Here is a 62,137-nt window from a genome sequence, read left to right as displayed (position 1 = left end):
CTTGTTCGGGATCACCAAGAATTAATTCTTTGGGATGGGAAGGAGCATACCTCCATTCTTTAGGCATGGATGAAGAACCAACTTCGTTCTTTTTTATTAAGCTCACCTCTTGCTTACTTGAAACAATTTCCTTGCCTTTGTCACTAACAAGTAAATCATCAAAGTGAAGTGAAAGAAGAATTGCAGAAATTTTGCAAGGAGATGAAAGAAAAACGAGCAGTTCGGCTGGAAAATTTCTTTTAAACCTGTCTTATAGCGTTGCAATGCTGTTTGTGAGGTGCACTATTTTTCTGTCAAAACGCGTATCATTGCAACGTTATTAAGAGCGTTTCAACGCTATTTGCATGAGGCACGCGCATTTTTCATTTTTTCATCAAAATTCGTAGCGTTGCAATGCTGGCCTGTATATTCTAATATTCTCGACGTTTTAAAAATATCAAGAAACCATTAATTGAAGTTGACATTTTTAAAACGTCAAGTACATTATTTTCTAGAAACCTCCACTTTTTAAAAATAATTCTTAACATTTTTTTCTTTAAAATCATCTATTTCTTGACATTTTTTTTTCATAAAAACGTCAAGTATTTAAAATTGCAAATGTCAAGAAAGGTGGTTTTCTTGTAGTGTTTGTATCAAATGCAAAGTGGGTCACATCCATAGCATCCCAAAATAAGGTACTCAGCCTTATCCTTATATTATAGATCATTTTGGCTATTACTTCAACTTGATCCACTTTTATGTCTCCACATAAAATTCAAGTATTTATGCAATAACAAGGGGTTCTTAGTTTATTGGATTTAGGATTAAAAAGGTGCAATTCACTTATTCAGTAACATTTTTATGGAATAAACTCAATAACAACTTTACTGTCAAATAGAATATTTTAATATTTTGAAAGAAATAAATATTTGAATATGCTTCAAATATTGATTATATGAATGTGATTCATATTAATAGGTTAAAATTAATACTAATGTGATCCATGTTAAATAATATAGGTTAAATGAGAGAATAATAAACTATAGGTATAATATATATGATATAATATAAACTATAGGTTGTGTCACTACAAGAATTTTGGGCTTTAATGTCGGTTAGAAAAAGTGAAATCGGATGTATAATGTCGGTTTTGTTTTTTTTAAAAAAAAAAAAAATTGGAGCTTTAATGTCGGTTTTAAACCGACATTGTAAGAGTACCTTTAATATCGATTTTAAACCAACATTAAAGACCCGCTTCACTTTTTCCTCTAACTTTCTATTTCCACCTTTTTTTCATTTCCCTATCTGAAGGCCAAAACCCAAGCTCTTGTTTTTTCATTTCCCTCCCTGAAGGCCAAAACCCAAGCTCTGTTACTCAAGATCATCTTCCTTTTCTTCACTTTCAACACTCTAACTCTCTAAATTTACTTCACCTTTCACTCCAAAACCTTCCCTTCCACTTCCCCTCATCAGAAACCCTCTTCCGAAAAACGCTTCCCCTTCCCGAAAAACCCACATTCTTCCAAGCCCTACCCCATCTTTCCTTCTTATCTTACTTGGTCTCACTCCCCTGTCCCTCCCCGTTCCTATGAGGCCTATTTCGGATTTTCTATTTATGGCTCGATTCTTTCAATTGTTAGTTCGGCCTTTTACTGTTTCTTTTCACGAAACTAAAAATTTCTCTAACTGGAACTATTTTATCTAAACTTTTTTCATGTTTCTCTCTCAATTTTCTCAGTGTTTCCCTATCATAAAGCAAGGCTATAGCTAGTTATATTGATGGAAATGGCGAAGGAGAAAATTCAGATCAGGAAGATCGATAATGCCACCGCGAGGCAGATCACTTTCTCCAAGCGTCGAATAGGACATTTCAAGAAAGCTAAAGAGCTTTCCATTTTATGCGATGCCGATGTTTCCATCGTTATCTTCTCCACCACTGGAAAGTTGTTTGAGTATTCCAGCTCAAGGTTTCTCTCTTTCTTAAATTTTATTTTTTCCAGAAACAAAAACTGTAATCAGTTTCCCACGTTTTCTGAGTTCTACGTTTCCTGAACCTACTTTAATTCCATTTATAAAGGACAGTATGTTACTAAAAATGGCGAGAACCGAGACAGAAATAAAGAGCTAACCGAATAAAACACATGTAATTTGCTAACAAAAATCTTACGGAAAAAGATGAGAACAAATAAGGATATTAACCAATTCGATAATTGATATAAGAGGATATTCTTATAAAGTAATGTCTCATAAATTTTGTCATAAAAAACAGAAAAAGCTAAATGAAAACTATAAATCATGCCTCGAGCCTCGCTTTCTCATCAACAATGGGGTTTATGGTAATAGTGATGACTGAACTTTTAGTCACTCAATTCTAATTATTGCGATTATGATAACAATGTTTATGCTTGACTCTTTGATCTCTCTAAATTATAAAGACTGGAGTGGAAACATTAATTCATTATCATTAATTTCTTATTTTTTAGTCATTTCCTCCATTGATTATATTACCATCTGTGGTTGACTTTCTGAAGCATGAAGGGAATCATAGATAGACATAATTTTCCCTCTAATAATCAATAGTTCGGAGGAAGCGAGTAGATTGAAGGAGTGATCGGAAGAAAGGAAGAGATGGAGTTGCCAGAATTTCGTAGCAGTGCTTTTGAGCTTGACGGCGGCGAGGAGAGGGTTCTTACCGATGAAAAGTTTCTTGATCGGTTCGTGCCGAAGGGGAAGTTCAGAGGCACACTATGCGCACATTGTTTGGATCGTTTCAAGTTGTTTCTGGGAGTAATTTTGAATGCAAACAGGTAGAATACAAGTTTTTATGGGTTTTTGGAGCTTTTTTTTTCTTCCATTTCTGCATTTGAATATAAAATTTCATGGGATTTTGTTACTAACCTCAGAATCAACTTTTGTATGTTGTGTTGGATTTTGGAGCATTTGTTCTTCCATTTTTGCTGTTTTTTGAAGGTCCCATATTTTCAGATTAGAGTATTGGTTTTTGATTATCCATATTTAAACTCAAGAATATAAAGTTTTATGGGTTTTTGTGATTTGAGATTTCATTTACTGACTTCATAATCAACATATATTTGTTGTGTTGGATTTTGGAACTTCTATTCTTCCATTTCTACAATTTTTTAATTTGAAAACTGATGAAAACTAAGAGAGATGATTTAGATGGAGTTAGAAGAGCTAGAGATATGTAATTGGCTATATCTATTGATATCAATTCTTGGAAGGGGTGGGGAGAGATGAATTTCTACCCTATACTTTTAATGGTGTTTTTTAGGTGTTTGGAAAAGGTGGGGAGGAGATGGATTTCTTGCAACAGCAAGGGATTCACGTAAAAATTGTTCCTTGTAAGTGCATTTTTGAATGCTTGCAGTTTTAAACACAGTTTCTAAGTGTTTTTAACTGACTCTAATGATATGGAAATTCCTGTTTAAGAAGTTATAATGTGCTTATTTCTCTTTGGACCATATTGGATTAGAATGTAATACCCGCTTATGACTCATGGGTATTATTTATTTGTAGTTTAGATTTGATTCAAGGTGCTTGAGTTTGTGGGTTGCACTATGGTAGTTTGTGGATTATTCATGCACTATGGTAGTTTTTGTAACAACTTTTGAGATTTGAAGTACATTGTGAGCTAAATTTGCTTATTGATGTATGTATTCTTGAATATTAATTTTTTGTGAATTTTGATAGTTCTGTTGAGAACAAGTGGTTGTGAAATATCTTTTGGAATGTGTTTCTTTGAACAGGTTCAAGGTAAATTTTTGGTTTTATTGTGGTAGCATTGTTATGCGGCCAAAAATTTTGAAAAAGAAGATTCTTGAAAAAGGAGTAAAGATTTTGAAAAAAAAGATTCTCTCATTTATTCAACTATTGAGTTTTCTTGTTTTGCAGGTGCAACAAAGGAGTAAAGATTTGGTATCACAACCTCTTTATACTTTTTATTGGGGAATTCTAGATCCAATACATTCACTATAAGAATTTTGCCTTGAATGTACCATTTATGCACATTCCCAATAAACACGGTTAGTTGAATATGAATTCTGATCATATTTTCACTTTCAATCCTTTGTCTTAAACCTTTTTTGTTTTTGATCCTTTGAACAACAGTGGTCAGACAAAGATGCCTATAACTAGACACTGCTGAAGTTGGAGGGGTCTGTTCAAGAAGAATTATGAAGGGATCCATACTTACCAAGTGGAGAGGGATAGTAAACTCATAGTGTTTGTAAAATCATAATGTTTGTATTACTTGTAATTTGTGTTTTCAAGGCTTGAATTATTGTACAACCTTTTAAATTATAATTTTATAGCAGAATTTGTGGATTAAATATAATAGATTTACGATCCATACATGAATAATATGTCATAGCCACAGCGTTCGATGATGATGTGTCATGTTATACTTTTTAACCGATAAAATGGATTCAACAACGAAATTTTTTTTTTAAAAAAAGGACAATAATTGATAAAACGAACAGATTTTGAACTTCAATACCGGTTTAAAGGGCTTCATTTGATTCTTGGGCTTCAGTTGCAACCGACATTAAAAACATTGTTATTAAAGCCCTTTAATGTCAGTTTAAAACTGACATTAAAGACAACCGACATTAAAGGACTTTAATAATACTATCTTTAATGTTGGTTGTCAAACGACATTAAAGCCCTTTAATGTCGGTTTAAAACCGACATTAAACCCCGAAATTCTTCTAGTGTGTGTTAATATAAGATATGGTTTATATGATATCTATATTAAACAAGTTATTATATATATATATATTAAATTAAAATTATTTTTTTAATATATATAGTTATCAGGAGGGAGTTATCCTTTATGAGATAACTCCCCCCTCTCTCTGATTTGACGTGGGTTGAGACATAAGATCTGTTATCTTCTTCTTCATATGGTTTCTCTCAAGAGAACATAGAGAACTCTTAGTCAAAAAATTATTGCTCTCAAGAATATTATCCTTTCCCCTTTCAAAAATTAATTATCGAAGCCCATACAACTCTCAATCGATTCTTAACCTTGAGAATATCGAGGATTCCTCATCGTAGTGTCTAGATTTTGGGTTCTGCATTGCTGTGTTCGTGTGCTCGAAGGAGTTCAATTTGTTCGTGACTTGGAGGGAAACGTGAAGAATTTTTTTCTTCAAGACTAAGTACTCAGAATCCCTTCTTCCTCTCTAAATTTCTTAGAATTGCATGCTTAATTAGATTTATGAATCCTAGTTTCCATCCTCTGTTTAGAAAGATATTATGTAAAATCAAAATTGGGACGCAAATCCTTCTGCTTCGAGTAATCACGTACTCCTTTCAGGTACATGACTAATCCTGGAAAGAAGCACTGGAAAGCCACAAAGTGGATCATAAGATACCTCAAAGGGTCTCAACAAGCTAAATAAATATATAAACCAACAAAGTTTAATCCCTATGAGATCTATGGTAATGTTGATTCTAACTATAGAAAAGATTTAGATTGAAGAAGGTCACTAACTGTTGGGGTTGATGCCCTAAATCTCATAGGATTCTATAGTTTGTAAACACATGTTGAACAAAATCTATCTGATGTAATAATATGAGATATTTTATTCACTACTGTCTATGAAATATAAGATATTTTAGTTGTATTAACCACAAACTAATAAATTAAGATCCTTGGTTGTCGAAGTAACTTAAGCATGTATGTGGAAACATACAAGTGGATCATGCTTTAAGTGACAACCTAAATAGTCTATAGTAGTGGATAAAGAAAGGAAACCTTATCCTGGTGATGCCTTTAGTGTGGCCCGCTTTGTAGATGTTACAAGTGTTGTAAAGTACTATAAATGGTTTGATCCTGACCATTCATTATTAGACATGTGAGTGAGGATGTTCTATACAAAGAAGTTTGTATAAGACTAGACCACGAAATTTTTAGTCTTGCTATATAACGCTGTTCATGAAAGAGACTTTCATTTCACTAGGATGATCATAGGTAACATGACCTTAATCCTGAGTGAGTTGGGAAATCTTGTCTATGAGGGCGGTCTTTTGATTTACATGGGTGCGAGTGGCCGATCGCCAATTCAAACCTACCACTTTGGGGATTCGTCTAATTGGGGAGCTGGGAAATCAGCTACACAAGACGGAATTCACTCCTTTCCCGAAGCAGAGGTAAGTAGATAAATTGTTTCCTTAAGGGTTCATTCCGGGGCTTGAATAATGTGACGTCACACCTTCTCTTGGCCCGAGAAGTGTTTACTCATAGTAGGACTATGATGTATTGTTCATTAGAGAAATTAGTGGTACTTAAGGAGTTAAATGTAATTACAGGGACAAAATGATAAATTGGCCCAACTGTATTTACGAGCAATTTGTGAAGGGTCATTCTACTATTGATTGGTTATATTCAATGGATATAGAAATATATCTGTAGTGCGAATAGTGCAGTTTTCGGTCTTTAGTGGAGTACCCGACAGTTAATGGATGGTGGATATCATTCTTAAAGAGTTTAGTCAATTATTCATGTATCGTTGGAGCTTCAAGCTACAGATCCATAAGGTCCCCTTGGTAACTCAATGAATTCATGTTGAGAATCAATTTTTAGGTTAGTTTTAAGTGTTCAAATTAACAAGAGGGAATTTAATTATGTATGATATAATTAAATTAATTGAATTATATGAGATATAATTAACTTCATGTATTAGATACATTAAATGGAGGAACTAATATAAATGTGATTTATATTAAATGAATAAAGGAGAAAAAGTATAATGGTTTATATATTGCATGAGATGTGATATTAAAAATATATGTTATGGATATATTATTTATTTATAATTGAATCAATTATGAGATAATTGGTTTCAGTTTTTTCTCCTAATAACCAACTTAGTAGAAAGTTATGATCAGTTATGGTAACTGATAGATAAAATAAAAATCGGTTTCATTTTTCCGATAATCAAACGATAAATGAACTCACATAAAGGAAAAGTTATAGCTTGAGAGAGTAAGCGATCGTGTATCGAGATTTTCTTTACGATAGCTTGCTCGTTTCTAAATGATCGAGTACCTAGTCTACACGATAGACTCCATTCTTCTCCCCCTTACTCGATCATCTAAACGATTATCAATTCCTCCTTCCCTCTACCAAATCAATACAGAGCCCTTAACTCCTAGATTCTCACACCGAGTATACCAAGGTAGCATCGTGGTGGTGTCTGCTTGTTGTTCGAGATTCGAGTGTTACTTGTTGCTCTTCGAGGATATTGTTGTGCTGTTGAACGTTCATCCTATTTGATCGAGGAATACGAGAAGAAAAGTTCTTCAAGGGTATGTTCACTTGATCTTTAGTTATATTCTTTTGAAGCATGTTGTAATTTAAAGTTTATGCATAACTATTACTGTTTGATTGTAAATGTGTATGTTCTGTCACAATGGGGTTTGGAACGATCTTGCTTCCGCTCACTAGTTCTTTTTGTAAAGAGATCCTTCACTAACCGGGTACATTTTCCTAATTATGGAAACCATTTACTGAACTGGAAAGCCACATTAGAATTTGTAGTGGCTCTTTCCTCTACCGAAGCAGAGTACATTGCATTATCCGAAGCTATAAAAGAAGCCCTATGACTCAAGGTCTCCTAAATGATTATGGAATAACACAAAAAAGCAATAAAGATATACTGTGACCGTCAAAGTGTTATCCACTTATCAAAGAATCAAACATACCACAGAAGAACCAAGCACATCGACATCAAATTTCATTTTATACAAAATCAAATAGAGAAAGGAGAAATCGACATAGTGGATGTAGGCATTGTAATAGCCAAACCACTCTAAACTCACTGTGTCAATTCTCTCCTCTACTGTGTCCTCTTTGCTTGAAAAATATCCACTTTATTTCATCAAAGTACCTCGATTCAACATTAATAACAAAATTAAAGGTCTACAATCGATAAAAGAACAGAGTAATAGAAGTAAGATCAAGAAGCAGACGTGTAAAGAACTTACCATGTAAGAAGAGGAAGAAATTAAATAGCATATTGCAGAGAGCATCACTTCGAAAAGAATAATGAAAATGAATCTCTAAATTTTCTTCTTCATTAGAGTGTTTTGTTGCATGTAGAAGGAAAGGAGAGTGTAACAGGCATCCAAAAATAGTGTCTTCATCTAATCCCTACACATGTAATCGCAACACTTACATTAACCTATAGTATGTGATACATAATTGTATGTTAATCTCTAAGAAGCAATAGATTAGATAGGCTTGTGATTTCGATCGACAACAAAGAGCATTGTTCTATTAACCTAGGAGAAACCTTATTGAATGTTTAATTAGGCAATTGTATATTAAATATTCATTCTAGCGTAATCCTTAAAACATAATGTAGTTAGTTAAATTTATTTGGATGCTTCTCATCTAATTAAATTGGCTCATTTGATATTTAGGATCATTGGTTAGTTTTCTAGTCAATTGGACTAGGCATAAATATGGAGTTAAGATCAAACCTTGAGAATTTGGTGATTGAAATTACATTAGACAATTTCATTCCTCTAGGCTAGAATATTTTGGTTGATTGCATTTCTATCCTTTTACTTTCACGCCTTTACATTTTCACATCTTGATTCTCAACCACACCAAACCCTCTATTTACCTTAAAGAATTAGCTATGTCAAAACTAATGTTCACGCTTCCATGCGGATCGACTAGATCTTACTATGATACTACATTTTACTTGAAGTTGTTTGATCAGTACTTATAAATTCCAAGCGGCCTTGTCTTCCAAAATAGCATGGGCATCTATGGTAGTTTAAGCAAAATTAGACTCCTGCAGCTGCATATAGTATGGATTTTATGTTATTATTCAATACATTGTAAGGGAGTTGAATTTGTAACCAATTGGGTTATCCATGTTGTGGATCTCCCAAGGAAATACTGGTACCTCCCCCAATCTTCAGACAATTTTTCATCGAGTTGTTGATTGAATGTAATGATTTCTGACCTCAATTTGGTTGTCTTAGCAAGTGGAAAATATTTGTTCTAGAATGTTTGACCAAACTCGTGCCATGTGGTGATGCTATCAGAGGGGATTGTCTCTACCCAATCCTTAGTTTTATCCTACAAAGAAAAAGAAAACAGTCTTAGTTTAATTGCATCATTTATGACTCCATTGATTTTTACTGTTCCTCATATTTCAATGAAGGATCTAAGATGCTTATGAAAATCTTTAATAGAGCGTCCTCTAGAAACATTCTGTCAAACCATTTGAATCAACATTGCTTCAATTCAAAGTTGTTTGCATTGATAGTATCCCAGGATGATTGTAGGGAGGGATAGTTGGAAAAGAATCCATAATTTCCTTCTTGTTTATTCTTGAGATATTTCCTAATGTCAGTCCAACCTCAGGATCAAAAGGTGAAAGATTAGTCTTTATCATGGAGCATGCATTAGAGTAAATCTAATCAATTTTAAATATATCTATATATACCTTCAATTAAGATCTATCCAATTTTTGAAATATTAAGCAAATCTATTTTTTTTATCCACGATAACAACTCCAAAAACTTGATGAGCACAAGGACACATTTCACGTAATATTATAGTAAAAGGATCTTGAGGGACCGAGTATCATTCTTAGGGATTAAATATCACGGAATTGTTTATCTGTTTTAAAATCGCGTCAATTTTATTTAATGGATGAAAAACTAAATGATTGAATTTAATTTTGGAAGTAAATAAAGTAAGAAAAGCAAAGACTTGAACTTCAAAGAATAAAAGCATCCTAGGGTGTCAATTTCATTAATTGCTTCATTAAATCATGCAAAGGTTCCATGGAAACTTGTGGATTGAGATGTTTAAGTCGAGAACCTAAGCTTTGGTTTATTATTCTTCAACCATAAATTTTTCTCATAAAAACTTAATTGGTTACTAATTTCTTGAAACCAAAATAAGAAGCATGGTATTAAGAAAAGTCATGAATAACTTTCATTACAAATCTAACTATTTTCATAAAAACGTAATAATGACTCAATACTATGAGTCCAGTTAAACATACAATCTATCAAATTGAACATTCAACTTAACATGCATCAATGACCAAGCAACAAAAATTAAACACAACATTATTGGAAAACATTCAACAACACAACTTCCATAACATTTCAATACAATAATTTAATTCCATCGGAACATATACAACAAATGGAATGGAAAGAAGAAGAGAACACTATTGTTGAAATGATTCCCCATTGTCGTATTTCACTATGATCTACACCTCTGGATCTCGAACGACCTCCAAAATAATTTCCTCAAACTCTTTACTCTCTCTTGCAACACAGTCTCACTTTAGGGCTCTGAATTTCATGATTCAAAGTTCCTGCAAACCCTAGAATTTATAGTGAAAATTTCTTTTTTCAACAAGTATTTTCAATAAATAGTCTAGTATCGTGACAATACAGGACAATGCCACACTGATTCCCTGGTCAATTGGTGAACGAGGCTTTCATAGTATCATAGTACCGCACGACCCTGCAATTAAAGTGTCGTGGCACTCTTGCACAATGTCGCAACGTTGTGCGCTGCATTACGCATACTTCCATTATGGTGCTTTCGAGTTTTAGCATCAAAGAGTGTTACTACACTTCCCCACATTCTCCAATCTTCATTTTTTTCATCTATTTTCTTCGAAGATTTGGCTCGCTTTGGTTCTTTTGATTTCGAAACACGTTTTTTTGCTAAATCCATGAAAAACACTAGCAAACACATCAAATTTAACAATAATAACCCTAAATAAAAGGCATTAAAAGAACCTTTTTAGTGTTTTTCACCCGCTTCAACATACACATAGGGTTTGGATCGTGTGTCGGGGTGTTTTGCCTTTTGGAGGCTGCTCTTTGCATGTATGACCACACTTTCTCTACTATTTATCTCTACGTTACTCAGTGAATAGTATGACCATGTTTGCTCTGCAATACATCTTGAGATTACTCTATGTGTAGTATGACCGTGTGTTTATGTTATATGCATTGACTTCCTCCGTATGTTATATGGTCACATTTGGGTATGGTTTAGTGAAGGTTTTCACAAGTTTATGTTTATGATTTTTCTATATGTGATAACTCTCTCAAGTTTTTGAAATGCTCGTGTTTTACATCGATTTGCAGAACTTGAATATTTCTTTAAATAAATTATAATTTCCTCAAACTATTCTCCTATGAACTCTCATCACTCTTTGGGCTTTTTATCTCAACCAATTATAATTATTTTTCCATGAAGTTGTTTTTGAGTTTCAACAAGGGTTAGTCGGTTAGAAACTGCCACCTATCACATCAGTGTATTGTGACATGTAGCCAAGAAGTGAGTTTTAACAAATGTGTAGTAGTTGTTTTAATGTGTATGTAACTATTTAATTTAAGTGAAATTTCAAGTTCAAGGAGCATTTGACAGTAGGTTCCTTTGCATGCTTGGTGTATATTGTCATCATAAAATGTCTTGGGTTCAGGTAGTGTAATATGGGGAAGAGTGTGACAGTTCGGTATTAGAGCAGATTAAGTAAGGCATAAGTGGTAAATGGATGTTAGCTATAAGTTGCTAGTGATGTGTAGAACATTGTAGTACCATCAGAGTTGTGGTGGCAGATATTTTTGTGATAGAATAAATTGAAATTCAACAAGCCACTCATAGGAAAAATTGATTGGATCAGGATATGATTAGAAAGACAAGTCATACAAGAGAGAGAGTAACAGTGAGAAATTAGTGACAAAGAAAGTCAATGAGTACATCTACATTTAGTGGCAATGAGGCAATGAGATTGATTGAGAAGTTAGAATGTGCTAAAAGTTCAGAAAACGTTATTTGTAGCTGATAACTTGTAGAAATACAAGTTATTGTTTCTCTTCTCTTAGAATAATTGAGGTAACATAGTGAAAGTGTATTATCTTTTGTAAGAAATCATGCAAAAATAAATTTTTTGCGTTCAACATGTGCAAAACTTAATATGTGCAAAATATCGTGTTTTAACCCACTTAAACGCAGGAATCTCTGGAAAATCTCTAACATTGGCAACCTTGTGTTGAGCAAGGTAGATCAGGGATGCGACGAAGCAAGTCCAAGCAAGCATGCGGTGAAAAGAGCACTAAATGCCTATAGCGACTGACAACAACTGCAACAAACAACCTTAAAAAGCTATTAGAAAAAAAACGTGGAGGACAAATATGAAAAATGAGAGATATATTTTCCATTCAACTAAGCATGCCTTTATATAGGCTTACAAACATAACCATAGGAATGCCGATAGTTATAAAAATCTCATAACTCACATAACTCTTATAACTTTAAAATATCATCAAATGCTCATAACTCACATAACTCCTATAACTTAAAAATCACTATTAGTTACAAAAAACTAAAAGTTACAAAACCCAAAAGTCACACTAAATGCCACAAATAAAGTTTAATAATGACAAACGTTTCAACACCCCTCCTTAAACTTGATTTTTTTACAAAGGAAACTCCTAATTTTGATAAAAGTCTCCAACTTGAGGGGCTTTGTGAAAATGTCCGCGGCTTGATCTTGTGACTTGACATATTTGAGTTCCACTTCTTTCTTCGTAATTCAATCCCGAATGTAGTGAAATCGGGTATCAATGTGCTTACTCCTCCCATGAAATACTGGATTTTTGGCTAAGGCAATGGCTGATTTGTTGTCAACAAAAATCTCCATTGGACCGTCCATTTGAAATTTCAGCTCCTTCACTAAGTTTCTTAGCCAAATTGCATGACATATACATGAAGTTGTTGCGACGTATTCTACCTCGCATGTTGATAATGTGACTATAGGTTGCTTTTTTGACATCCATGTGAATGTCGTTTCACCAATAAAAAACACAAACCCCATAGTTCTCTTTCGATCATCCAAATCACTACTCCAATCACTATCACAATAACCAACAATATCAAAATTGCTAGAAGAGACATAGGAAAGACCATACCCAATCGTCCCTTTGATGTAGCGAAGTATCCTTTTTGCCATTTTGCAATGTGTTGCTGTCAGTTCCTCCAAAAAATGACTAATAATTCCAACCGAATAAAGAATAGCTGGTCTTGTACATGTCAAGTATCTCAAAATTCCAACCAAGCTTTTGAAATATGTAGAATTTACCTTCTTTCCTCCATCTTGCTTGGTGATTTTGACTCAACATTCCATTGGTGTTCCAACTGAATTAGCATCATTCATATTAAACTTCTTGAACACTTCTTTAGCATAGCCCTCTTGGGATATAAAAATTCTATCTTCACCTTATTTGACCTCAATCCCAAGATAGTAACTCATGAGACCAATGTCCGTCATTTCAAAATCCTTTGCCATCTCTCTTTTGAACTCATCAAACATGCTAGGATTGTTTATGGTAAATACTAAATCATCAACATATAAACAAATGATTAGTATGCTTTCACCTTGCATTTTGATGTAGAGGTCATGCTCATAAGGACACTTCATATACTTCTTCTCTTGAAAGTACTTGTCAATCTTCGAATTCCATGCTCTTGGTGCTTGCTTTAAACCATAAAGTGCCTTCTTCAATCGAAGTACTTTATCTTCTTCACCCTTGACTTCATAACCCAATAGTTGTTCAGCATAGACCTCTTCCTCAAGAATTCAGTTCAAGAATGCTGATTTGACATCCATTTGATGTATCTTCCAATGATTATGGGCTGCCAAAGCAATAATCAAACGAATAGTTTCAAGACGAACAACAGAGGCAAATACCTCATCATAATCGCTGCCATGTCGTTGGCTATACCCTTTTACCACTAGTCTCGCCTTATGCCTCTCAACATCGCCATTGACTTTTCAATTTGTCTTGTATACCCACTTCACTCCGATCAGTTTGTGCCTTTTTGGAAGCTTGGTCAACTCCCATGTCTCATTTTTCTCTATCGCTCAAATTTCTTCATCCATTGCATCCTTCCATTTTTTGCTTGCAATGGCTTTTTGGAAACTAATAGGCTTACTATCACCAAAAAGACAATAGATAATTATGCCATTTTGATTTTCATTTACCTCATTAAGTTCCCGTAGACTTCGAGTTTCTCTTGAGCCAATTTCGTTCTCCGAATCGCTGGATGAACCTTTAGATAATGATCGATCGGTCAAATGAGGTGGCACTTGAATGGGCAAACCTTCACCCATCTCATCCCTGGTCGGCTCATTTTCATCATCTTCTTCAAAATATGGAAGGAAGCCATACTCCACAAGGAAACCATACTTCTCCTCTTGTATATTCCAATCCCAAGAGGCTTCCTCATCAAAAACAACTTCACGACTAATAATTACCTTACCATTCAAAGGATTGTAAAGACGATAACCCTTTGAACTTGCATTATAACCGATGAAGATGAGTTTCTTGATTCGATCATCAAGCTTGGTCCTTTTTTCTTCCGACACATAAGCATATGCAATACTCTCAAACACCTTGAAGTGCCCAATCCCGGGCTTTCTTCTGTTCCATGCTTCTTGAGGCATCTTATCAAGCACACTTTTAATTGTGCTCAATTTGTCAAATAAACCGCACAAGCTATGGCCTCTGCCCAAAATTCCCTCGGCATCTTCTTTGTCTTTAGCATGCTTCTTGCCATATTCAAGATTGTCCGATTTTTTCTCTCCACCACGCCATTTTGTTGCGGTGTCCTTGGGATTGTTAACGGACATCGGATGCATTTTTCATCACAAAATTGTTTAAACTCATTTGATGTGAATTCACCACCTCGATCGGTTCTTATGGTCTTGATTGTAAGGTTGCTTTCATTCTCCACACGTGCCTTAAATCTCTTGAAGATTTCAAATACTTCTGATTTTTCCTTCAAAAAGTACACCCATGTTTTTCTAGAAAAATCATCAATAAAGAGAAACAAATATTTACTTTTACCATGAGACTCTGGTTTGATCATTCCACACACATCGACATGGATGAGTTCTAAAGGCTTCTTTGCTCTTGTCATAGACTCCTTCGAAAAACTACTTTGATGATGTTTGCCAAGCAAACACCCTTCACACACTTGGTTTGGCTTGTGAATGTGTGGTAAACCTCGCAACATCTTCTTCTTCGACAAATCTTCTAGACTTCCAAATTTGAGGTGCTCGAACCGTAGATGCCATAGCCAAGAGAGATCTTCCTAACACGTCTTCAAGCATTTTAGAACATCATTACATATATTCATGTAGACTTTAGCAATAAGTCTCTCATGATTATCCCTCAAATACAAACAATTGTTTTTCATTTGAACTTCAAAACCTTTCTCTAACAATTGTCCTACACTCAATATATTATTTTTTACATTGGGAATATAATAAACATTTGTGATATATTGATTTTCTCTATTTTTTAACCGAATGAGAATTTTACCTATTCCTTTGATGACGGCCAAAGAATTGTCTCCAAAGGCAATATTACCTTTCTCCATCTCGTTCAACTCTACAAATATCTCGTATTTTCCACACATGTGATTCGAGGCTCCTATGTCAAGATACCACATACTATCTTGACTCTCTTCTTCTCCCTTTGAAATCATAAATAAGGTTCCATTCTCCTCTGCATAATTGGATTTCCCTTGATGGGCTTTTGATGTGCTAGCGGTTGATCGATCCTGATGCTTTTGATCAATTGACTCTGTTTGAGATGAGTAACACTCATTCGCATAATGTCCATATTTGTTACAATTATAACATTTTACCTGAGATTTATCTCTCCCGGTCCTTCCACCACGTCTTCCACGACCTCGACTTCCTCTTCTTCTTGAGGATTCAGACGAGTTTTGAGAAACATCGGTGTTAGCTTCACCTCTTCCACCATGGCCTCGACCACCATGACCTCTTCCACGTCCACGACTATTCTCCTTCTTGATTTTGAGTTGGAGAAGTTGTTCAAGGTCTCTGTTTGCTCCATCCTTCTTTTCTTTTTCTCCTCATAGGCTTGTAACGAGCCTATAAATTGTTCAATTGTCATGTTCTCGAGATCCTGTGTCTCCTAGATCGTCATGGCGATAATCTCGAACTTTGTATTTAGGCTTCGTAGAACCTTCTCCATGACACGAACATCGGTGATTTTTTCACCATTCCGTCTCAATTGGTTGACGACAGCCATTACTTTTGTGTGATATTTCACTATCACCTCCGTCTCCTTCATTTGTAAAGATTCAAACTCACCACGTAAGGTTTGAAAACGTACCTATTTCACACGATCGGCTCCTCAATGAGTCGATTGGTGCTTGTCCCATGCCACCTTTGACGTCTCTGCATTGGCAATGGTCTTAAACATATCTTTGTCCACCGATTGATAGAAGATATAAAAGGCCTTCTTGTCCTTCTTTCTTGTCTCCTTTAACGCATCTCTTTGCGCTTGATTGGCTCCAGCTTCTGCCTCTTGGAAACTGTTCTCCACGATCTCCCACATGTCTTGTGATCCTAGTAACACTTTTATCTTGATGCTCCAATTGTCATAATTGAGCTTGTAAGCGTTGGTAGTTGAAGTGAACCTATCCCACCATTGGCCATTTTTCTCTCAATATTTTCTACTAGCTTTGATACCACTATATTCGAAAAAAAACGTGGAGGACAAATATGAAAAATGAGAGATATATTTTCCATTCAACTAAGCATGCCTTTATATAGGCTTATAAACATAACCATAGGAATGCCAATGGTTACAAAAATCTCATAACTCACATAACTTCTATAACTTAAAAATCACTATTGGTTACAAAAAACTAAAAGTTACAAATCCCAAAAGTCACACTAAATGCCACAAATAAAGTTTAATAATGATAAACGTTTCAACAAAGCTATCTGACGTGCCTGTTGTGGTCCTGAATGGCAGGAAATATTCCTCACGTCCATCTATAATAGAGTGGCGTTGAAATTTAGAAAGGGAATTATTACATACACTATTTGGGAGAACCTTTAATATTAATATTGTTGTTTTCAAAACTTATTAGAGAAATATTGTGGTTTTGGGAGTTCGAGACTAGAGGTCGAACGTTGAGAACTCGACTAATGTGGAGGTCGAACGTTGAGAACTCGACGAACAAAGAAAAACTTGGAAACAATACATAGGCTGAAACATCAACCCTCGACAAGGGAAATCTCGTGAATCTCGCTTAGGTTGTCGAAGGTTGAAGTTTCGACACACATCTACCCTCGAGATTGCAGGTTTATTACTTTTCTTTTTCCCTCATAGAGGAAATAAAGTATGAGATGGTATACTATATGTATCTGTGTACTCAAGCTACTTCTAACAACCTATGCATTTTTTATCATTTCAAATTAGACGGAGGCTTATGGGATTGACGTGAGGGGGTGGGAATGGCTATATTTCTGGGAGCGAACTTCAGGCGAATATGAAGCGCATGGATACAAGTTATACCTTAGAATGAAAGATAATTCCGAATTAGCTTTGTCTACGAACAAAATTTTGTATATTAGGTTGTCGAAGGTTACACACGTGTCGAAACTTCAAAGCAATTAAGGAGATAAGTGAGCTGAAGTAGATTAAGGAGAGAGCGAGATTCAAACGAGATAGTAAGAGAGAGCAAGATGTTGAACGAGATTTTAAGAGAGAGCGAGATTCAAAGCGAGATTTTAGGAGAGAGCGAGATTCAAAGTGAGAATGTTGGAGAGAGCGAGATTTAGTTGATATTGACTAATCTGACTAACATTGAACTTAGTAAAATGAAATGGTTGAATAATTGAAAAATGAGATTATTCAGGAATACACATTGAATGCTAAGATTACGCATTGAGTTTCTGGTAGTAGATCCATAATCAAAAAAGTGTTTGTGATTGTTCCAGAAGAAATGAAAGCTAGTAATCATTAATAGACAGAGAAGAGCGAGATATTGAGAGAGAGCGAGAGTGAGAAAGCGAGATCTTAGGAGAGAGTGAAAGTGAGAGTGGGAGAGCGAGATCTTAGGAGAGAGCGAGAGTCTTCACTTTATTTGAACTTTCCATAGAAATATATATAAAAAAAGAGAAAAAAGAGCTAATAATCATACTATAATTGAATAATCATTAGACTATAATTGAATATATTAGATTATTATACTATAATTGAATAATCATTAGACAACAAATTGAATATATTAGATTTATTATACTATAACTGAATAATCATTAGACAATAAATTGAATAAATTGAATATATTAGATTATTATTATATGTAAAACTTATTGATTACAAGAAAAAAAATTGAATATACAGTAGATTATTATAAAAAAATTGAATATACAATAAATTATAATAAAAAAATTGAATATACAATAAAATGAATATATAATAAAAAAATTATTTATTATTCAATCCCTAACTATCTACGAGCCCGTCTTAGTAACGAAGGACACTTCCTTCGATTATGTCCTAACTGGTTACAAAATCCACATCGTTATCGAGTGGCTGGTTCTGTCCAATCCATCTCGTTGTGATAACGTTAACTTTTCAGTCTACCAGGTCTTCTCAACAACGATGGATCAGGATGTAAGATAGGCATATTAGGGTGCGTGATCCAGGAATCTTCATGCGGTACAGGTTGAAATTGAGGAGAGTAACATTCAGCATACGTTGACAATTTGTAGTAGTCCTCGATAAAATCTTCGTAGTTCATGTTAAAATGTGAGCAAACGGCCATAAAATGCGAGCATGGAATGACGAATGCTTGCCACTTGTTACATGAAGATTACCGCTCAGTATGATGGCTTGTTCGAGATTACTAAGTATGAAACACCTGAGAGAAATTGTAACACACGAAGAGGTGTGTTTAATTTCAGATCGACATGTTGGTATAATTGCAGCAGTGAACAACCCAGCAAATGGTTGGACGGGATCGAAATGTCACCATCGTTTATGCTTACGACATATCGTCAGCAACTTCAATAAAAAGTATAAATTTAATTCATTGAAAACTTATGTTTATCGTGTCAGGTATCAGTTTCAAATTCAAAAGTTCAACAAAGCAATTGAAGATATCAAAGGAATAAATCGGAGCTGTCTAAGTTGTTTTGACAACATTAGTTTAGAGCAATGGACTCAAGCACATGATGGAGGATTCAAATATGGGTGGATGACGACAAATCTATCAGAGTGCATAAATGGAGTCCTCAAAGGAGTTCGAATGTTGCCTATAAATGCTCTTGCTCAGATAAAATTCTTCAAATGCGTGAACTATTTCGAGAAAAAAATAGCAGAAATAAGGGATACATTGGAGCGTCAAGATAAACATAGGACTTGTTGATCCCGATGTTTTGTACGACCAGTCCATTCATCGATCATATGTTGTATAGCGAGATCTTACTACTAGAGAAATATCTTGCAGACGTCAAGAGGCAGGATTTATTCAGTTGGACTGGCATCTGATCACAGCCTTGGTCGAGAGATGGAGATCAAACAACTGTAGACTCTGTGAGGTTGCGAATTTGGTTCAGGACATTATGACTCAGAGGCTGCTCCTTCGTCTTCATACGTACATGGACATGGTCGAGGTCGTGGAGAGCATAATGAATATTTATATTATGAAGCGCCTGCAAAGGTACTAGAGCAACATCAAGAAGAACCCGAGCAACCTCAAGTTCAAAGTCGATGACAACAACCAGCTCGAAATCGACGATGTCCGCCTTGTGGACACATTGATTTTTGTAATTTTTTTTATATAAATGAGATATTTAATTTACATTTTTTTATTTTTATGAGTTATTATTTTTTTTAATTTATTCTTTTTAGAGTTTAAATAAAATAATAAAATATTTTTAGAAATTGTTTTTATAAAATGAAAAATTAAAAAAAAAAAAAAAAGATTAGAAAGAAGAAGGTGGAATGTGTAATAATTAAAAAGGAAAAAAAAAGAAATTTGTACAGTATTCTCGCTCTCTATCAAAATCTCGCTACCTCGCTCTCGCTCACGCTCACACTCGAAATTATCGCTCTCGCTCTCGCTCAAAATCTCACTCTCGAATTTGATTGGGAAGTTCAGTGGCAAAAAGAAGGAGATTCATTAGCTCGTTATTTAGTAAGACTTGCTGAGATGACAGAATCCGTAAAAATTATTCAATATGCTTGGGAAGGAATTCTAGGGGACCTTATGAAAATTTAGAAATACGATCTTTTGATAGAGGAAGGTCTCCGGAATGATAATTAAACAGACTCAATAATCATGTTAGGAAGGGCAAGGTCGAGAGTTCAAAGTTCGATGTACAAGAAAGGAAAGTCGAGGGTTCAAAATTCGACCTATCGACTTATTTAAAAAAAAAAAACAACAATATTTTTACAAATAGTTTGAAAACAACAATATTTTCCTAAATAGTTTCTAAAAGGACAATATCCTTTTAATTTTTCCCTATTTGGGAGGGAATCATCAACCATCTCATTTCATTCACTTGGGGAAAATCGTCGGAGATAGAAGTTCGAGAGAGTTTCGGTCCTCTTGTTGTCCATCAGCCATCCATGCACATAGCAAAGCAAGCACATTGCCAACTGATGGGAAGTAAGAGATGGCAACCGCCGGCTTGATGTAGCCATTCTTCTATCTTTCTATCTATTTTTTTGGTTTTTACACTACGCTTTCTACAAGATAGTGAACTCACTGATATTTCTACATTTTTAAGATAATCCTTGTGATTTTCAAGAGTTTTAATAAATAATTATTTGATCGTATGCAAGACAATAACCAGTTATGGAAAGACAAACGATGTAGAAATATTATTTATATACTTGTTGATGATTAATATGTTGGGCAAGACTTCTACCAAATGTGGATTGAGGTTATGAATTCGTTGGAAAAGAGAATAATTAATAATAAATAAATAAATTACTAAGTTTGTGCATGGATAAAACAATAAATTTAATATGAAATTAATGAGTCAGAAGAATCAAACAGAACTTTTAGATTTAACTAAATAATCACTGTTCTTGTACTAACTAAACATATTGAGTTCCGATGGCAAAATTCTTTAAAATGTGGTAATAATTTGTAAATAACCAATTTCTTTTCCTTTTATGAAACCAACTGGAAAATTAAATTACGTTGGTTAAGATTAAAAAGATTGTAAATGAAAGAGAAGAAAGGAAAAGTAAAAAGTAAAAGAGAGAGAATAACGTTAATAAGAATGGTATAATTGTCATTTCCTCCTACATAGTTTGTTATAAATGAATAAATAAAAAGAAAAAAAGAAAAGAAAAGGTACAACAAGACAATTGGCCATGCAAGGTAGGAAGGGGAAAAAGAAGAAGAAGATTAAGTAGAAAGAGACAAAAATAAGAATTATTTCTATTAAATTAAAGACAATGATGATGATGAACAAATAGACTTTAACGAGGGAAGAGAAATTTTTTGAGATGTTGGTTCTTCACGAGAAAAGGGAGGAAGTAATTTGGGATTTTTGAACAATTAAAAATAAAGTATAAATTGTAAAAACCACCCATAAATTATGGACGTAGTTACAATTACATCTTCAAAGTTTCAATTCTAGAAGTTGAGCCCTAGAATTTATATTAATGTTGAAATTGAACTCTCAAACTTACATAATGGTAGAAATTGTAACCATGATATAAGTTTGAGGATTCAATGTCTATCATTTGGGAGTTAAATTTCTACAATTATTGTAAGTTTGAGGTATAATTTTAACACTTGTATAATCTTGTTTGCTCAAAATTTTTATTATTAATAGTACGAAGGTGTAATTGCAACTACTCATCATACTTCAAGAATGGTTTTCTCAATTTGTCTAAAAAAAACATGCCAATTAAGTACTTGGATTCATGAGGAGAGAGAATGGTGATTTAACAAATTGACTAATGGATAGTATTTAAGGATGAACAGTTAGTCTAACTAGTTATGCAGGTTTATGTTAATCCCTTTTTGCAAGTAACACCTAATTCACCTTATGGTTAATTTTGAAATTTCAAGTTGGATCCAAGTTGGGATAACTTGCGATCCAAATTTGACTGGCAATAATTCAGTAAGTAATTTATTTTAAAATTTGTTTTTATTATTTTAACTCCAGATTATGAAGGTTAACATAATTTATGATTATATGTGATTTTAGAAGAATTACATTTTGATTTCAAAAAAAAAAAAAATACAGATTTTGAAGATTCATCTTGTGATTTTCGAACATAATTCTACAAATTTGAAATAAATTCTTATTTTTAACTGAATTTATATTTTAGAGAAAGTGTCTTTCACGCGAAAGTCTAAATTTATGAAACACTTTTTCATAAGAAAGATATTATTTCAAAACAATTAACGAAGTATGTGGATGTGAATGCGTTTTCATAGTGTATCCATGGTATACATGAGGTCTTTGGGAGCCACTTCGGCACACACATAGGCTTTGGGATGTGTGTCAGGATGCTTTGCCTTTTGGAGGCCGTTGTGTGTGTAGATGACTATGTTTTCTCTACAACCTTCAAATTGCTCAATGAATAGTTTGACCACATTTGCTCGGTTACACATCTTGAAATTATTCTATTTGTAGAATGATTGGTTTCTCTACTATATACGTTGAGTTTCCCTTATATAGTATGACCACATTCGAATGCAAGTTTAGTAAAGATTTTTGCAAGTTCATGTTTATGACTACAAGAGAATGTTTATGATTTTTCTATGAGATAACTCTCTCAAGTTTTTGACCTACTCATGTTTTACATCAGTTTATGGAATGTGAACTTTTATTTAGAGTCATGAAAATTTCCTCAAGTTATTTTCTTATGAACTCTCACCACACACTAGGATTTTTAGTTCAACCTCTTATAACTATTCTTTCACAAGGTTGCTATTGAGTTTAAACAGGGTTAGTTGGTCAAAAATTGCCTCCCGTCTCATTAGTATATTCTGACATGTATCCAAAAACTGAGTTCTAACAAGTATATAATTGTAGTGGGTAAGTAACACGTATTTAATTCAAGTTCAGTTTCAAGTTCAAGGAGAATTTGACGGTAGTTCCACTGCACACTAATCTATCACCCTACTTTAGTTATAGATTTTTCATTTTTACCTAAAAATAAAAATTTGGCAATTGAGTACATGATTAAATGAGAGAGAATAGTGATTTGCCGATTTGAAAAATGGATGATATTTAAGGATGAATAGTTAGTCTAACTAGTTAGGCAAGTTTATGTTAATCCCCTTTTTTCAAGTAACACGTAATATATGTTTTGGTCAATTTTAAAATTTCAAGTTGGATAGAAGTTGGGATAAGTTGCGTTCCAAGGTGTGATTGGCAATAATTCAGTGATTAGTTCATTTTATATATGTATATTCATTATTATTTTAGCTCAATATTATGAAGTTTAACATAATTTATGATCACATGTGATTTTAGAATTTTTATTTATTTATTTCAAGAAAATGTTTACGATTTCATGGCTTTATATTTAAGAATGATTTAGAACATTCATCTAGCAATTTTCGAACATAATTATCAAGATTTTGAAATAAATTCTTCTTTTTAACTTAATTTATTTTCTTGAAATATTTTCATGTGAAAGTTTGAATTTATGAAATATTTTTCTAAAGAAAGATTATAATTTGAAAAAAATTTAGAAGTATGTGTTTGTGAATGTATTTCCATAGTGTATCTATGGTATACATAAGGTCTTTTATTTGGAGCCACTTCAGCACACACATAGGCTTTGGGCTGTGTGTCGGGGTGCCTGCCTTTTGGAGGCTAGTCTACGTGCGAATGACCATGTTTTATCAGCTAGCTTCAGAACGCTAGGTGAATAGTATGACCATATTTTCTATGCTATACATCTTGAGGTTACTCTATTTATAGTATGATCATGTTTCTTTGTTATATATGTAGAGTTCCTACATATATAACACGACCATGTTCTTGTGAAGATTTAGTGAAGATTCTTTCAAATTTATGTTTATGACTAAAATAGAATGTTATTGATTTTTCTATATGTGATAACTCTCTTAAGTTTTTGAACTACTCATATTTTACTTCAGTTTATAGAACCTGGACTTTTATTTAGAGTAATGACAATTTTCTCAAGTTATTTTCTTATGAACCCTCACCACTCACTAGGCTTTTTAGCTCAATCTCTTAAGATTATTTTTTCACTAGGTTGCTATTGAGTTTAAACAAGGTTTAGTTGGTCAAAAATTGCCTTCCATCTAATTAGTATATTATGACATGTAGCCAAATATTGAGTTCTAACAAGTATGTAGTTGCAGTGTGTGAGTAACACATATTTAATTCAAGTTCAGTTTCAAGTTGAAGGAGCATTTGAAGGTAGCTCCATTGCAAACTTGGGGTCTACTGTCATCGTAACCCATCTTGGGTTCAAATAGAGTAATCTGGGCAGAGTGTGTCAATTTTGTATTAGAGGCATAAGATTTTGCAAGGCATGAGCGGTAAATAATATTAGGTAACTGTAGCTAGTGATGTGTAAAACATTGTAGAAGAACTAGAGTCATGGTGGAAGATATTCTTGTGATACAAGAAGTTAAAACTCAACAAGCCACTGTGTGTAAGATTGATTGGATCAAGATATGAATGGAAAGACAAGACATACAAGAGAGAGAATAACTGTGCAATGTTAATTATAAAGAAAGACAATTGGTGACTACATCTACATTTAGTTGAAATGAGGGAATGATATTGATTGAGAAGTAAATGTGCTCAAAGTTGAGAAAATGTTATTCGTAGCAAGTTATGGAAAGAGAAACAATGTAGGCATATTCGTTTTATGCTTGTGGATGATTAATATGTTGAACAAGATTGTCACCACATATAAACTGAGGTTATGAGTTTATTGAAAAAGAGAACAATTTAAAGATAAAAAACTGCAAGTTTGTTCTTGAATAAGACAATAAATATAATATGAAATTATTGAGTCTGAAAAATGAAACAGAAATCCCAAATTTAACTAAATAATCACGACTCTTCTACTAACTAAACAGATTGAGCTTTGAGAATAAAATTCTTAAAAAAAAAGGTAACAATTTCTAAACAGCCCATCAGCCGCCTTCTATGTTTCACTATTTTCCTCATTGGACGGAGGTAGATGGTTTTATTGATACTATCAGGTCAGTGTGGAGAAGATCTGAGGATGTGTCCCCTGGTTAGTTTTATGTGCAATCTGAAGGCAATGAATCAGGTTTTACGTGCCTCGTATGGTAGGTGTATCTCTGTGTTATCTGATGAGGTGCGGGATACTAGGCAGATTATGGAGGTTGCTCAGGCCGAGGTGGAAAGGGATTCATTTTCACAGTCGATGCGTGCGGAGGCAGCTCGGGCCTCTGAGGTGTTCTAGTCAGTGGCAAGGTTGGAGAAAGTTGGGCAACTTTTCCCTTTCTTTTGCGGGGAGGTTGCAACTTGTTAAGTCTGTCTTGTAATCCTATAAGGTGTTTTGGTATAGTATTTTAGTGTTACCTATGTGTGTAACTCATAAAGTTGAACATCTGTTGCGGAGCTATTTATAGAAGGGTAGTGTGGGGAGTCAGGGTGGTACGCGAGTGGCTTGGGATGAGGTATGCGTACCCAAGGGTGAGGGAGGGTTGCGTGTGAATCATGTGACTTCATGGAACCAGGCTGCTATTATGAAGTTACTCTGGCTTCTTTTAGTTAAGTTGGGCTCATTATGGGTGGCGTGGATGGAGGCGTATATTTTGCGTGGACGGTCTTTATAAGCAGTTCCGTGTGAGGTTGGGAAGTCTTGGTGCATGAGGGCTATCTTGTGATGTAGAGATATATTCAAGCATCCTGGTCCGTTTGATGGTGGGCGATGGGAGGTCATGCTTTGTATGGTGGGACCCTTGGATGTTGGTGGGTGTGATTTTGGATACATATGGGTCTAGGGTGGTTGGAGATGCAGAGAGTAGTTTGGAGGCACAGTTGTCGAAGTTTATGGATGGTAAGGGAGGTTGGAGGTGGCCTACAATGTCATGGGAGTTGATCGAGATCTGGGGTCATATACAAGCAATGGGCCCTAGGGTGAGGGGGGAGGATTATTGGGTTTGGGTGGCGAGTGCAAGTGGTCAGTTTTTCAATTGCTAGTGCATGGGATCGTTTGCGTCCTCGTTGTCCTAGGGTGTCTTGGACAGGTCTTTTGTGGTCTGGGGGTGGTGTCCCGCGTCATTCCTTCTATGCGTGGTTAGCTGTGAAGGACAGGCTGAGCACGCGGGATTGGTAGAAAAGGTAGAGTGTGTCGTCGGAGGGAGGTGTCTTTTATGTGGGGGAGGTCTGGAGTCACAGGATCATCTATTTTTCTAATGTGGGTTTGGGAGAAAGGTGTGGTCAAGGGTGGTGCGTCAGTTGGGTTCATCTCATCAGGTGGCAGAATGGGATGTAGAGTTGAGTTGGGTGTGTCAAGTGAGGTCGGGTAAGGGGGTACATAGTAAGTTGTTAGTTTTTTCTGGTGTGCTTCCATCTACTTCATCTGGCAGGAGCGTAACCGTCGGCTCCATGGGGTCGGCCAAAGACGGAATCTGCTTTGTTTCATCTTATTATCTCTACGGTTCATACTCGTGCTATTTTCTGGCGGCTTAACCTTCTTGGTCTTATCTAGTTTTCCTTACGAGTTGATGTTTTTCTTCATTTTGTTTTTGTTCTTGGTCTTTGTTTTGTTGTTGGCTCCAATTATGGGGGCTTTCTTTTTTTGTTCTCTGTTCTTTTTCTTATTCCCAAGTGGACTGTGATGTTTTGCATTTGGTTTGGCTTTGTTTCTGTTGAGCCCTGTTTTGACTTCTGCTTGTTGCTTTGGTTGTCTTGATCCCGGGCTGTGGGATCCTCATTGTTGTTGTACAATTATATTACCTATCAAAAAAAAAAAAATAATCTAAACAGCCCATTTTCTTTTCCTTTAGTAAAACAAATTAGAAAAATAAATTACATTGATTACGCTTTAAAAAATTGTAAAGGGAGAGAAGAAAGGGAAAGTAAAAAGTAAGAAAAAAATGATAGAGAGAGAATTAACTTTAATATGAATGGTATAATTGTCATTTCCTTCTATTTAGTTCGTTAAAAAAATTGAAACAAAAAAACAAAAGATAAAATACAACAAGGCAATTGGCTATGGACTATGAAGCACAAATACTTCATGTGAGACAAAGAATCAGTATAAGACACGTATCAGATACTGATACTTCCATATACTTTCCAGATACGTATCTGACATGTGATTTGACGTATCTATTTCTACGCATACTTTTTTTTAAGAAAAAAGACAAGCAACTCATCTAATCTTTTCCAATCTGAAACTAGGCAACCTATTTAAAAAATTCACCTCTCAAATCCAAAACTAAAAGGAAAAAAATAAATAACGGACCAAACCCTTTAGAATTATCTAATCTCCATCTTTACATTTGAGTCTCCACAAAGGCCACCAAAATATAAACCATTTGGATATCTTCAACAATTCAATGAAAAAGTTATTCGTTTGTCTTCATACTTCTCCCTCTAATTTTCTTTTTCTTCTTTGCAATATGAGTAACTTTTCAATTGTATTTTATTAACTATTGTACTTCAACATCTTAGATGTTGTTTTTTTTTTTTTTTGTATTGTATTTCAATGTTTGTATTCCATTTTTTGCTATTGTTATTAACTTGTATGCTAAATTTATCTATATCTTAGATTTTTTTTAAAGAAAAAGAAAATGTATCTTCAACGTATCAGTATCTTAGTTTTTTAAAAAATGATGAATCACTGTATCCGATCGTATCCGTATCGTGTAGCCGCATCTATGTCTATGCTTCATAAAAGGTAGGAGTGGGAGAAAGAATAAGAAGTTGAAGTAGAAAAAGGAACAAAAATAAGAATTATTATTGTTAAATTAAAGAAAATGGTGAAATCAAATAGAGTTTAACGAATGAAGAGAAATTTTTTTGTGTGATGGTTCTTCACGTGGGAAGCGAGGAATTAATTTGGGATTTTTGAACCATTAAAAAAAAAGTGCATATTGTAAAAACTATCCCAAAATTATGGATGATGTTGCAATTACATCCTTAAACTTTCAATATAAAATTTGAGTCCTCAAATTTATATATGTGTTGAAATTTAATAAATGAGTGCAACGTTACTGAAGAAAATAACAAAATTTTCATTCATTTTCCTGCGTTTTCTCCCTCAGCTTCAGGTTCCACTATCTAGTGGTTAATTATGTATTTTCTCTTTCATTGTTGTCATTGTAGACCATTTACATTTTTCAATGTGGATTTTCTTATGCTAAAAAATAGCGCTACACGACGAGTGATGCCTGTCGTGAAGGCCGATCATCTAAATCAATTCCCTATATCGTTTATGCTCTCTACCAATCGTATAGTAAATGTCTTCTATCGTTTGCATCCTATCGTGTACTCTCCTTCGTGTACACTTCTACCCGATCGTCTACATCCTATCGTGTACTTTCTGCCACCTACATGCTCAATCCAATCGTGAGTCTCCTACCCTATCGTCTACACGCTTACCTCTATCGTGTAGATGTTTGTCCTATCGTTTACCTTTTTTCCAACGATCATCTAGATATTTGCAACGATTGTCTAGCCTTTTCTCAACGATTGTCTAGACCTTTTCCCAACGATCGTTTAGCCTTCACCTCTCAACGATCGTTTAGTCCTTCACAACAATCGTTTAGCCACCCTTTCTTCCTCCTCCTTACATGGTATCAGAGCTTTAAAGCATCTTGCCCTTTCTCATGGCGTCGAGCTCAAGAACATCTGAAGAAAACTCTACCCTACCAGTGACATCAAACCCAGGTATTCATTCAATTTTTCTACCTCCAACCACCATATCTATATCTTCTTCGTCATTCACCCCACCCGCTACTCAACGAGCCCCTCCCCCTACTCGAAATCCATTCCACCCTTCACAATATGACCCTCCACCACCACCCTCTTCACCCTCACTATTCGGTGTCTGTAATCATCATCCTTTTTAAAATCTGATATCGATTAATCCCTTCCCCATAATCCCCCGTCGCAAACTTCCCTCACATGTCCCAATCCCTCATTGTCAAGCTAAATGATTCAAACTACCTTTTCTAGAAGAATCAGTTTCTCAAACTTATCATGGGCTATGGGCTTGAAAGCTTCATTGATGCCACCTATCCTCAGCCACCAAAGTACCTCGACCCTCAGCAAACTCAACTCAATCCTCATTTCTCCTATTGGTAGAAGTGCAATTGAATGATCGTGAGCTGATTTTACTCCTCTCTCAACAAAGATAAAATGGTAGAAATCGTCGGATACGAATCCGCACTAGAAATCTGGGAAGCACTACGAACGGTCTATGAATCCTCTTCCACAGCCCAAATAATGGGTTTTCATTCTCAACTTCAAAAGATACAAAAGGATGGCATCAGCATTTTTCAATACCTTGTCAAGATAAAAGACATCGCCGAAAAATTTGCTGCTATTGAAGAACCATTGTATTACGTGATCACCTTGCATACATCCTTAAAGGCCTTGGCACCGAATACAATCCGTTCGTGACCTCCATTCAGAACAGAACTGATCGCCTATCTATCGCCGATGTCTGCAGCCTCCTCATCGCATATGCTGTCAGCTCGAATCCTAGTCTGCTATGGACCAACTCCAACAGAAACAAGCCAATGTCGCCCAGCTCTCCCTTCAACCTCGACGTCCCAACTGGCCGCAAACTACCAGGTCATCTTTTCGATCTTTTCCAGCTCTTCCAAGTATTCTCCCTAACCCTTCTTTCTCTGTTGTGCCTGCCACAAACTATACATCTCATATACTACCCACCCGGGCTCCACGACTAATAACCCATCAACCATCCCAATCCTCTAATCGGCCACAATGCCAAATCTATAACAAGTTTGGCCATACAACACTATCCTGCTATAATATTGGTAATCCAGAATATAGAATTATTCAACATCCCCAAGCTCATTTTGCTCAAGCAGCATCAACCCCACCTCAGCCGCTATCCTACATTACTACTTCCCTTGCTCTAACAACAAATCACCCAGATGAAGGCTGGTATATGGATTCCGAAGCCACCCATCACATGACCCCTGACCTATCCAACATCCAACAGCCTGTCTCTTATTATGGTGGTGAACAAGTTGTCATAGGAAATGGTAAGTCCCTTCCCATCTCTCAGACTGGTTCCTCCTCTTTCCTTTCATCTACATCGCATACTCAGATTTACCTTCACTCTGTTCTTCACACACCTTTAATATCTGGAAATCTAATTAGCATCGGTCATTTATGTTATGATAATAATGCTTATGTTGAATTTTTCCATGACTCCTTTGTTGTGAAGGACCTTCAAACCAAGAGTCCACTCCTCCGGGGTACACTTGGTCGTGGCCTATACAGGCTCTCTGTCAATCCATCGGCTACACGATCTGTCCATTCCTCATCTCATCCAACTGCCTTCATCTCAACAATCACATATTTCTCTTTGTGGCACCGTCGCTTAGGACATCCCTCTCCTCCAATAATTCATTCTGTCTTGTCTAAATGCAAACTGAAGTACAAAAATAAGTCAAATGTATCAGTTTGTGAACATTGTCAAATGGCCAAGAGCCATCGTTTACCTTTTCAAGTGTCTAACTCTCGTTCACCCTCTCCCTTTGATTTAGTGTTTGTCGATGTATGGGGCCCTTCCCCGATCAATTCAGTAAATGGAGATATATATTTCTTACTTTTTATCGATGCTTTCTCTCGTTTCACTTGGATCTGTAAAATGAAAACTAAATCTAAAGTTCTACCCTATTTTCTTAAATTTCAAGCTATGACTTCGAATCAGTTTTTCATCACTATTAAATCGATCCAAACTGATGAAAGAGATGAGTTCAAAGCTCTCTCTCCTATACTAGAAAAACTTGGCATAATTCATCGTGTTTCTTGTCCTTACACACCCCAACAAAACGACATTGTTGAATGAAAGAACAGGCATGTCGTTGAAGTTGGTCTAGCCATGCTTGCTCACTCCTCTATTCCACATAGCTTCTGGCCCTTCGCTTTCCATACCGTTATCTACCTTATCAATCGTCTACCTACACCTTTTCTTCAAAATAAGTCCCCCTATGAAACCTTATACTTCAAACATCCTGATTATCAACTCCTGAAAGTCTTCGGCTGCACCTGTTTTCCTTTACTTCGGTCATTCAATGAAAATAAACACCAATATAGATCTCATCCGTGCATGTTCTTAAGCTACTCTTACTTGTATAAAAGATATATTTGCCTTTATCGCACAATCGGTCTCATTTATGTCTCTAGGCATGTCATCTTCAATGAAACTGCTTTCCCTTTCCTTGATAACTCTCCATCAGTCACTTCTCCCTCACATTCTTCCTCTCAAGTCCTTTCCTTTCCTATTCCAGTCGGCCCTTCTCCTCTACATCAGGTCACTGCCAATTCCAATAGCAACAATGTTCATCACCATCATTCCCTCCACCTGCCTTCTTCTATACCAACCCCATCCTCTCATCCCACACCTGCATCTACACCTCTCAACCAACCCCCTCTTCACTTTTCCCAATCACCTGAACCATCAACTGATCCACCAGCTCCCATTATTTCCTCTTCCTCACCACCACTTACCTCTGCTCTCCCAACTCCCACTACTTCCCCATACCCCAACCCCCCTACCACCTCAGAACCAACACCATCCCTACCCCTAACAACCAATAACCACCCCATGATTACACATTCTAAGATGGGCATTTTCAAACCAAAGGCTTGGCTGTCCGAGGTTACGAACTTGGATAAAACAGAACCACGATCCTACAAGGAAGCTCTCCTTCATCCAAGCTGGAAACAAGCAATGCTTGAGGAATATGAAGCACTGATCGGAAATAATACATGGTCTCTCATAGCTCTGCCCTAGGATCGCAAAGTTATTGGCAGCAAATGGGTGTTCAGACTCAAACAAACTCCATCTGGTGAGATTGCTCATTACAAGGCTCGTTTGGTTGTTCAAGGCTTCAACCAAGACTATGGCATTGACTATTTTGAGACCTTCAGTCCAGTAGTCAAGCCTACTACCATTCGACTTGTTCTGTCAATTGCTCTATCTCGAGACTAGATCATTCGACAACTTGACGTACACAATGCCTTCCTCAATGGCGATCTATCTGAGAAAGTATACATCAAGCAACCACCTAATTTCATCAGTGATAAACACCCTGATCACATATTACTGCTACACAAGGCACTTCTAACACAATGAGGTTTCTCTAATGTAAAGTCTGATACATCCATGTTCATTTTCTACAACTCACATACTTTAATTATTTTCCTTATCTATGTTGATGATATTATTGTTACTGGAAATAGCCCTGCCACTATTCAGCACTTCATCACTTGCTTGAATACTCAGTTTGCACTTAAAGATCTCGATGATCTATCTTTTCTCCTTAGCATTCAGGTGCTTCACTCTTCAGACCACTTACATTTGTCTCAGTCCAAGTACATTCATAGTCTTCTTGAACATGCACAACTCACTGACTGCAAGCCAATTCACTCTCCAATGGCTGTTGGCGCCACACTGTCCCTCACAGATGAACAATCGCTGGACAACACCTTTGAATACATAAGCCTAGTTGGTGCTCTCCAATATTGTACGCTGACCAGACCAGACATCAGCTTCAGTGTCAATAAGCTCTGTCAGTTCATGCACACCCCAACCACTTCACATCTTCAAGCAGCAAAACAGCTCCTTCGGTACCTCAAAGGCATGACCAATCGTGTATTCTTCTAACAAAGTCCCCTGTTTTGGCTTTAACTTGCTACATGGATGCTGATTGGGCCAGCTACCCAGATGACAGGCGAAGCACGAATGGATTATTTGTCTTCCTTGGTTCAAGCCTCATTTCATGGAACTCCTCTAAGTAAAAGGTCATCTCTCGATCCAATGCCAAATTAGAATATCGTGGTTTGTCCAATGCTGCTGCTGAGGTTTTATGGATCCAATAAGTTCTCACTGAACTTGATGCCAATAATATCTCCACCCCTCTGCTGCTTTATGACAATCCCAGCGCCACCTACATGGCCGCCAATCCTATGCTTCACAACCGGACAAAACATCTTGAGATTGATCTTCACTTTCTTAGAGAAAAGGTTGCCTCCAAATAGCTTTCAGTTCGATTCCTTCCCTCTGAGGATCAGCTAGCTGACATCATGACAAAATCCTTATCGAGTCCTCACTTTTTCTGTTTGAAAACCAAGCTTACAGTCGCGACAACTCCTCGTTCGCTTGCAGGGGATAATAAATGAGTGCAACGTTACTGAAGAAAATAAAAGAATTTTCATTCATTTTTTTGCGTTTTCTCCTTCAGCTTCAGGTTCCACTATCTAGTGGTTAATTATGTATTTTCTCTTTCATGGTTGTTATTCTAAACCATTGACATTTTTTCACGTGGATTTTCTTATGCTAATAAATAGCTCTATACGATGAGTGATACCTGTCGTGAAGGTCGATCGTCTAAATCAACTCTCTCTATCGTTTATGCACTCTACCAATCGTATAGTAAATTTCTTCTATCGTTTACATTCTATCGTGTACTCTCCTTCGTGTACACTTCTACCCGATCGTCTACATCTTGTCGTGTACTTTTTATCGCCTACACGTTCAACCCAATCGTGCAGTCTCCTATCCCATCGTCTACATGCTTACCTCTATCGTGCAGACGCTTGTCCTATCGTTTACCTTTTTCTCAACGATCGTCTAGATATTTGACAACGATCGTCTAGCCTTTTTCTCAACGATCGTCTAGCCCTTTTCCCAACGATCGTTTAGCCTTCACCTCTCAACGATCGTTTAGTCTTTGACAACGATCGTTTAGCCATCCTTTCTTCCTCCTCCTTACAAAATTGAACTCTCATAGTTACATAATGGTAGAAATTGTAATTATAATATAAGTTTGAGGGTTCAATTTCTATCATTTGGTGGTCTAAATTCTACAATTATTATTGTAAGTTTGAGAATTCAATTTTAACACTTCTATAAGTTTCAAGGCTCAATTTTTACTATTGATAGTTAGATATTTTTTGCAATTTATCCAAAAATAAAATTTTGAAAATTAAATACATGGTTAAATGCAATTTGTCCAAAAATTAAATACATGAAGAGTTAATCTAGCTAGTTAAGCAAGTTCATTTAATCTCCTTTTTGCAAGTAACTCCCTAATATAGGTTATGGTAAATTTTGAAATTTCAAGGTTGATCGAAGTTGGAATAACTTGCAAACTAAAATGCAATTGGCAATAATTCTTTGAGTAGTTTATTTTACATTTTTTTTATATTATTTTAGCTCAAAATTATGAAGTTTAACATAATTTAGATGTAATTCTAGAAAAATTGCCATTTGATTTCAAGAAAATGTTTACGAATTTCATGGTTTTATTTTAAGAATGATTTAGAAGATTTATCTTGTGATTTTTGAACATAATTATCAAAATTTTGAAGTAAATTCTTTTTTTTAATAGGATTTATTGTCTTGAAATATTTTAGAGAAAATGTGTTTTATGTGAAAGTCTGAATTTCTAAAATAATTTTAAAAAGAAAGATTATGATTTTAAAATAATTTAGAAGTATATGGTTGTGAATGTGTTTCCATAGTGTAGTCATGATACACATGAGATTTTTGGGACCAATTTCCGGCACACTTATAGGTTATGGGTTGTTTGTCGGGACGATGTGTTGTTGGCTTCAGTGGATATTAAAATTGTAGATTGATGATTATTGTTGATTATCTGTAATTGTAAATTCCTTATTGCTTGTAATAAAATTGATCAAGCTGGTTCTCAAAGTGGATGTAGACCAAATTGGTCGAACCACTATATATCTTGTTCATTCTTTACTGTTTTTCGTTTTATTCTGCTAATTGTTTGCATTCTGTTTAGCCATCTACGTGAGGTTCAAAACTCTCACAAACCACTCCTAAATTATGGTTGTAGTTGTAATTACATTATCAAACTATTCATTCTAAAAATTGAGCCCTCGAACTTATATTAGTGTTGAAAGTGAACTTTGAAACTTACGCAATGATAGAAATTGTAACCATTGTATAAGTTTAAAGGTTCAATTTCTATTGCCTGACGTCCAATTTCTAAAATTATTGTAAGTTTGACAGTCCAATTTTAACACTTATATAAGTTTGAGGGCTCGATTCTTACTATTAAAAATATAAGGGTGTAATTGCAACTATCACCATACTTGATGGTTTTTTCAATTTACCCAAAAATAAAAAATTTGGCAGATAAGTACATGGTTAAATGAGGAAAGAGAATGATGATTCGAGGGTTTGACTAATGGATGGTATTTAAGGATGAACAGTTAGTCTAACTAGTCGAGCTAGTTTATGTAATCCCATTTCTGCAAGTAACTCATAATTTACATTATGATCAATTTTTAAATTTCAAGTTTGATTGAAGTTTGGAATAACTTGCGATCCAAAGTGTAATTTGCATTAATTCTGAGAGTCCTTTATTTTACAACATTTTTTAATTATTATTTTAGTTAAACATTACTAAATTTAAAGCAATTTATGATTATGTGCTAGCATGGATTTAGGTTTCACATGCACAAACACATATAAAATTAGAAGTTTAGTTCATACATTTTAAGATTTATGTTTATATATAATTATCAAGATTTTGAAATATTTTTTTCTTTTTAACTTAATTTATTTTCTTGACATATTTTCATGTGAAAGTCTGAATTTATGAAATATTTTTCAAATGAAAGATTATGATTTGAAAACAATTTAGAAGTATATATTTGTGAATGTGTTTCTATAGTGTATCTATGGTATACATAAGGTCTTTTATTTGGAGCTACTTCAGCACACACATAGACATTGGGTTGTGTGTCGGAGCGTTTTGCCTTTTGGAGACTAATTTGCACGCAGATGACCATGTTTTATTTGCTAGCTTTAGATGTTAGGTGAATAGTATGACCATATTTGCTCTATTATATATCTTGAGGTTACTCTATTTATAATATGATCATGTGTTTCTTTGCTATATATGTAGAGTTCCAGCATATATAAAATGACCACGTTCTCGTGCAGGTTTAGTGAAGGTTCTTTCAAATTTATGTTTATGATTAAAAGAGAATGTTAATGATTTTTCTATATGCGATAACTCTCAATTTTTTGGATCACTCACATTTTACATCAGTTTATAGAACTTGGACTTTTATTTAGAGTAATGACAATTTCCTCAAGTTATTTTCTTATGAACTCTCACCACTCACTAGGCTTTTTAGCTCAACCTCTTATGATTATTTTTTCATCAGGTTGCTATTGAGTTTAAACAAGGGTTAGTTGGTAAAAAATTACCTTCCATCTAATTAGTATATTATGAAATGTAGCCAAGAATTGAGCTCTAACAAGTGTGTAGTTGTAGTGTGTGAGTAACATGTATTTAATTCAAGTTTAGTTTCAAGTTGAAGGAACATTTGAAGGTAGCTCCACTGCACACTCGAGGTCTACTGTCATCATAACCCATCTTGGGTTCAAGTAGAGTAATCTGGGCAGAGTGTATCAATTTTGTACTAGAGGCATAAGATTTTGCAAGGCATGAGTAATAAATAATGTTAGGAAGCTGTAGCTAGTTATGTACAAAACATTGTAGGAGAACCAGAGTCGTGGTGTAAGATTGATTGGATCAAGATATAATCGGAAAAGCAAGACGTACAAGAGAGAGAATAATTGTGCGATGTTAATTACAAAGAAAGACAGTTGGTAACTACATCTACATTTAGTTGAAATCAGAGAATGATAATGATTGAGAAGTATGAAATGTGCTCAAAGTTGAGAAAACGTTATTCGTAGCAAGTTATGGAAAGAGAAATGATGTAGGCATATTCGTTATATACTTGTGGATGATTGATATGTTGGACAAGACTGTCACCACATATGAACTGATGGAAAAGAGAATAATTTAGAAATAAAAAACTACTAAGTTTGTTCTTGAATAATAAGACAATAAACATAATATGAAATTATTGAGACTGAAAAATGAAATAGAAATTCCAGATTTAACTAAATAATCACGGCTCTTATACTAACTAAGCAGATTGAGCTTCGAGAATAAAATTCTTAAAAAGGAGGTAACAATTTCTAAACAGTCCATTTTCTTTTCCTTTTATAAAACCAATTAGAAAAATAAATTACGTTGGTTAAGCTTTAAAAAATTGTAAAACAGAAGAGAAGAAAGGGAAAGTAAAAAGTAAAAAAAAAAAAAACATAGATTGAGAATTAACTTTAATGTGAATGGTATAATTGTCATTTCCTTCCATTTAGTTTGTTAAAAAAAATAAAAAAGAAAACAAACAAAAAATACAACAAGACAATTGGCTATGGACTATGAAGCACACATACTTCATATGATGCAAAAAAATCAGTATTAAACATGTATCAAAAATCGATACTTCAAGATACTTCACAGATACGTAACAACACGTGATTTAATGTATCTATTTCTACACCTGCTTGTTTTTTAAAGAAAAAAATAAGTAACTCATCTAATCTTTCCCAATCTAAAACTAGGCAACCTATTTAAAAAGTTCACTACTCGAGTCCAAAACTAAAAGGGGAAAAAATAAATAACGGACCAAACCCTAGACTAGAATCATCTAATCTCCATTTTTACACTTGATTATCCACAAATTCCACCAAAATATAAACCATTTGAATATTTTCAACAATTCAATGAAAAAGTTATTCGTTTATCTTCATACTTCTTCTAATCTTCTTATTCTTCTTCTTTGCAATATGAGTCACTTTTCTATTACATTTTATTAACTATTGTACTTCAACATCTAAGATGTTGCTTTTTTTATATTGTATTTCAGTGTTTGTATTCTATTTTGTACTATTGTTATTAACTTGTATGCTAAATTTATCTATATCCTAGGTTTTATTAAAGAAAAATAAAATGTATATTCAATGTATCAGTATCCTAGTATTTTAGAAATATATATATTAAATATATAAAAAAAAAATGACACATCCTTAGGCGTATCCGTATCTTAGTTTTTTAGAAATTGATAAATCATCGTATCCGATCGTATTTGTATCGTATAGTCATATCTGTGTCTATAATTCATAAGAGGTAGGAGTGGGAAAAAGAATAAGAAGTAGAAGTAGAAAAAGAAAGAAAAATAAGAATTATTATTGTTAAATTAAAGAAAATGGTGAAGTACAAATAAAGTTTAACGAATGAAGAGAAATTGAAGCGAGGAATTAATTTGAGATTTTTGAACCATTCAAAATAAAGGGTATATTATAAAAACTATCCCTAAATTATGGATAAAGTTGCAATTACATTCTTAAACGTCCAATCTAAAATTTGAGTCTTCAAACTTATATACGTGTTGAAATTAAACTCTCATACTTACATAATGGTAGAAATTGTAATCATAGTATAAGTTTGATGGTTCAATTTTTATTAATTGGTGGTCTAAATTCTATAATTATTATTATAAGTTTGAGGGTTGTGGTCTAAATTCTATAATTATTATTGTAAGTTTGAGGGTTCAATTTTCACACTTCTATAAGATTCAAGGCTCAGTTTTTTCTATCAATAGGTAGATATTTTTTGCAATTTCTCCAAAAATAAAATTTTGAAAATTAAATACATGATTAAATGAGAAGAGAGACGGGTGATTTGACGTTTTGACTAAATGGATGGTATTTAAGGATGAATAGTTAATCTAGCTAGTTAAGATTGCAAGTAACTCCCTAATTTAGGTTATGGTCAATTTTGAAATTTCAAGGTTGATCGAAGTTGGAATAACTAGCAAACAAAAATGCAATTGGCAATAATTCTTTGAGTAGTTTATTTTACAATTTTTTTTCTATTATTTTAGCTCAAAATTATAAAGTTTAACGTAATTTAGATGTGATTCTAGAAGAACCGCCATTTGATTTCAAGAACATGTTTACGGATTTCATGGTTTTACATTTAAGAATGATTTAGAAGATTTATCTTGTGATTTTTTAACATAATTATCAAAATTTTGAAGTAAATTCTTGTTTTTAACGGGATCTATTGTCTTGAAATATTTTAGAGAAAATGTGTTTCATGTGAAAGTCTGAATTTCTAAAATACTTTAAAAAAGAAATATTATGATTTTAAAACAATTTAGAAGTATGTGGTTGTGAATGCGTTTCCATAATGTAGTCATGATACACATGAGATCTTTGGGACCAATTTCGGGCACACACATAGGTTATGGGTTGTTTTTCGGGACGATGTTGTTCCTTTTCGAGGCTACTCTGTACGCATGACCCTGTTTTCTCTGCTAATTTCAGGTTACTTGGCGAATAGTATGACCACATTTGTTCGGCTATAAATCGTGAGATTACTCCATTTGTAGTATGATTATGTTTCTCTACTGTATACCTTCAGTTCCTCCATATATAGTGTGACCACATTCAAGTGCAGGTTTAGTGATTGCAAGAGAAAGTTTATGATTGCAAGAGAATGTTTATGATTTTTGTATATGTGATAAATATATCAAGTTTTGAACTACTTACGTTTTACATCAGTTTACAAATCTGAACTTTTATTTAGAGCGATGACAATTTCTTCAAATTATTTTCTTATGAACTCTCACAACTCACTGGGCTTTCTAGCTCAACCTCTTATAATTATTTTTCACCATGTTGCTATTGAGTTTAATAGGGGTTAGTTGGTCAGAAATTACCTCCCCGTCTCAATATTATATTATGACATGTAGAAGATGAAGTAGAAAGAAATAAAAATATGAATTATTATTATTGAATTAAAGACAATGATGAATTGATGGTGAAGTACAAATAGAGTTTAACGAGGGAAGAGAAACTTTTTTGTGTGATGGCTCTTCACATGAAAATTCTAAGTAATTTGGGATTTTTGAACTATTTGGACATATTGCAAAAACCATGTAGAAAATAACAAAGTATTTAAGTAGGTTTTATTGGGTTTTTTGGTGAAATTAAAGCCCAATTGCATTCTGGTAATTATAGGCAAATTGCATTTTTGTAATTAAATCCATCTTCTCCATTAGGGCTAGAATTTTTCGTGAGACTCTTTGGAAGAAGAAGGGCCAGCCGAAATTGGGATGTAGAAAGACACACAAAAGGCACAGCAGTCGTTCACGCACAAGCAGACCACCGAGGGAGTCGGTGTTGAAGGAAATCGGATTCTGAGATTTTCATGAGCAGCGGAACAAGATTATTCTAAATTACAATCATGATTGAACATATATTTATAGTCGACTTCAAACAAACAGTTATGCAAAACATACAAAAACTACAACATGAAATCTCAAATGAACAATGAGAAAAACTCTACGCACATAGGTAGAAACGTCTCCACGCTCCGTTGCGTACGAATGCTCGAACAACAACAGCCTCGAACGCTCGATTTACACGACTGCAAGGCCGCAACGAACACAGCATGAACACTTCGTGCTCATCCTCAACGATCTCCTCGGCACGAACTCTTCGCACTTGTCCTCAACGATCGCCTCGGCCACCAACTCCTCAGCAACATGAACAGCCTCCACAGGCACACCGAACGCTCCAAAAACCTCGACGGTGTTGAGTTGAGTCTAACACCACCAACAAGGTGACCTTGGGTATAATCAGTATGAGAATCCAGAGGGTGGGCTTTTGTTCAGACTTGATATGAGGCAGACGAAAGGAGGAAACAACGATCGTATACACGATTGGGCAAGTGGGAGATGGCAGAGACCTATCGTATAGATTAATGCCCAATTATTTAGAGAAAGCTAAGCGATCGTCTAGCAAAATCTATGATCGTTTAGCTCGGTACCTGTCGCCTATAGACTCTACATGATCGTTTACCTTGGCCAGCGATCGTCTAGCAAAGCTATGCGATCGTTTAGTAAATACTGGACGATCGTTTAGCTCGACTCTGCACTGTTGTTCAGCTCGCCCAGCAGTCGTTTAATAAATCCAAATTTACTTGACGACTTCGTGAGTTTCTTTTGCACGAAGAGAAAACGCAAAACTTTTTCAATCGTTTTGTAAAAAACTCTTTTTAAAATAGGAAAACCAATTTTTCTTTTAAACTCGCGGTTATCATGATCCAATAACCACCCACTACTTTGGTTATTTAAAAGAAAAAGAATTAATTATCCAATAAATAATATTATTATAATCATAAATTATAACCCACTTATCATACTATATTTATAACCTATAGTTTTAATATTTCATCTCATGAAACATATAAAACATAATTCTTTTTCTATTCCATGGTACTTAATGTAAATCTCATTTACATCAATCATCCACTAGATGTATCTCATACATCAAACCAATTATATCATATATAATCAAAATACCTCTTGTCAATTTGAACATTTCACATCAACAACGAGAACTGGTCTTCAACTGAATCTATTGAGCTACCAAGGAAACCTCATGGACCTGTAGCTCGAAGCTTCAACAATACGTGAATAATTGACTAAACTCTTTAGTCACGGGATCCACCATCCGTTAACTGCCAGGCACTCCACTAAAGACTGACAGCTGAACTCTTCTTGTCACAGATATATTATGTGTCCATCTTAACTAATCAACAGTACGACAACCCTTCACAGATCACTCGTAAGTACAGCTGGGCCAATAATCGTTATGCCCTTGTAGTTACATCTGGCTCCTTAAGTACCACTCATCCCTCTAATGAACATAAGTCATAGTCCTACTATGACTGAGTCTTCTCTTCCAAATAGAATTTATGGCCACTATGTTTAAGCCCCGGAATCAGCCCTTAAAGGAGCAATCTCTCTACTTATCCCTATTTCGAGAAATGAGTGAATTCCATATTGTGGATTGAGTTCCCAACTCCTAGATCAGACAAGTCCCCAGAAAGGTAGGCATGTTGAGTTGGCAATCTGGCCACTCTCACCCATAGTAATTAAAGGACCGCCCTCAAAAGCAGGAGTTCCCAAAACATTCAGAATTGAGGTCGTGTCATCTATGGTCGTTTAGGTGAGATGCAAGTCTCTAGTATCAACGGCGTTATATACAGAGTCTAGTCATCTCGTGGTCCAAGTCTTATACAAACCCTTTGTATAGGACACCCCCCTTCCACATCTCTACATGAATGGTCAGGATCAACCATTTGTAGTAGTTTATAACACTTGTAAACCTCTACAAAGTGAGCCATATCCATAGTGTCACCAAGATCAAGTATCCCACCTTAATCCTTATATTACAGACTTATTTAAGTTATCACTTAAAGCATGATCCACTTGTATATAACATATACATACTTAAGTTCACATAAGATAATCAAGGAGCTTTGTTTATTAGATATGAGTAAATGTCATAATTAAATAACAATTATTTTATTCATTGAATAATGTATATCTTTATAAAACAATGAGACTCCGAGAGAATTAGGACACCAATCCCAACAAGCGTTCACTTTTTTCGTCCGGCTTTGACGTCAGTAGTAGGGAGTCAATGTTCACCTTGTCCAACTTTGACGTCAGTAGTAGGGAGTCGCGCGGGTACTCGTCCTTCGCAGTGGTTGTTTTGTAGGAGTCCGGTCCGATCTGGGCGGCCGCCTCGATTCTAGTGGGTTCTGATTTTGGTGTGGGTTCGCCAGTTGTCAGCGACAGAGAAAGACATGCACGTCTGCGTGTGGTTTTTCGATCAGAGGCGAGTTGATTTCGCCAGTTGTCAGCGGGTTGTTCTCGGTTTTAGAGGCGACATTATATGCGGATTTCTCGATATCAATGGATATTAAAATTACAGATTGGTGATTATTGTTGATTATCTGTAATTGTAAATTCCTTATTGTTCATAATAAAATTGATTCAAGCTAGTTATCAAAGTGGATGTAGACCAAATTGGTCGAACCACTATATATCTTGGTGTTAGTTTTTTACTGTTTTTTGTTTTATTCTGCTGATTGTTTGCATTTTGTTTGGCCATCTAAGTTAGGTTCAAAACTCTCACAAGTGGTATCAGAGCTCTATTCGATCCAAGGAGGGTGTGTGGTAGTGTGCTGACATATTCTTTGTTCAGGACATTTTTTGTTGGGATTAATTTGATAGATGACTTTGATGTCTACATGGTTCAAAGTTGTTAAATTTGATGGGAAAGGTGATTTCGGGTTATGGAAGAAAAAAATTAGGGCTATTTTGGTACAACAAAAAGTAGTCAAAATCTTAGACGAAAATGACCTTCGGCCAACAATTACAAAAGCTGAAAAAAGGGATATGGATGGGATGGCCTATTCGACGATAATTTTGTATCTGTCAGATGGAGTGCTTAGGCTAGTAGATGAGGCCACTACTACAGCAGAGTTATGGAAGAAATTAGAAAGTCTTTATTTGACTAAGTCCTTGCTAAATAAATTATATCTAAAAGAGAAATTCTTTGGATATCAGATGGACTCTAGTAAAGGCTTAGAAAGAGAACCTAGATGAATTCCAGAAATTATAGCTGACCATAATAACATCAGTGAGAAGATATCGGATGAAAATCAAGCAGTTATTCTTCTGAATTCATTGCCTGAATTGTATCGAGAAGTTAAGGCAGCTATTAAATATAGACAGGATTCATTGTCCATATATATAGTGTTGGATGCCTTGAGAATGAGAAACCTTGAGATTAAAAAGGAACGCGAGGATGGAGAGTTACTCATGGCCATAGGCAAAAGTGAGAAAAAGAACGGAAAAGGAAAAGAGTCGAGATTCAGGTAAAAATCAAAGGGAAAGCCAAAAAGTGTTTCCTATGTTATAAAGAAGGACACTTTAAGAAAAATTGCCTTTTGAATAAGAGCAAGGAAACATCAAGTTCCAAGCATGCAGGGGATTCTAGTGCAACAAATGTCAATGATGGGTATGATTCAGCAGAGGTCTTGATGGTGTCCAGCAGGGATATTCAGGATGCTTGGATCATGGATTCAGGGTGCACGTTTCACATGACTCTTAATCGGGATTTCTTAATTAACTTTCAAGAAAATGATGGGGGATCAGTTTTGCTTTGTGATAATGCTACTTGTGATGTAAAAGGAATTGGGTCAATTCGAATTGCAACACATGATGGAATGATCAGAATTCTTACAAATGTAAGGTATGTTCCAGAACTCAAACAAAATCTAATTTCTCTGGATGAATTAGATAGAGTAGGTTATTCCTATAAATCTGAGAATAGAGTTCTGAAGGTTATCAAGGGTTCTTTGGTTAAGCTGAAAGGGACCTTGAGGAATGACCTTTATGTGTTGGAGGGTACTGCAGTTTCAGGTAGTGTTGTTGTTACATCTGGAAAGAAATAGATATGTCTATGTTAAGGCATAACAGACTAGCTCATGTGAGTGAAAAAGGTCTTCAAGCTCTTTCACAACAAGGTTTTCTTGGAGGAGTTAAAGACATTGAACTCCTATTTTATGAACATTGCATAATGGGAAAGTCTACCAGAGTGAAGTTTGGGAAAGGAAAGCATTCTACCAAAAGAATTTTGGATTATGTTCATTCAGATTTGTGGGGTCCTACAATGGTACCTTCTATGGGATGTTCGAGATACATCATGTCGATCATTGATGATTTTTCAAGGAAGGTGTGGATGTATCCACTGAAACAGAAGGATGAAGCTTTTGAAAAATTTCTTGAATGGAAAAAGCAGGTTGAGAACCAAACAGGCACGAAGGTAAAGTATCTGAGGACAGACAACGGTTTAGAATTTGTGAATCACAAATTTTATCAATTTTGAAAATATGAGGAATTACAAGATATTTCACTGTTACGTACACTCCACAGCAGAATGGTTTAGCTGAAAGGTTCAACAGAACAATTATGGAGTATACAAGATGTCTCTTGACAAATGCTTCATTACCCTTGAAGTTTTGGGGAGAAGCTGCCCAAACAGCCTATTATCTCATTAATTTGAGTCCGTCTTCCGCTTTATGTCTAAAGACTTCTCATGAGATATGGATAGGAAAAGCTCCAAGTTTGGATCATCTCAGAGTGTTTGGATGTTCAGCTTATGCTCATGTTAAGGAAGGGAAGCTGAATACGAGGGCACTGAAATGTATGTTTATTGGCTATCCTTAGGATGTTAAAGGAAATAAACTTTAGTGCTTGGAAGAGGGTAGAAATAAATGTATTATCAGCAGAGATGTAACCTTTAATGAAACAGAGATGTCATTTCCTGTCAAAGAGCAGTAGAAACAGCAGACAGTTGATCAAGTTGAGGAAGAGGTTAGAATTGATTCTAAAGCACGACCATCAGTTAGTTCAGACGAATCCAGTGATCAGTCATTCAGTTCTGATGGTAGATAGCCTCAACTGCAGAGGACTTTGATTGGTGAAGAAAGTTCAAGTAGCAGTGACCTACAGAACTATCAGCTTACACGTGACAGGCCTCAGCGGTGAGACAGGCTTTTACGAGGTATGGTTATGCTGATTTAGTTGCTTATGCTTTTACTTGTGCAGTTGACAGTATTAAAGCATGGCCTCTTACTTTTGAGGAGGCAATTGTATCTAATTCGAAGGAACAATGGAAGGATGCTATGGAAGCAGAGTTGTTCTTATTGCAGAAGTATCAGACATGTTCATTAGTTCCAAAGCCTCCTAATTAGAAACTCATTCAGTCAAAGTGGATTTATAAAATCAAGCCAGGTACAAGAGGTGATAACAAGCCTAGGTATAAGGCTAGACTGGCTAGGGCTATACTCAAAAGAAGGGAGTTGACTTTCATGAGATTTTCTCTCCGGTGATGAGGCATTCGTCCATTCGATTAATTTTATCTATTGCTGTTCACTTTGATATGTTTGTTAAACATATGGATGTCACCACATCTTTCCTTCATGGAGAATTGGAGGAAGTGATCTACATGGCTCAACCTAAGGGCTATGAGGTGAAAGGAAAGGAAGACATGGTTTGTCGTCTTCACAAGTCCATCTATGAACTGAAGCAATTGTCGAAACAATGGTATATCGGGTTTACACCTTTATTTTGAAGCAAGGGTTTCACAGGAGCTCATATGATGCCTGCGTGTACTGGAAACTATCTCAGAAAGGTACATATATTTATCTACTTCTATATGTAGATGATATGATCCTGGTGTCTAAGGATTATTCTGAAATCTATGATCTTAAGAAACGGTTGAGTAGTGAATTTGATATGAAAGATTTAGGTGAATTGAAAAGGATCCTAGGCATGGATGTGAAAAGAGATAGGGAGAAAGGATTGTTAACTGTTTCACAGGAGAGTTATATGCATAAATTGCATGAGAAGTATAATATGTCTAGTTGTAAGGCAGTTTCAACACCCTTAGCATCTCATTTTAGGCTTTCTTCGTCTCAGTATCCTATTACTGAACAAGAAAGGTTAGAGATGTCTAATATTCCCCATTGCAATGTTGTTGGAAGTATTATGTATTTGATGATTTGTACTTGGCCTGACTTGGGATACGCTATGAGTATGATAAGTAGGTTTATGTCAAATCCTAGGAATGAGCATTGGAATGCAGATAAATGGGTGCTTCGATATTTGAAAGGTAATGCCAGTGTATCATTGTGTTTTAGCAGGGATTGTGATAAATCAGTACTATTGAAAGGTTTCACAGATGCAGATTACGCTGCAGACCTTGGCAAAAGAAGGTCTTTATCAGGTCACATTTTTCGTGTGTTTGGTAATGTGGTCAGTTAGAAAGTTGCTCTACAGTCAGTTGTTGCTTTGTCTACTATTGAGTCAATATTTCAGTGGGTGAAGCTATAAAAGAGGCAGTATGGTTGAAAAGGATAGTTGGTGAGTTGTTGTCGTAGGAGTTCATTTCTATCGTCTGTTGTGATAGCCAGGTGTTATTCATCTTGTGAAGAATCCATTTCATCATGAACGGTCTAAGCATATCGATATCAAATTTCATTTTATCAGAGAAGTTGTGACCCAGAAAGATGTTGAACTGGTCAAGGTTCACACGGTTGAGAATTTGTCAGATATGTTAACCAAGGTTCTTCCAGCCCATAAGTTTAAATACCTATTAGATGGGCTAATATTAAATCTGGATGATAGGGAGATTAGAGAATCAGCTTGACACTTAAATATTCTTGTTGTTGGGGAGATTTGTAGAAAATAACAAGGTATTTAAGTGGGTTTTATTAGGCTTTTTAGTGAAATTAAAGCCAAATGACATTCTGGTAATTATGGGCAAATGACATTTTTGTAATTAAATCCATCTTCTCCATTAGGGCTGAAATTTTTCGTGAGCCTCTTTGAGAAGAAGAAGAGACAGCCGAAATTGGGATGTAGAGAGGCACAACAGCCGTTCACGCACAAGCAGACCACCGAGGGAGTCAATGTTAACTTTTTTCGTCTGGCTTTGACGTCAGCAGCAGGGAGTCGGCGTTCACCTCGTCCGGCTTTGACGTTAGCAGTAGAGAGTCGATGTGGGTACTTGTCCTTCGAAGTGGGTGTCTGGTAGGAGTCCGGTCTGATCTGGGTGGCCGCCTTGGTTCTGGTGGGTTCTGATTTTGGCATGGGTTCACCGGTTGTCAGCGACAGAGAGGGACACATGGGTCTGCGTGTGGTTCGCCGGTCAGAGGCGGGTTGATTTGGACTGTTCTTTAGCGGGTTGTTTTCGATTTCAGAGACGACATTGTGTGCAGATCTCTCGGTATCAGTGGATATTAAAATTGTAGATTGGTGATTATTGTTGATTATCTGTAATTGTAAATTCCTTATTGCTCGTAATAAAATTGATCAAGCTGGTTCTCAAAGTGGATGTAGACCAAATTGGTTGAATCACTATATATCTTGTTCGTTCTTTACTGTTTTTCGTTTTATTCTGCTAATTGTTTGCATTTTGTTTAGCCATCTAAGTGAGGTTCAAAACTCTCACAAACCACTCCTAAATTATGGTTGTAGTTGTAATTACATTATCAAACTATCCATTCTAAAAATTGAGCCCTCGAACTTATATTAGTGTTGAAAGTGAACTTTGAAACTTACGCAATGATAGAAATTGTAACCATTGTATAAGTTTAAAGGTTCAATTTCTATTGCCTGACGTCCAATTTCTAAAATTATTGTAAGTTTGACGGTCCAATTTTAACACTTATATAAGTTTGAGGGCTCGATTTTTACTATTAAAAATATGAGAGTGTAATTGCAACTATCACCATACTTAATGGTTTTTTCAATTTACCCAAAAATAAAAAATTTGGCAGATAAGTACATGGTTAAATGAGGAAAGAGAATGATGATTCGAGGGTTTGACTAATGGATGGTATTTAAGGATGAACAGTTAGTCTAACTAGTCAAGCTAGTTTATGTTAATCCCATTTCTGCAAGTAACTCCTAATTTACATTATGATCAATTTTTAAACTTCAAGTTGGATTGAAGTTTGGGATAACTTGCGATCCAAAGTGTAATTTGCTGTAATTCTGAGAGTACTTTATTTTACAATATTTTTTTATTATTATTTTAGTTAAACATTTCGAAATTTAACACAAATTATGATTATATGTAAGGATGGATTTAGGATTTCATGTTGTGTGGCACAAATGCATGTAAAGTTAGAAGTTTAGTCCATAAATTTTTAAGATTTATGTTTATAAATAGTTTTTAAACTTTAAAAAATATTATAAAGGTCCACAAATTCTCTACTTCGTACTTGATGGATTTCTAAAATATCAATTATACATCCAATAAATTTCTTACATATTTGAAAATGTTAATAATTAACTGTTAAAGTATAGATTAAATTGAACTTTGTGTTTAATAGGCACAAAAACACATCTTTGTAAAATTAATTTTATCTATTATCCACAAAATTTAAAACTTAAGGTTGAATGTGTATGTGAGAAAACTAAAATTGAATTAAGTTTTTTAGACTTGTTTCAACTGTACTAAAAATTAAAAAATTATATATTTTTTAAAAAACATAAAAAATTAAAACAAAGTGTAATTATATTTGGTGATTAATTTAGGGGGATTTTTAAAAATAAAAAAAATTAGGAAAACTATTTAAACAAAATAACAAAATTTTAATTTTCTTGGGTAGATACTGATAAAGGCCGATAGAAGTCTATCAGTGATAGAAACTGATAGATACTGATAGAAGTCTGTCATTATCTATCGGTATTTTTTCTTTTTTATTATTTCTATAAATAGTTTGACATTTTTTCTACGTGTGAAAGTTTTTCTTAATTTTTATTTTTAATATATATATAGAAATCAGAAATACAAAATTGAAATTTGTTAAAAATTAAAATGAAAAACTGCACTTCACCAGATTCGAACTCTGGAGAAAACGGTAGCCTCCAGGAGGTAGAAGAAGAAGAGGAAAAAAAAAAAAGAAAAAGTGAAGAAAATACATGTTTTGGATTCAAAACCTAGAACCCGAGGCCAGCCTTGAGAACATCGGTTCCTTTCACGCCACTGAAGCAAAAGACAAATATTGATTATTAAATTAAACCGATAGATAACTACAAGTTTTAAATATTTAATAAAAATAAATATGTGCACGTGCAAAACGTCACGATGTGAGGGTGTCTCTGATCCCTTCATAGATCTGCCCTTATTTATATATTATTTTAAAAGAATTTCACCTTGAGATTAAGGAAATGGTTTGCAAATTTCATGATATATATTTAAAAACAATTTAGAAGATTTATCTTGTAATTTTCGTACATAATTATCAAGATTTTTTTATGTAAAATCTTGTTTTTAGGGGGATTTATAATATTGAAATCTTTTAGATAAAATGTGTTTGATTTAAAAGTTTGAATTTATAAAATATGGTTCAAAAGAAATATAATGGTTAAGACTCACTTCGACACTCTTTGGACTGTATGTAAGGGTGTTTTGCCATTTGGGATGCTCTGCACACAGATGACCATGTTTGTGTTGCTACTTTTAAATTACTAGGTGAATAGTATGATCATGTTTGCTCTTGCTATACAACTTGAGATTACTATATTTGTAGTATGATTGTGTTGCTCTGCTATTTACATTGAGTTCCTTCGTATATTATGAGCACATTAGGGTACAGGTTCAGAGATGATTTTAACAAGTTTATGTTTATGGTTACATGGGAATATTTATGATTTTTTTTATTTGTGATGACTCTCAAGTTTTTGAACCACTCACATTTTATATTAGTTTACGAACTTGAACTTTTATTTATAGTAATGATAATTTTCTCAAATTATTTTCCGACGAACTCTCACCACTAATTGGACTTTTTATCACAATCTTTTATAATTATATTTTCACTAGGATGCTTTTGAGTTTAAGCAAGAGTTAGTTGGTCAGAAACTATTGCCTGTCTCATTAGTATATTGTGATATGTAGCCAAGAATTGAGTTTTAATAGGTGTATAGTTGTAATGTATAAGTAATGCGTGTATTTAATAGTTATGTTTCAAGATCAAGGAGCATTTGATCGTAAGTTCCACTGTTCGTTCGAGGTCTATTATCATCACAGTCCATCTTGAATTCAGGTAGGGTTATCTAGCTTAGGGTGACAATATATATATATATATATATATATATATTTCAAATCTTGAACCTTGGCTATATATATTAGAGGCAGAAAGGATTATCAAAAGTAAGCAAGTAAAGTATGGATTTTGATCTCTTGCTTTGCATTTTGCTCTCTCTTGTCTATCTTCTACTTGGCTACTCCTTTTTACTTAAACCTCATGGCTTAAACCTCCCACCAACCCCACTCTTTTGCCTTCCATTTATAGGCCATCTCCATCTCCTCAAACATCCTGTCCACAAAATATTTCAAAATCTCTCCCAAAAGTATGGCCATGTCTTCTCTCTCAAATTCGGCTCCCATCTTGTTGTACTTGTATCTTCTCCTTCCGCCGTCCAAGAATGTTTTACAAAGAATGATATCATTCTTGCAAATCGACCATCTTTGAACCCTGGAAAGTACTTAGCATACAACAATACATCCATGGCGCTCTCCCCTTATGGAGAACATTGGCGAAACCTCCGTCGAATTAGCACCCTCGAAATTTTCTCGGCAACACGTTTTAATTTGTTCTTGAAAAGTCGAGAAGATGAAGTCAAACGTTTGCTATATAAATTATGTGGTAATGATACGTTGGAAGATGAATTTAGAGTAGTAGAATTGGAGCCAATGTTGTTGGATCTTACGTTCAATATTGTAATGAGAATGGTGGGTGGGAAGAAGTTTTGTGAAGAGAATAATAAAAATGTGTCGGAGGATGAGGGATATTCGAAAAGATTTAGAGAGTTGGTGACACAGATTATGGCACATGGTGGATCAACCAATCCAGGGGACTTCATACCCTTATGGAATTGGATTGATCCAACTGGTTACAATAAAAGATTAATGAAGCTTGGAAGAAGATCGGATGAAGTTCTTCAAGGATTAATTGATGAAATTCGGAATCAAGAAGATGAAGGAATTAATATGATTCAACATTTACTTCGCTTGCAAAACACCGATCCTGAATATTATAGTGACCAAGTTATCAAAGGTCTCGTACAAGTATGTTTTTCTTTCTAATTGAACATCTAATCTAACTTCGATTTTCTCATTTTTATTTTGTCAATTTCTATTATATAATAATGATTATTCATTGTAATGATTTGATCTCTAAAATTTGGTTGGTAAGGATTTACGCCTCCTTTAATAACTATTTGGTTTTTATTTTTTTTATTTATGAAAATTAGGCTTCATAATTTTTAATTTTAATTTTTAGTCCATTTCTAAAAACAAAAATTACTGCATAGGATTTGATTTTGAAAACACACTTACATGTAAACAACAAAACATGGAAAGTAATAAATGAAAGTGGTATTTATAGGTCGCTGAATCTTCATGAACAAAAAACCAAAAATCAAATGATTATCAAATGGAAGCTTATTTTCTAAATTTTAAAATTTGTTTAACGATTTAGTATCTCTATGTAACAATTAGTTCTTAAAAATGATTAGGGATCAAATTTTGTTTACAAATTATAAAGAGTAAGTCCTTAAGTAATAAAAAATTAACAATTAATTTTTATGATAGAGAGTAAAATTATTATACAAACTATTAGAAACAAGAGCTACTCCACGATGGTATGTGATATTGTCCATCCAAAACGTCTATTATCGTTGGAGATAGTTCTCTCTTATAAACACATGATCATATCCTTATCTAAATATTATGGGATGTGAAAGTTCGTTGAGGAAGAAAAAGTATTTTTAACCCAATAGCTTAATTATTTCTCGCAGGATATATTATTAGGAGGGATTGACACATCTGCAGTGACCTTAGAATGGGCACTATCTCATTTACTTAACAATCCAATCGTGTTAGAGAGGGCCAAAGCCGAGATAGATTGTTTTATAGGACAAGAGCGTATGGTGAATGAAGCTGATTTGTCGAGTTTAAGTTACCTACAAGGAATAATCTCCGAGACACTGCGGCTAAGTCCGCCTGGTCCTTTGCTTCCACACTATGCATCTAAAGACTGCACAATAGGAGGTTATGATGTTCCACGTAATACTATGGTATTGTTTAATATTTGGGCTATACATCGAGATCCCAATCTATGGGAAGATGCCACCAGTTTTAAGCCTGAAAGACATGCAAATGTGGCTGAAGTTGAGTACTCATACAAACTATTGCCATTTGGTTTGGGTAGGAGAGCATGTCCTGGCATGGCTATAGCGCAGCGCGTTATTGGCTTGACTTTGGCATCGTTGATTCAGTGTTTTGAGTGGAAAAGGACGAGCAAGTCGTTGGTTGATATGAGCGAAGGTAAAGGGCTCACAATGCCCAAAGCTAAGCCATTAATAGTCAAGTATAGACCGTGCTTGATCATGAAAGCAATTCTTAGCGAAACAACGGATCAAATTATTTGAAAGTTTTGAATTTTCAATAGCAGCTATAAAGAATGTAACTTTTAATTTCCCTAGTTAAATTACTATGTATTAACAAATGAATCCATCAATATAAGTAAAATAAAAGAATAAATAGTTTTTTATTATTATTATTTTTTTTTTTTTGTAGTTTGTGAAATAGTTTTCTTTTATCCCTAAATTATTTTAGAACATAAAAAAATAAATAAATAAGCCTTTGGATCTCTAAGATTGTACAAGTGTCAACCTGGCATGATTAGTATTAGAATATTTATGAAATTGTTGAATGAGACTACCTAATTAACTCATGACTTTTTTTTTTTTTTTTTACTTTATTAGTCTTTATTAGCTAAAAGACAAATTGAATATCACACGTGATTAAAAATCTTTAGACTGAATTTTTATAGTGAATTGTAAATAATGAAATGTAACTGCGGACAGTTGCATGAATAGCAAAACAAAATATTATAAGAATTATCAATTTAGCAATAATTTTTTATGTATCAGTTGTAGTATAATCTGTATAAAAGAATTATCAATTTAGCAATAATTTTTTATGTATCAGTTGTAGTATAATCTGTATACTTTTATATATATTTGGTGTATTAGTTAACTGATATACTTTATATTTTGTACACCAGTCAACTAATATACTTTATATTATTTGGTAGATGAGTTAATTATAGAATTGATATAGACCAAATTTATCATTGATCATTATGTCAAATTTATCATTAAATGAGTATTCACACAATTGTTCTTACTCATGGATTTAATTTGAATCATTATTCATTTATTTTAGAATATTAACTTTCTAGTACATCATCTTATCTACTTACAATATTTCAATTCATTCTATTGGTAATTATTGATGTCAAATTTTAGAGACACTAATTGGCTGGCCTCAAGGTGGCAACAACGGTAAATTTTTATTTTCGATGAGAGAGTGAAGGGATCGAATCCCATAGCAGAAGGAAGTGATCGCTTTCCTTTCAATTTTGTTTTGGAAATCATAATACAGGAAAGAAGAAAATACAGTAAACAGATTTACAACATTCACAGGCATCTTCAAGAACTCCAGCAACTTCTTATTCCTCAATGAATCGATCTTCCACGAACAATGTTGTATCGCCACCATAGGGTCTTCCCTACTATTGTCTGATAAGAGACCGATTGATGGGAACCTCCTTTTGAGAGGGAATAGGAAGTTGAATTTTGGGAGATATTTTTATAGAGAACTCATTTATGTGTAAAATCCATTGAGAGAGAGAAAAAGGAAATTGAGAGGAATTTTTCTCTATAATAACCAACGACCCAAGAAAAAACTTTCCCCTCCATTAAACCACCCACTCCATATTTTCTTCATTTAAATTAAATTAAACTAATTTAATTATTTATTAGTTAAAAAAGTAATAACTAATTTAAATAAATTAATTAAATAATTAATTTATTTAAAAAATTAAATATTTAATATTTAATTTAAATATTTGAATCTTATTAAAATATATATTTCCCTTATAACCTATAGTTTTTAATATGTACCTCATTCATATTAATTTTAAACCTGTCGTTTTAATATGAATATAATTCATATTATTGTAATATGAATCTAATTCATATTAATTATTATTTAAATCTTATTCAAATACAATAAATCTCCTTTTATAGGAAAGTTTAATTTTAAATCTTATCCAAAATTAACTTTACATTATAATGTATTTGTATGTGTTATATTAATTCTATCACATGCAATTAATGAGTATACCCTTAACAAACTTGAACATTTCAAATTCTTTCAAAACTAGTAGTCCTTGTATACCCGTTATGAGCTAGCAAGGGAACCTCATGGACCTATAGATTAGAAGCTTCAATGATTCAGGATAAACTAATTAAACTTTTTAATTACGTTAATCAACATTCATTAAATGTGGGTCACTCAACGAAAAATCTACAGCTGCACTCTCTGTACTATAGAAAGTTTTCCATCCATGAATTTAACCTTTTACAAGTAAGTTGATCTTTCACGAGTTGTTTGTAATTACAGTTGAATCAAATTACCATTTTACCCCTGTAATTACCTTTTACTCCTTAAGTACCATTGATCCCTCTAATGAACAATTTGTTTATGGTCCTTGTTGAACGAGAAATTTTCATGTGAACGGTTCTACAACAAACCAAGTCCATCTCAGTCCTAAATTTTTGTGCGGATACATTTTGTTCAAGCCTCGGAGCTAGCACCCAAAGGAACTGCTCATCTACTTACCCTAAAGGCGGGAAGGATGGAATCCCATCTGTATAGTTATGTTGCCAACTCTCCACTTGGACAAGTCCTCAAAATGTTAGGCTATTGAGCCAACGACTTGGGCCACACTCACCCATACAAATCAAAGGACAACAAGAGTTCATAACTCACTTAGAATTGAGATCGAGTTACATGTGACCATCATATGCAATATTAATCTCTTCAGTCAATGATGTTACAAAGAGAGATTAAGTATTTTGCAACCCGGTCTGGTTGATACTTGTCATGAAATGCATGTTTTTAGGCCTTTATTTGCATACGTTTACTTAGAAAATTAAACTTTTGCATGTGTTCTCCCCTAAATTTAGTCTTAATTAGTTAAAATGAGATTATGAGGGTTTGATTGAGCTTAAAAGGTGTTATCTATTGATTTGGGGTGATTTTGTAGACTTTGGCAGGTGATTTTGACTAGATTGAAGATTTTTGTTCAATGTGGCCACATCGTCTAAGTCACTACGATTACATCATGAGCCATAATTTTCCATAATATAACTCAGTCAATATGGTTGCATTTTTCACATTCCAAGCAATTGTCTAGCCCCAATTTCACTTGGTAAACCCTTAAAGCATGAATTTCGACATTTTTTAATCGATTTTGGGCTTACAAAAGGAGGAGAAGCTCTTTATTTTGGACGACAACTCTCCATCTCTGAATTCAGCACGATTTCTCTACAATTTCTATCATTTGCTAGACCCCTTGGACGTTTTCTCAACTTCTCAAGTTAATAGCCTCAATAATGGAAGTTCCTTTGAGGCATAACTACTCTAGATCATCTCATCCCGTGAATGTGCACAATGAGGAACGATTCATCCTTAAAACGGAGAATCAAACTCGAAAAAGACTAGGAATTTGAGGATTTGTCCCAAGATCTCTTGAGTTGTAATTACCAACATTCATCTTTCATTTAATTCTTGTAGTCATTTTATTTTTACCATCGAATTCTATATTGTAACTATGATTTATGATTCAATAAAGTTCATTATTTTATCATTTGTCATGAGCTATGTCTTCTTAAGGGTTCAACAATGTAGATGCCCTAGAGTTGTTATGACTTAAGTAATATTGCACTTCATACCACTTTGTTTTACACATTCTCTTTGTTGAATTTAAAGATTGAATCGATAAGTTAAACTAGCCACTAAATTTAATGATCTAGTAAAATTCTATTGTTAAGAAGGTTAGGGTGAAAATGGATGTCACAAAGAGATATGAGACTTCAAGCTTAGAAATAGGATTGTCATGTCACCTTAGAAATAAGGGGCACCATAGGATAAAGAAACTGAACTTGAACTAGTCTAATATCCAGATATCCATGAAAGCATTAGGGATTAGCAACTTAGACCTCATAAAGAAACTTGACATAAGATCGAATGGGAGTGGATTTCTTTTCATATGTAACTCATTGTCTTGGTATGATGCAACTGCATCACTTAAGGCATAACACCTGAAAGGGTTGCCTCTGTTCGATCATCATTGTTGTTGTTTTTAAGCTCCTTTCCCTCACCTACCTCAATATAAACTTTTCATTGGTTACCTTGGTTTCATTGTTCCATAGCCATAATCAACTTAAAAGTCAATCTAGTACTGTAGGATTCGACACTTATAGTACTTCAAGTTTATTACTTCATCGATAGTGTATGCTTACACTGATACCTCATTTATCCATAACTTTTTGCCACTCATACATTTGATTCATCAAGTTTTTGGCATCGCTGCCGGGAACTAGCAAATTTTTTAATTTATTGTTGACTGTGATTGATCAACGTGACTGCATTAACTTTGTTTCAGGAAAATTGTTGTTTGTTTTACAAGGAGGAGTTGGTAGATGAGAAGAAGACCTTGCCTTTTTCAACCAAATCCTGAAATAGAAAGGACCTTTTGCCGATGGAGACAAGAGCAGAAATGGAAGCATCAAAAGCAAAAGAAGTTGAATGCACAAGAGAATCTTGTAGAGGCCACATTCGTGCAACAAATTAAAATGAACCATCCTCTTGTAGACGATCCTCCGATCCCTCCCACGAACAGATTTCATCAGAATGGCGAACAACATCCATAACCTCAACCTCAGTCACAGCCAGCTACGAACCTCCAAAATCCTATCTTCATGGCATAAGATAGAGATAGAGCCACCAGAGACTATGCAACTTCTACGTTTCAAACCTTGGACATTGACATTCTATATCCACTAATTGATGTGCCCATATTTGAAATGAAACCTCTTATGTTTCAAATGTTGAACTCATTTGGTCAATTCATTGGGCCACCTGATGAAGATCCCCTTAAACATCCTGTTTTTTTATCAGAATCTATCGCTCTTTCAAAGTTAATGGTGTTTCTGAAGATGCACCTAAGACTTGAATATTTCCCTAATCTTTGCAAAGAGACGATGAAGTATGGCTTGATCATTATCTCCCAACTCCATCACCACTTGATGACCTTGTGGATAAATTTCTAGGAAAATATTTTTTGCCTGACAAAAATATCAATTCAGAGAGGCGACATCATAACCTTCAAGATATCTCTATCTGAGACTATCGATGAAGCATGAATAAGATTCTAAAAGTTGGTGAGAAGATACACACATAATACCACCCTCAAAAAATGGGAGGATTTATAATAGGTTGAACAAGCCTCGAAAACAAATGGTGAATGCATTAGCGGGAGGATTTTTGCTCAAAGATTCTGTGAACAAATCCTACGAAATTATGGATGCAATTGCAAATCATAACAATAATTGTGGAGATGCAAAATACACTTAATGTCACACCCCCTCCCAAATCATCCTCTTTAACCTAGAAAGGTCTGCGAAGACAGTAAATACCACCCTTTGTGAACCTGTTTTACTTTATAAATCATTTAAATTCTTACTTAAGCACCATCATAATCTAATGACTTCAGCACAACACATGTAACACAATGTGAGCATTATCTTATACACATCTATCTTATCCAACCATTATGCACAACTTAAACATTTTATCTTAAACCTAACAACATAATAGATACACCTATATTCTATCCCCCTTTCCACTCTATATGCTTAGCTTACATGCTTAACCCTAATACTAAATACATATAGACACCTAAATACTTGATTATATGAGAAGATTGATGTAGTGACAGACTACAACTTCAAGTGACACTCAAAACTCTTTTGTTACCTGGGGGAAAAACAAAAAGAAAAGAATGAGCTGGAAAGCCCAGTGAGTGGCAGTTTAATATTAACATAAAGTTTTTATGTGAAACTCATTTTTGAAATCATAGAATACAATTACAAATCCTTAGCAAGATATTAAAACATGGAGCAAAGTTCCAGTACATGTTTAACATTAAGGAAGCATTAAAAACATAAAAAACTAATGAAATGGCATGATCGTGATTTCTTCAAATATTTCAAAAAACTGCAAAGCACCAAAAACCACAACAAACCCATATGAACATACAAAATTCCAGAAAACCATACCAAACCCTGTACCTATTCCCACTAGTATAAATATACAAAATATTAAGATATCTTGTCTAATGTGCACACGTCGACATACACAAGTACGCTAATAATCCCAGTTAAAGCATGCTGACAATCCTAGTCAGACGTGTCACACCCCCTCCCAGTTTTAACCTCTAAAACCGAAAGGGGACATGATGGTAGCAGTTACCGACCTACGCGCCAGCACTTACTGCCTAACTTAAGTAAAACCTGCTAAAGACCTTAATATGCAAATACGACATAGCAGTAAAATAACTATGATTCTAACAAGGAAACAACTTAAATATAAATCTGAAAAGAAAACAAACATATGTCCAACAAACAACACAAGAACGAAACATGGGTCCCAAAAATACAATCCACAAGTCCCAGACTTCTCTCAAATATGTGCACATAAAAAAAAGCTTAACCTAAACTTCTTCCTTCCTAACCGAGCTTTGAGTGGCAAGCAGCAGTGGGTTCAACAGCGAGGAATCTGACTACTACTTGGGAAAAAAGAAAACATTTGAAAACGGTAAGCTTGTTGCCTAGTGAGTGACTCATAGAAATACAGTTCGTCTCAAGCCTTTCATACACATTAATTAAACATATAAACATGCTGAAAATAATTTCAAGCAACTTACGTAGTATCATACGTTAATCGAGTCATAACCAAACATACCATCAAACCTTAGTTGAGAACGAGCGTTCGTAGCTCAAGCTTCTAACGTCCATTCATGGCCATGAGACCCATACTTCGGTCCCATTATAATGATTGTGGTCAAAAGACCCATACTTCGACCTCCCATATAGAACTACCTACATGCACGTGGAGTATACTAAGTACCATCAATACCTTAGGTACTTCCACGGATACCTTCTATACCTTCGATATCAGGTTTATTAGAATGGTAACATTCATAGAAGATTTGAGTACCATAAGCTTTAGGCATAGCACTTACCTAGCTTTTGCCATAAGAGCATTATCACAATTCAACATGCATGCTTCGCGAATTATAAACATGTAGTTTGCAATACCCTTTCATTCAATCTTAACATGCATGCTTCGTGAATTATAAACATGTAGTTTGCAATACCCTTTCATTCAATCTTAACATGCATTAGGATTAATAAAACTCATTTAAATAACTTAAAACGTCATGCTTAAGAAATGCCTTGAATCCTTTAAAAACATAAGTATAAACTTTACTTGCTCAGAAAGCCCATGAACACTAGCGTAAAATTCATTTGGAACGCATGTTCCTTTTATATTCATATTTTTTAAAACATTTAGTCACTCATGGATCTTTAGGCCTGATTTTTCCTAGGCTTGGTAGGCCTCTCCAATGAACGTAGCTCCTACCATAAAAATAAGAACTTTAGTTACTAATTTGGTCTCCCTTTTGAGACTACTCTTTTAACCAAGCTCAAAATTAGCAAGAAGTTGCCTGTTCATCCAAAATTTTCAGATTCAACTTCTAACATCAATAACTTGAAAACTATGACTCATTTAAAAATTTTCCTTTTCCAAACATGCTCAGAATTTTTGTTAACAACGTTACCTCAAATTTCAGCATAAAACTCCTTGTGGTTTAACCTGGGCCTTTAAATTTCTCCCGAAGACCCTAAGCCGTAACTCCCTGCTTGAACAAAGATTCTAGGTTTAATTTCCAAAATATGTAACTCGAACTCCATACATTATCTTGCAAAAGTTCCTTCTACAAACTTGCTTGAAATGGTGTTATCCGTAATACCTTAAAATTTCAGCTTGAAAATTCAAGTGGTTTGGCCTAGATCTTCAATTCTTCGTCCAGTGCCTGGAATGCCCAACAACGAACCTTCATCTCTCCCTTCCTTCTTTGTCCTCTTTCCGGCGAGAACTCCCTTTCAAAGGCTTGATTTTAGGAACTAGACTCGTAGAGCTTTCCAACCGTACCAAGATCGTCTGGTTTACTCGAGGAAATCGTCCAAAACGAGCTATTGAATTTCTCTTTCTTTTTATACTACCGCCCAAACTTTTTTCATGAAATCTCCTTAAGCCACCTCACCAACTAGTGGAGATCAAGGGCCTAGATTAAGCCATCTGTCTAGAAACTAAAAGAAACGTTTAAAACTGAGCGTTTCGAGAGAACTCGATCCTTGTTAGAAAAATTTGATGGAGAAGGGTCACTACTTGATGGAAAATTCAATGGTTCTTTGCTGAATACTCGATAGGAAGGAATTGATACTTGATGGGATACTAGGTGTTGGATGGCTTGCTCGATGCATGTTCCTTACTCGATCGCTCGTACTCGATGAGCGACTCTTCCTCGATTGCTCATACTTGATGCTGGACCCTTCCTCGATCCTTCATACTCGACACCCGGCGATATTTACTTGATGCTTGCCTTATGCTTACTCGATGCTTAGCTGCCCCTCTTCACAGCTAACACTTAGCCAGAAATTCTTTTTGCAAGGCTAGATTAATAAGTATCCGAGAGTAAAGTTCCCATATTTAGACATTTTTCCTTCTTCATACTTAACCTTTACCTAAAAACCCACAATTTCAATCTAACATAAATATTTAACCCCATTACTTTGCTTAACTCAAACAATAAACATAATTAAAAAGGGGAAGTTGTTGGAATTGGTGTCCTAATTCTCCCAGAGTCTCGTTATTTTGTAAAGATATACATTGTTTAATGAATAAAATAAGTGTTATTTAATTCTGGCATTTACTCATATCCCTTGGTTATCTTATGTGAACTTAAGCATGTATATGTGATATACAAGTGGATCATGCTTTAAGTGATAACCTAAATCGGTCTGTAGTATAAGGATTAAGTGGTGGAATACCTGATCTGTGACACATGGATATCGGCCGCTGTTTTTGTAGAGGTTTGCAAAGTGTTTAAATCTACTATAGATGGTTGATTCCTAAACTCAGTGTCGTGGTGGAGACGTGGAGCGTGAGGTGTCCTAATACAAAGAAGTTGTATAAGCCGTGGACCACGAGATGACTAGAAACTCTGTATATACAACCTGTTGATACTAGGAAGACTTGCATCTCTACCTAAACGACCATTAGGTGGCACGACCTCAATCCTGAGTGTTTTATGAACTCTTGGCCTTTGAGGGCGGATTTCTTTGATTAGTATGGGTGAGAAGTGTCCAGATTGCCAACTTAACATGACCTCATTTTTGGAGACTGTCTGATCTGGGAGCTGGGATCATTCGCACAATTAGGAATTCAATCTTCATTTTCCCAGAGCAAGGATAAGAGAGAGATTGCTCCTTAAGGGCCTATTCCGGGGCTTGAATCATAGTGGCCACAGTTTCTCTTTGGAAACGAAGACTCGGTCATGAGTAAGGACTTGATTTATGTTCATTAGTGGATTATGTGGTACTCTTTAAGGAAACAGATGTTAATTAATAGAGGCATAATAGATTATTGGTCAGTTGTAACTACGAGCGATACTGTGAAGAGTTGTCGAACTGCTGATTGGGGTAAGCAATGGACACGATTAATAGTAGTCTGTTAAGAGGAGAGTTCAGTCTGTCAGTCTGTGGAATCAGTG

The 62,137-nt window shown here is 34.8% G+C and overlaps 1 protein-coding gene across 1 annotated transcript; it reads left to right on the top strand.

Moving 5' to 3' along the window:
- Positions 1 to 50,531: 50,531 nt before the first annotated feature.
- LOC120088875 (cytochrome P450 81Q32-like) lies at positions 50,532 to 52,862 on the top strand. Its single transcript, XM_039046313.1, has 2 exons — positions 50,532 to 51,450; positions 52,182 to 52,862. The coding sequence occupies exons 1-2, from the start codon at positions 50,548 to 50,550 to the stop codon at positions 52,812 to 52,814; spliced, it is 1,536 nt and encodes a 511-aa protein (XP_038902241.1). The 5' UTR covers positions 50,532 to 50,547; the 3' UTR covers positions 52,815 to 52,862.
- Positions 52,863 to 62,137: the final 9,275 nt, after the last annotated feature.

Source organism: Benincasa hispida, chromosome 10 (genome assembly GCF_009727055.1).
Source record: "Benincasa hispida cultivar B227 chromosome 10, ASM972705v1, whole genome shotgun sequence".
NCBI classification, from domain to species: domain Eukaryota; kingdom Viridiplantae; phylum Streptophyta; class Magnoliopsida; order Cucurbitales; family Cucurbitaceae; genus Benincasa; species Benincasa hispida.
Note: the sequence above shows the minus strand (reverse complement) of the source record. Positions and strands in the feature narration are given on the sequence as shown.

What these genes read in the sequence shown, in the direction of transcription:
- LOC120088875 (XM_039046313.1), top strand. Translation starts at nt 50,548, where the DNA reads ATGGATTTTGATCTCTTGCTTTGCATTTTGCTCTCTCTTGTCTATCTT. An exon ending in TTATCAAAGGTCTCGTACAA is followed by an intron (nt 51,451 to 52,181) that starts GTATGTTTTTCT and finishes TATTTCTCGCAG; the next exon opens with GATATATTATTAGGAGGGAT.